At 48.9% G+C, this 63,344-nt stretch overlaps 5 protein-coding genes, 1 non-coding gene and 1 pseudogene across 7 annotated transcripts; 4 read left to right on the plus strand and 3 right to left on the minus strand.

Moving 5' to 3' along the window:
* Positions 1-16,978: 16,978 nt before the first annotated feature.
* On the plus strand, positions 16,979-21,441 carry LOC120655904 (ent-copalyl diphosphate synthase 2-like). Its single transcript, XM_039933885.1, has 11 exons — positions 16,979-17,874; positions 18,026-18,209; positions 18,716-18,930; positions 19,065-19,185; positions 19,275-19,387; positions 19,495-19,846; positions 19,930-20,028; positions 20,113-20,358; positions 20,505-20,613; positions 20,728-20,934; positions 21,027-21,441. Exons 1-11 carry the CDS (start codon positions 17,598-17,600, stop codon positions 21,252-21,254), a joined length of 2,151 nt encoding a protein of 716 aa, XP_039789819.1. The 5' UTR covers positions 16,979-17,597; the 3' UTR covers positions 21,255-21,441.
* Positions 21,442-27,595: 6,154 nt separating this feature from the next.
* On the minus strand, positions 27,596-31,097 carry LOC120653537 (annotated as a pseudogene).
* A 2,744-nt stretch (positions 31,098-33,841) lies between these two features.
* On the plus strand, positions 33,842-34,270 carry LOC120653538. The gene has a single exon (XM_039931261.1). The coding sequence runs from the start codon at positions 33,842-33,844 to the stop codon at positions 34,268-34,270; it is 429 nt and encodes a 142-aa protein (XP_039787195.1).
* Positions 34,271-45,138: 10,868 nt separating this feature from the next.
* On the plus strand, positions 45,139-45,245 carry LOC120657908. Its single transcript, XR_005668438.1, has one exon. It is a non-coding gene; the product is annotated as a small nucleolar RNA R71 (small nucleolar RNA).
* Positions 45,246-47,458: 2,213 nt separating this feature from the next.
* LOC120655907 (inner centromere protein-like) lies at positions 47,459-48,340 on the minus strand. The gene is made up of 2 exons (XM_039933889.1): positions 47,996-48,340; positions 47,459-47,910 (listed from the first exon to the last, which is right to left on the minus strand). Exons 1-2 carry the CDS (start codon positions 48,122-48,124, stop codon positions 47,614-47,616), a joined length of 426 nt encoding a protein of 141 aa, XP_039789823.1. The 5' UTR covers positions 48,125-48,340; the 3' UTR covers positions 47,459-47,613.
* Positions 48,341-49,018: 678 nt separating this feature from the next.
* On the plus strand, positions 49,019-49,959 carry LOC120655906 (peptidyl-prolyl cis-trans isomerase). Its single transcript, XM_039933888.1, has one exon. The coding sequence runs from the start codon at positions 49,120-49,122 to the stop codon at positions 49,636-49,638; it is 519 nt and encodes a 172-aa protein (XP_039789822.1). The 5' UTR covers positions 49,019-49,119; the 3' UTR covers positions 49,639-49,959.
* Positions 49,960-51,312: 1,353 nt separating this feature from the next.
* LOC120655905 (heparan-alpha-glucosaminide N-acetyltransferase-like) lies at positions 51,313-59,827 on the minus strand. 2 transcript variants are annotated; one of them, XM_039933887.1, is made up of 14 exons: positions 59,524-59,827; positions 59,138-59,400; positions 53,935-54,072; positions 53,765-53,846; positions 53,575-53,651; positions 53,350-53,456; positions 53,042-53,153; positions 52,830-52,946; positions 52,655-52,746; positions 52,486-52,552; positions 52,313-52,391; positions 52,126-52,217; positions 51,890-52,033; positions 51,313-51,719 (listed from the first exon to the last, which is right to left on the minus strand). In XM_039933887.1, the coding sequence occupies exons 2-14, from the start codon at positions 59,309-59,311 to the stop codon at positions 51,693-51,695; spliced, it is 1,308 nt and encodes a 435-aa protein (XP_039789821.1). In that variant the 5' UTR covers positions 59,312-59,400; positions 59,524-59,827; the 3' UTR covers positions 51,313-51,692. The 2 variants fall into 2 exon arrangements, with proteins under 2 accessions (XP_039789821.1, XP_039789820.1); XM_039933886.1 differs by lacking the exon at positions 59,524-59,827 and having other exon boundaries at positions 59,138-59,500.
* Positions 59,828-63,344: the final 3,517 nt, after the last annotated feature.

Genomic DNA, 63,344 nt, shown 5'->3' on the forward strand with positions numbered 1-63,344 from the left:
GAGGCTGGGCTTTAGCTCAAAGTTCACGTCCACAACATCAACGTTGGGTCCAGTTGCCACATTGGCAGCTGAGGGGACGGAGAAGTCGTGGAGAGTCTTCTCAGCCATGAGTTCAGTGATTGTTGATGGTGCTTGGGAAGCTGGCTCTCTTGTCGACTGCGAGATCGGAGGAGGGACGACGCGAGGTCGGACTCTTCTCACGAGTTTCTCAGGATTTTCAACAAAATTTGTCGGCAAGGAGAAACCAGACATACACTATCCTGTTTTCATCCAATCAGGAGAAAACAAAAAGATAAACATATTAGCCTGTATAAGCAGTAGCTACCTCTTACTTATATTGCCATGTTTATGTACTTAAGTCCACCTGGGAGTACAGCTGTGTCAGCCTGACGCTCTTGTCCCGCGACATGTACAGCAGCTGCTGCAGACGAAGAAACATGAGTGGGAATTATGCGCATGAAACCGGAAACGGGCGAATAGGACACTCACATTGTTGACGTTGAAATTCACTTGCGAAAAAAGACCTAGAGCCCGGGAGAGGTTCTCCTCGATCCGGGCCCCAATGGCAATATGCGCCCGCCAAGCGTTGCCTTCTTCCCGCTTGGCACGGGCAAAGTCCGAGGGGACCCCAGACTAAATGATCGCCCGGCCAACCCTGTGGTGGGGCCTCTCAGACGGACCGGCCTCGAGGACACCCTCGGAGGCCGAGACGAACTCGACAATCCGGGCGGCGGCGTTAGCCGCAGCAACCGGGTCGATATCCTTCGAGTCCCCATACTCCACCACCGGTACTACGTTCTCCGGCACCATCCGCGCCACTACCGCTGCGGCGGCCCTCTCGCCCCCAGCCCCCGTGGACTCGGGGGTGAGGGTCTCCTCTAGCACCACCACTGGCACCGTCTGCGCCACCGCCACTGCCGCGGCACCCTCGACCCCAGCCCCCGTGGGCTCGGGGGCGAGGACCTCCCCCTCTGCTTGGCCGGCAGGATGCTCCAGCGCATCCCCGCCCGTCTCTCCCCCAGCTCTTGGCAGGACGGCGTCAACAATGCCACTACGGCCTACATCGTCCCCGGCGCCCGGCTGGACAGCGCCATCGTCGCCGCCTTGGCCGGGCTCAGCTTCAGCATCCGACCGGGTAGCACCCTTCGTGTTGCCTCGGCCGGCCTCCCCCTCGGCCGACTGGGCCCCTCGAGCCATCGCCTCCCGGAGCACCACGGCTACCGCCTCCAGCGTATGGGACCCTCTGGTCAGGGGCTATGGCACCAAATGCGGCGTTGCACTCACCCTGGTCTTGAGGGCCTTGGACGGTGCAAGATGGACTGTCTCCCGGGTAGCGGCCTTGCGGCTGGACTGACAGGGGAGAACGACAAGTCAGTAGGGGCCGGAGAGTCGAACAAACAAACGCGAAAGGTGGAATCAAGATCGTTTACCTTGATAGAGAGCTCAGCCTGCGCTTGCCCATGCCACTCCTCTGGCCTCGCGGCACACTGTCGCTTCCTGACGACGGGCCTAGGGGCGTCGTCCCTCGATCAGCTTGTGCCCTCGGGGCTGTTCGCCCGAGGGACTCCACGCTCGCCACGGACGCCCTGCCGCCCGCCGATGTCGTGGACACAGAAGTCCGCCCGCCCGTCACCGCCGCAGGCGCGAGTGTTATCCCACCCGGTGGCGCAGGTGATTCCCTGCCCGCCGCCGGCGTGGGCGCGCTCCGTCCCGCTGCACGTTTGGGCGACCTTTTGTCCGCCCCCTGGCGCGGGCGCCTTCCCAAGTGTCGCTGGTATGAGCCTTCTCTCGCCCAGCACAGACGCTGAGGCCTCGATGCTGGCATGTTGCGGGACCGGCGGAGGGCTTCCGGCCGTCACCACCTCGAAGTCGTCGGACTTCTAGAAATCCACCCCGCCGGGCGAGGAGTCTTCCTCCTCGGTCGACTCAGGCATGGTCGGCGAGGAGAGGCCTTCCCTCTTCCGTCTGGCGCACTCCTTATCGTGCTTCTCCCTTCTCTCTCTCTTCCTGGCGGCGGTCTCCTTTGCCGTATTCTTCCTCTTCTTCTCCGCCTGTTGGCGCATGCGGTTTGCTTTACGGACCTCAGGGAGCGGGGGTTTCGAGACATAGCTTTTATGGCTTAGCCCCTGCAAGCATGACCCGGATCAAGGACAAGAGGAAGGAGAAGGATCAGCACAAAGTCAACAACAATCGAAAGCCGGACTCACCAGACTGATGTACCCCTTCTCAGGGCGCATCTTGATCATCTAGAGGTCCTCGGGGTCAGAGGGGAAGTGCGCCACCGCACTCTTCGCCCTGTGGGCAGCGGCGTCGAGGGAGAGTAGCACGCTCATCATCCTCGAACCCTCAGGTGCGGCCTCGGAGGTTAGCTCGAAGATCGCCAACCTCCTCTCCATGAGGGGAATCACCCTCTGCCGGTGAAAATTCGCGATGGCGGCGGGCGCCATCAGCCCCTTCTTCGCCAAAATACTGCAGCACATCGATGAACACCTTGAGCTTGGCCTGGCGCTCAGGGGGCGACACCCCACACTTCAACGCGTCCGGCCTCTCCCGCAGGACCTTGTTAGTGAACGTCGGAAGTTGCTCGTCGTCGTTACGCTGGTCCTCGGCTCCACTGTTGACGCTTCTTAAAGCGCCAATTTACGTACCGCAAGCGCACGAATCGTATAGCTTTTCCCTTAGAGTATTCCCCCAAGGTTTATCAATCCATGGAACAAGTGTATTACTATGCTTAACTAAACACTAATGATGTTGGTAAAAGATCTATATTGAGTGATTGAGTGTGAAATAGATCTAATCTAACCAATCTAATCTAATCTAGACTAGTGAGCAATGATAGATGTGTGCACAAGATATGAAGAGCATTTGTCCATAGGGTCTAGGATCACTAGAGATGTAATCGCCAAGCAACGAAGAACGGATCTAATCTACCAAAGGTGTGTTCCAAGATCAAAACATTTCCCTCCCGCATACTGTCACTACACGAGGATAATCGGTAACGAATCAACAAGAACACGATAGTTGATGTAATCTAAGTAAACCATGCAAGAGCAAAGCAAACCCAAAGCCAAGTCGCGAACTATTAGGCATCAAAACATCATCAACAAGAATCGTGATAGATCAATCTCATAAAGGATTCGGCAATTACAACTCAAGATCTCCTTACAACCCCATGAACAAACGAGGACTTTACCCCATGAAGCTAAGCAAAGCGTAGTCGATCACGGTGACGAAATCTCCGGCAAGGGATGGATCCCTTGCTGTCCTCCAAATTGCAGCGGCGCCGAGGGACGATGAGGCCTCCGGTGTCGCCTTTCTCTTGTGTCTAACTCGAATGGATCTCTAAAACTCGTCTCTGGATGCTTCCTCTCTGCGATCTCTGCGATCCCACTTTGACGGCGGCTTCGGGGGTATTTATAGGCAGATATAGTCGGCGGTTTTTGTAAAACACAGATTAGGGTTGACGCATACTTCGCGCTGAAGAAAACTGAGACCGATTGGGCCCCGAAATGGGCTAGGCCGGCCGGCCCAAGGACTCCAGGCCAGCCGGCCTGGGCCCTTTCTGGCCCCTTTCAGTCCCACCTTTTTCGTGTGGCCTCTTGCTCTTATTCCTCATCTTAGCCCAGTTGTTACCATGCATCAAAACATCTCCGAAAATGTCCAATTTCCTGTCAAAATGCAACATGCTCCAAAATCTAGGACAAAATCGAAAACGGTCAAGTTCGGGTGCCAAGTGGCGGGTTAGTACATGAATCATCCCGAAGAATTTACCAAAACAACTCCTAATCATATAGTAAAATGGGTACTTAAGGAGCGCCAACATCCACCCGGCGTTGTTTGTAGTCATCTTGCAGGGGATGTACAGGTTCCCCCTATTCTCGCGCACTTGGAGCGTGAGACCACCGGCGCGGGCGACTCTCCTTAGCTGGTTGGGGACGTGCTCGGTGTAGAGTTCCCTGTGGAACAAGTGCACCCACAAATCCCAATGCGCCTCCACCCCCAAGTATCCCTCGCATACGGCAACGAAGACCGCCGCCTGCGAAATGCAGTTGGGGGCGAAGTTGTGCAGCTCCACCCCGTAGTGGTGGCAGAGCGCACAAACGAACTTGCTGGTGGGGACGCCGAATCCTTGCTCGTGGAGCCGCACGAGGTTCACAATGTAGCCGTTCGGGGGCTTCGGCTCCCTCTCCACCGGCGTTGGGATGATCCACATCGGCGGCGATTGGTCAGGGTTCGGTGGCAAGAGCCCATCGGCGACCAGCGCCTCCAAATCCGCCGCACGGACGGTGGACCTGCCCCATGGAACCGGATCCGCGAACTGCGCCATTGCTTCAACCGAAGGGGAACGTGTGGAGTGGGCTCGAATGAAGGCGAAGGTGCACTCACTTCTCTTCTTCCCCTTCTTCCTCTCGCTTCTTGGCTCTGGGCTCTGGAAGCAGGGGAGGTGAAGAAAGCAGGGGAGGTGAGAGCAAAATGGCCAAGTAAGCCGAGCAAATCCCCCCTCTCTATCCTTTATTCATTGCGCCGGGCGGATTCACCGCTGCGGACCCAAATCTATCGCATTAAATGCGGCAGATTTCGCAGCCGCTGACAGCCGGACCCACGCCTAAGAAAGCACCTACGCACGCATACAATAAATACCGCGGTGCGGTAACCGACGGGGCGCGGCGGGACTGTAGTGCCGTCCCATCGGCCAGCCACCGTCCATGCCTCTCCACCTTCCCAAGACGGCCGCCTGAAAAGGTGCGCCCGCACCGCACGCGCCGGGCCACGTCGCCCACGATCAGCGGAAGACCCGCGCACGACCCGCGGCTCCGCGCTGTTTGCAAACTGTGACGGAATATTCCCTTCGGGGGTTCCTTACCGTCGAAGAAACTTTATTCCAAGACCTTACTGATCAGGGGTTCAAAGCCTGTCCCGCCGAGGGTTCGACAAGCGCCCCAGATCACCAGAGTCAGGGACTGCATGGACGTGCCATACAAGCTACCCTCGAACACGGAGTTCGAGATGTCTTACGCAGTGTTCAAGGCCAGCCGAGGGTGCCTAGCAGGGGGATCCCATCGAGCCCTTGGACCCTATCGAATGGATCCGAGCTCCGCCTAGCGAACCTTCGCAAGTGCTTTATGAGACATGTCTACGGACCACGAGCCGACCCCTATCGAATGGGGCACGGACGTCCACTTGAACTACCCGCTAACAGCTCACCGAAGCAACCATGGCTCGCGGCCCGGGCATGAGTAGCATGGCGCGCTTCACCCCTCCTCCCAACGGAAGGGCGATGAGGGTCGTAACGAAAAGACGAGGGTTCCCTGAATGCCTTCACGCAGGCCAGGGCTCGGGGGCTCCTCGCGCACCGCTGCTCAGGCCGCACCCTCGAATAAATCGGCCGCCGTCGATTGTGAAGTTCCACGTGTCGAACAAATCCCCCTCGCTGGATCATCAAAAGGGCAGCGGGACACCACATCAGCACTGAAAAACGCCGAGGTCGGTAGAAAGGAATGCCGAGGCCGGCAGGAAGAGAAGGTGAATGGTCACCCCACCCGATGCACCATGCAATACGTTATTTATAGCCCTTGGACGAGTGCAAGCACTCCTCCATGGCCTCGGGGGCTACACCCGCGCGTGCGCTGACGCGCCCCCATGGAGGAAACTTCACATGTTCGAGGATCAAAATCTATAGTCTAGCACCCAACCCTTCTCCTCGTTTCGGCTCGTGTTGGGTTCGGAGTTGGACCCGTTTCCACCCGTAGCCTCCGGCTCGAAATAAGGCCGCAAGCACCCGACCCTTCTCCTCGTTTCTATCTTGCCCCGCAAACCAGCCTAAACCCTCCTATCAGCGCAACGGCGACACCACCAGCGGTGACACCATGGTACATGAGGTATGCCGTGCGCCCTGCCGCCGTTCCTCTGTCGGCGAACTCCGATCTTAACTAATCTCCTCTGACACCACACGCGGAGGAAGCTTCTCGCATTCGGAGAATCAAATCCCCGCGGTCAGCATCCGAGTCACAACTTTGAGGGATCAAGCCTCTGCAGGGCTGAAGCTCATCCCTACAAAGGCTTTGGGGTTACTATCGGGTACTATAATTAGGGGCACCCTAATCCAGGGACCAAATCGCCCTCAAAACACAAAACGCAATCAGGCAATCGGGCCCACAACGCTCAAATCCTCTCCAAACCCCAAAGAGGCTCAGTCCTCACTCAGCCTACGGCCCAGCTTCGTGGTACGGCCCATCCGGGGCCCCCTCAAACCCGCAGAAGCAATCTCCGCTTCGCTTGAGGCCTCTCCGCCAAGGCCCTCGACAGCGCACCACATCTCCGCCTCGCTCGAGGGTAGTGGACCTACCCTCGGAAGAGCAGGCCACCTCCGCCTCGACCGAGCCCTCCGCAGGGTCTCGGCTCAGGGGGAAACTCCACCTCACTCGAGGCTACCCCTCGGCAGTTGGAACTAACAACCCATCTGCTCACCGACCCGTCTGACAAGAGCATTAACTGCCAACCACTCCGCCGCGGAGTGCGGAGTCAAACGACGTCAGGGCACCATATCGCATAGCAGCCGTGACCGGAGTCCCGTCCGCCAACTCCGGTCACTGCTCCGCCATCCCCATCACTGTGTCCACACTGTGGGAACCTGCGGCTTCCTATGCAGACGTGCCCGGCACTGCTCCCGCCACTGTGCTGCCTACTCCGCGTACTTCCTCTACCACGGAACCCTCGATCGGCATGGGCGCAACCCTCGAATGCGGTCCGGGCCTTGACCAGAGCAAGACCCCCGCCTGTCAAACCCTTAATGCTCTGCCACGTCAACACGGGGGACGGTACCCTCAACAGGGAACACCACGACACACACAGGAACCACAAGGATGCCGGCGCAATCTCCGTAAGACCAAGGACGTCGCCTAGGACAACCGCCACGCCGGGCACCATGCTCTTCAGTGCCCACAGTGTACTTTTTACAGTAGTCATCCACTGCGCACCCCCGATTCGGGGAGAAGAAGATGACTTTAGATCTCCCCGTATATGTACTCCACCCCTCCTTGTGTCTATAAAAGGGGGAGGCAGGCACCATCTTCTCCATGCTCTCACACGCTTAGACGCCCAACTCATCCCTTAGAACACACACCCGCTCTCCGGAGCACAATTTTTGGCACTTCACCCCAGAAGTATTCAGGGTATCGTAATTTCCACATGGAACGAATATGTAACGACCTTCTAGCTTAGTTTAACCAGGAGAAGAAGAGGTAGGCGAGCTTCGGGTAGTGTGGTTTATCTAAGGTTAAAGATCAAGGGAAGGTAGACTTAGGCTCGTCACTTGTTTACTTCGGGCACCGGTCTGACCCAGGTATGTTAGGGACCTCCGGCTTGTGGCTCTACGCCGTACTCGGACATGGGGGAGTGCACTAACCACGAAGCAGCTTCGTAGCGGACCGACAGGGCTGTCATCACCTGCGATCTACCCCGCAATACTGTGGGGCACGAGGAAAACAAAGGTAATCTAGGACCTAAGCACCACGCTTAAGCCTTTGACTACTTACTCTAGCGTTGTGCAGGGTTACCCGTCTTTACCAGGGGCCCTCTACTAGAGCAACCGTTACGAGAACGGATGATGATCCCGTAAACAAATGAATAACTTAAGAATACTAGACCAAGAACTTAACAGAAATGAACTTCGGATACTTACTCAAATGATTCGTACCCGCCGAGGTACAAGACGAAGAGAGGACGACACGTCCGGCTCTTCTTCGATCCTTCTCCCGCACACTCCCTCTACTCTACTAATACAGGTGGGACCTACTACTACTTCTCCCACAAGTGAATGGAGTGATGGATGATGGAATGAGTGATTCTCCTTGAGAGGGTGTGAGGGGCTCCTTTATAGCTCTAAAGGTCGGTTCCCGCCACCAACAGATATGGGAACATGGATAACCGCCTTCTGGAGGATAAGATCGTGCTTTCCGCCAAATCTCAGCCTGGTCCACTGCCATGTGGGGTCAGCCAAACACCTTTGGCTGCCTCTGGCCATCGCCTTCTGCTGGGTCTCTGATTGGTGGGTCCTGATGTCAGATCGGTCGGTGCCGGGGTTGGATTGGTCGGTTTGGTCTGGTTTGTGGGCCCTCTTTGTTGGTATGACACAGTGTCGGATATTTTGTGCATCTGTGTTGTGTTTTTCATCTATTTTGTCCCTATTCCGGGTGTGGGTGCATGCAATCCAAGAATCACCAAAACTCGTGGAAATGGTTAGCATTAGGCCCTATAACTACTTTTGGTGCTTGAAAGTTATGAAAAGATGCAGGAGTTGACGGCTTTATTTCTGACTTAAGGGCCGTCAACAACGTACGACCCCGCGGCCGGAACCAGGATAGACCCGTGCATTACTGTGTTGCCTCTTGCATCAACCATCTAGGGTTAGGGACCATGCAGCATCATTACTAGTTGGTGCCGGACCGTCGGGTTTGGACACCGACAACTAGATTATTGGTAAAGTCTCCTTTATCAGTGGTGCCCCAAGGGGTTTGCGGAGTGAGCTGCACTCGAAGATCGTATGAAAGCTCTTTGGGTGCACGAAGCACTTGCGTAGGAGCATTTTGTTGATCCTGTCTCCGCCGAGAGATGTTTCTCCTTGCGGTTTTCCCTAGGGAAGGGTACTTGCCAATTTGCGTTTCTTGAAGGACGAAGAAGCATGTGCTGGGATGCGGTAGATGGAAGAAAGGCTGTAACCCTCAATTTCCTCGCGCTCCTTTCTCCTTGAGATGATGACGTTGCACGCGTCGCGACCAATGTTGATCACATTGCGGAGGTCACAATTAGAGTAGTCATAGTTGTCGCCTTGTTGTTCCTGCTGGTGGTTGGAGAGGCGCTGGTGCCTTAACGCCCTCTTCTGGTTAAGCAGGCGACGACGCTCGTAAAAATCTTCTGGTGGGCGTTGCTCTTCCAATTACACAGTAACTGTTACTCCTGGAGGAGGTGCAGACAGATCTTGCTTGGTGGTAGCTTGGGCTTCTGTGATCGTGGGAGGAGTAGTTTCCATGTTGTCGGAAAGATATTCGTCGAAATCATCAGAATTATAGTCGTCGAGGTTGAGACGCTCCGTGGAGTCATCCTCAGGTTCATGGATTTCGGAGATGCGAACCACGAGGATTTCGCGGCAAAGTTCTTAAATTTTTTGGTCTTGTTTGCTTGAGGGCGGGTCTAGTGGAGTGCTCTGCTGGAAGGGAAGATCCGTTGGCTGAGAGCTGGAGGCGTTAGGATCTTGTGTCTCCTTCAGGCGCACTATCCGTCCTTGCGGTGTTGTATATATGGCCAAGTTTGGGAGAGAGTTCTGATCGGACTTGGAATCTTTAGTCGAGTTGAACTCGACTTCCTTGCTGTACTGGATTAGGTCATCCAGGTCGTTTTCCGAGTTGGAAGAGTACCCGAAGTCAGAATCGGTTAGTCCACCGATTTTAGTATATGTGTGCTTTGGGTGAGCGAGAAGCGGAATGCCGATCTCTACGCGGAGGGCGTTCTCGTTCATTAATGTAGCCATGATTGCGTGGGAGTTAGTCCTTCTGGCTCCTTAATCCATGGTTTGTCAAAGATTGACTTGGTGGGCTTTTCTGGAGCTTTGGATTTTCCCTTTTTGAGCTTAGCCAGTTCCCATAGGGCGTCAGCGTTCTGGGGTGGATGGACCATAGCTTCCATGAACAAGTCGATGTTGTCGGACCAGTCTTCGAGGTCATCGAATGGTTCAAAGTTGTCGAGGCTGTTCATGAATTGGTCAAAATTCTGATCGAACAAGGATTCGGTTGGTTCAGGAATCTGACTGTGAGCAGGTTTCGGTGAAAGGTTCTGAGGTTTCCTGGAGAAAGATGGTCCCATCCGAACAACCTGGGGGTTTGTCTTTCCAGATCCCCCGCAGATTCCTCCTCCCGATTTTTGCTTCTTGTTTTGCAGAGTACCTTCGGTTATCTTCACACTGTTGGCGAGTTTAGAATCTACTCGATCGATCCCAGAGAATAAATCACCCGACCGTTCCTGCGGTGAGTTCAATACTTCTGGGTTCTGCTGTGGTTTAGATGAGCCAAGAGCGGGTTCTGCTAGTTTGATGCATCCCTCTATTGATCGTGAAACTTGATCTACTCCATCGAGTAGTTCCGAGTTGTTGATCTTAGGGCGTTTGATAAGTCACGTATTTTCCGAGGATTTCGGAAAAGTGAGGTTTTTCAGAGTCAGAGCTTGTGTCGAACTTGACTGACTCGAGAATTCGACTTGGAGTTGGCACGTTTTCTGTAAGATCCGAGCTGAGCTCGAGTAGAGCTCTTTTCCCGTCGAGATCAGCGATCTTGAAGACGTCGGCGGGTTGGATGATGGTTTTCGGTTTAGGCGAGTTAGGCGTGACAAGGTGGCTGGAGAAGCCACCTGATCCGTCGGCCGTGCAGGCCCAAGAACCGAAAACATGGGTTGTGCCCTCAGGCACGTTGTTGGCGTTGCTTGATCCGGCCATCGAATTCGCCGATGAACTCGCCGAATCTTCTACCTAGTGCGCCAGCTGTCGGTGTTTACCGCCAAGCCTGCTCAGGGATACCCTTAGCAGTAAGGTTTGTAGGTAGAGATCGACTGCTCTGGAACTCGATGGTGCAAGAAACACAAAGATTTAGACAGGTTCGGGCCGCGAATTGCCTAATACCCTACGTCCTGTATGGTTGTTTGTATTGCCTTAGGTGTTGATGTGTTTCGAGGGGGTCCCTGCCTACCCTTGTATATCTGGGGGGACAAGGTTACATGGAAAGTCCTAGCCGAGTATAGTTGGAGTCCTACTATAACACAATCGGGTAGTTTCCATTGTATTACAGCTAGTTCTACGCCTATTCAGATAGTTACAAAAGAGGTAAGGTACATCCATAAACTATCCCTTACTCTAGAACATTCTATGCCTATAAGCAGTCCCGCTGCCCCAGGTCTGACAGCGACCAGCGTCTCCAAGTATGCCTGGCCGGCGACGAACTTGCCCCACGGCACGGGGTCGACCAACTAAACCATGGCGATGGCGAAAAAGGGATGGAGGCTCGAACAGAAGCAAGGTGCGCTCACTTCCTCTTCTTCCTCTCGCCTCTCTGCTCTGGAGCGCCTGACGCAGGATGGAGGCAAAGGAGGCGGGCGGCGATGGGCAAAGGAGGCAACCGCAAAAGCAAGGGTAAGCCGGACGGACTCCCCCATGCATCTCTTTATAGACGCGGCAACGGGCGGAATCGCCGCGGCTATCCCAAATCAACATCATTAAATGCGGGAGATTTGGCGGTGACCACCAATTGGACCCCACGGCCATGGAAGCCCGCGTGCACGCGCAGTAACTACAGCGGTGCAGTTACCGAAGCGGTGCAGGTGCACTGTAGAAGCCGTCCCGTCATTCGGCGGCCGCCTGCGCCGTTCCGTCTACCCAAGGACGCCACCTTAAAAGGCGCGCCTGCACCACACGCACCAGGCCACGTCACGCACGACCCCCGTGCACGACCCCACGACTCCGCACCCCACGCGGACAGTGACGGAATATTCCCCCGAGGGGTTCCTTACTAATGAAGGAACAATATTCCAAGACCTACTGATCAGGGGTTCGAGGGCTGGCCCGCCGAGGGTTCGACAAACACCCCAGATCAACAGAGTCAGGGACAACATGGACGTGCTCATACAAAGCCTAGCCTTGAATGCGAGTTCGAGACGTCCTACGTTGTGTTCAAGGCCAGACAAAGGAGGCTAGCATGAGGGATCCCACCGAGGGAGAGCATCGAGACCTCGGACCCTATCTAATGGGTTCGAGCCCTGCCTAGCGAACATTTGTGAGCGCTTTATGGGACGTGTCTCCGGATCACAAGCTGACCCTTATCGAACGGGGCACGGACGTCCACTCGAACCACCCGATAACAGCTCACCGAAGCATCCATGGCTCGCCACCCAAGCGAGAGTAGCATGGCTCGCTTCACCCCTCCTTGCGAAAAGGCAGACCGAGGGTCGTATTAGTATGATAGGGGTACCCATGATCTCTCTCATACGGGCTGGGGCTCGGAGGCTCCTCGCACTTCACGGCTAAGGCCATACCCTTGAATAAAATCGGCTACAGCCCAATTGTGAAATCCCACGTGTCAAACAAGCCTCCTTGCACGCTCGATGAGCTGTTTGAATTGGTCCAAAGAGGGCAAGGGCCGCCTTACCAGCTGAAAGGAATGCCAAAACCGGCTGAAACGAACGCTGAATGGCTGCGTCACCCGATCGACCACACAAACGCGATACTCATAGCCCTTGGACGAGTGCTTGCACTCCTCCAAGGCCTCAGGGGCTACACCCGCGGGTGCGCTCACGCACCCCCATGGAGGATATTTCACAAATTCGAAGGACAAAATCCCAAAAGTTAGCACCCCGGCCACTACTTCGGGGGCTCAAGCCTCTGCAGGACTGATACACACTCCGACAAAGGCTCGGGGGCTACTGTCGGGTACTATAATATGGAGGCACCCTAACCTAGGGATTAAAATGCCTTTAAAAACGCGAAACACAATCAAGCAACTAGGCCAAATGCCCCACCCCGGTGCAGTGCCATCATCTATGCTCGGACGACAAATCCTCTCCAGTCCAAAGGCCCCACTCCGGTGCCTTGCCATCATCTATGCTTGGACGCCCAAATCCTCTCCAGGTGTCAAAAGCCCAAATATGCACTTGGCCCACGACTCAACACCGAGGTACGACTCGTTCGAGGCCTCACAAGCCGCAGAGCAATCTCCGCCTCGCCCGAGGCCTCCCTGCCGAGGCCCCTGGCAGCACACCACATCTTCGCCTCGCCCAAGGGTAAGAGGCTTACCCTCGGAGAGCATGAGAACTCCGCCTCGCTCGAGGTCCCCTCGGCCGAGCCTTCCGCGGGGCCTCGGTACAGGGGGGAAACTCCGCCTCGCTCGAGAACCCCCTCGGCAGACTGGGACTATGATCCTCCCACTCGACAAGACTAGCGCATTTATTGCTAAACCACCCCGCGGCATGGTGATAGTGTCAGGCGATGTCAGCAGCCACGCCGCGCAGCGGACACGATCGGAGTCCCGTCCACCAACTCCGGTCACTGTGCCACCATTCCCGGCGGTGTGCGGACTTGCCAGGCGCTATGCGGACATGTCCAACACTGCACCCGCTACTGTGCTACCAAATCTTTGTACTCCTCCCTCTGCAGGACTCTCGGCGGGCATGGGCAACGACCCTCGGACACGGTACGACCATTGACCAAAACAAAGATCGCCGTCAGCAGCACCCTCGGTGCCACGCGCAGTCAAATGAAGAGGATGGCGTGCCCTGCAGCTGTCGCCACATCGTCCACCGGCGCCACAGGACAAGGACACACCCCAAGCGTGGCTAAAGGCTTCCAAGGACGACGACCATGCCCGTCGCCATGTCCCACAGTGCTCCGCTACAGGAACTACCAACTGTCCCCCCCGATTCGGGGAGAGGCTGACAAAACCAAGGGCATTCCATGCATGTAATCCGCCCCTCCTTGAACCTATAAAAGGAGGAGGCGGGCCTCTCCTTAGGGGGGCGAACGGTCGAACTCTCTGCGACATACACTCTCAAGCTCGTTACTCCCCATATTGGCACTTTCCTCAATCAACCCTTGCAAACACAGAGACCTGGGAGCTTCTCTCCCTCTCTCGCCCAAGCTTGTACCCCCTACTACAGGCACCCCGGGTGCGAGACAATACAGTGCTCACTCCCTTTGCTGGACACACGGCCCCATCGGCCAGAACCAGGATAAACCCCGTGTCATTGTGTTTCATCTTGCATCAACCATCTAGAGAAAGGGACACGCAGAATTATTACTAGTTGGTGCTAGACCGCGAGGTTGAGACACTGACATATACCGTCATAACACTGACATATACCGTCATAGATGTATATACCATCATAGATGTACATACTCTTCGTTGGGTCAGATACATCATATATCATGAGATACACATGTGGGAGCAGCTACAAGCAAGTGTAGAAATGAATTTTTTCATATATATATATATATATGGAAAAATTCATTTCTACACATGTGGGAGACGGTGAGGCTAAAATGCGACAAGGTGCATTCTCTGTTGCGGATGCACAGACCCTATCGTAGCACCAATCCGTGCCCACGAGGAAAAAACAATAAATCCAACCAACTATCTGAAGCCACGTCATCCCACAAAGCACCCACCAGAAGTTTGCACGCAGAGGAATCTTTCCTTGATCTGAATATAAAAATGCGATATCTCTTGAATCTAGATGTGATTTCAGATCCGTTTGAAGCATGTTGTTGGAAAAAATGTACCGAACAAAATGAGATCCATGAACGATATATTTCAATAATATTTTTAAAATAATATATAATTACAACTATATGCACTCTGAATTGCAATCACAGAAATAACATAATTGCACCATAGTCTTAGACTGCTAGTTGCAACCCCAGTTAGTACTAGTTGCAACCCGTTACCACATAATTACTACTGGTACAATCGGTTAGTACCCAGTTGCAACTCAATTACTACTTGTTGCAACTAGTTAAGACTGAGTTGCAATCCAATTGCTATGCTAGTTGCAACCCAATTGCTATATTGGTTGCAACCAAATATGTGCCAACTGTAATTGATTATTGTGACATGATACAAATAGGACACATCGTTATACCTAGTTGCAATTTAATACTAGACAGAGTTGCAATCGGTAATAAATGAAGATGCAATTCGTAAAATAAATATAAAAATATATCCATATTGGATCTAGTTTTGTTAAGCACATTTTTTGAGTAAGATGCAACAAACGGTTTGTTAATCAGACTTACGGTTTAGAAGAAAATTTGTTTGAATGAATCAAACCAAGAAAAGATTCCATGCATGCAGGCTAGTGGGATTTTTGTGCGACGTGACTTTGCCTGGTTAGCGGGTGATAAAGATTAATTAGAAAAAACACATGCATGTGCGGTCGGATGCACCAGGTGGTTCAGCCTGACGCGCTCGGCGGCCTGGGTGCATTCTATGTACAGAATGCACCCAGATACATTATATCATAACAATATATATATATATATATATATATATATATATATATATATATATTCCGAGAATCACAAAAATTTTAAGGAAAAATTTTAGGGACAATTTGGGACACGAGAAGTTCAAATAAAAATATTCGAATCTCGTGAAAATATTCTAGAACTTTCCATCAATTGGATTCAGCTCTAGGGAAAAATGAAAATAAATGCTAGAAAATTCTAAAAAAAATCTCAAAATATTCAAAAGATGGATAATTATATTTGAAAAGATGTTTACATCTTAAAATTGAAATTGTGAGATGTGACAGAACTAACCCTTAAACAGAATCTCGTTCCGAGATTCGCAAAGTCTAAAGGTAAGCCGAAAGAAAAAGGGCAAAAGGATTCTGGTAAGAAGGAAACAAGATAGGCAGCGAGAAAGAGAGAATTAGCCTTAGATCAACAGAGCGAGAAAGAAAACGTTTCACGCATGGATCGATATGATTTTTTGTTTTGGACTCGGCCCGTCCATCCTTTTCTTGAGCTTGATTGTGCAAGCACCAACGGGCCGCCGGCCGGGTCGCATAGTCAACTAACGCCGTGGAAGATTGATTGTCCAGAACGGCACGGCGTTGGTGCACGCCAGCAGCCCGTCCATCCTCTGCTTGATGAGCTTGATGTACACGCCGTACCGGCTGGTGGTGTCGCACAGTCAACACCTCGTGGATGGACTATAGTATTGCAGTAATTGGTTAGAGGTGCCAACATGATGCGCGCGCGCAGGCAGAGTGTATATATACCGGCGCAAAATAATAGTTTGTGATCTCAGAGCAGTCCTAGTTTTCTCTTTAACACGGTTGCTCGTTCTATTGTTTAGTGAGTCGCAGAGAGAGACAGTGAGAATGCAGTGCTCAGCACGCGCTGCTGCGTCCCTGGCCAGAGCGGCATTGCTCCAATGATGGACTGCCAGGACACAGCAGGTTCAGCATGCCCTGCCCAGCCGCGCTCCGCGCTGGCGACGTCAGCGATCTCATCAGGGTAATAGCTTTTTTCCTCTGAAAGACATATCTCGTGCATGTATTGCGTTTTTTCCACTTTGTAAATATTTGATGGCGATATTGATGTGTCCAAATAACAAGTAACAGCTTTTTATGTATGCAAATGTTCAAAGTGTGCATACTCCATGCTCACCGTCTGGTTGAGGACTCAAATCTGTTCTTTTTTAAAGAAATTCTAACCACGCGGAATAAAGATATGTGAAATCAAATGACCCCTCCAAGGCTCCAAAACAAAATAACAGCACTAGAACTAACAAGGGACATTTTTTGCATGTCTGCTTTGTAGGGTTTATCGTGGAGGCACTGCAGAACAACGCACATGCGGAAGCACACAAACCAGTTGTTGGGAAGACACAGCAGCATAAGGTGCTGTAAGGATCGTGGTTCAAGAAGAGGGGTTGAATTGAAACTTTTTCAAAATCTAAACCTAGAATTCGAAACCTAGCAGCTAGAGCACACTAACAAAGCAAATTTAGGTAGAAAAGCACACTAGCATGTCCATTTCCCAAGAGATCACACTAACAAGTATAGAACTAGGCAAGGAAACACACTAGCAAAATTGAGTCCTAGACATCAAACAAGAAAGTTAAAAGCAATAAGGGGAACAACTTGAAGTAAATGTTTGAATTAAATGAGAGAGGACACGAGACAACCCGATTTTTTCCCGTGGTATCGAGGAGTTGACGCTCTCCCTTAGTCCACGTTGGAGCACCAACAAAGCGTTGAGCTCCCTTGCATCACGAAGAGCAAGTATCCACTAAGAATGCTTCTTCTTCATCCTCTCTGGAATGGCGAGCTTCGTTCACACCATGTAAAAGATCTCCTTCTTGGAGCTCCCACAAACTCAAAGAGCTCACCAAGAGCCTCCGATCACCAAGACCGTCTAGGTTCTATCAAATACCAAGAGTAACAAGATTCTAAGCCTTCACTTGACCCTCGCTAAACTAGCCCTAAGCTCAAGCACACTTGCTACTCCCCATTGGATTGAATTCTTCTTGAATTTGGTGAATTGCAAGCTCTAGATCACTTCTCTCAGCACAAAGGTGGCCTCAGGTGTTCAATGTGTCCAAAGACAACTCAAATGACCCGGGGATCACTTTATATAGAGTGGAGAGACTCCCCTAGCCGTTACCAACTTGCTACAAAAAATTAGTAGGCATCGAGACTTCCGATAGGGGGCATCAGAACTTCCTGTCATAACAACATAAGCAAGGGCGGAGCTAGCAGACAAAAGCATTGAGGTCAGCTCCATATCACAACGTTGTCAACTCCATACATAACAGTGCAAAACTGTGATTCTTCACTAATTTTGCCCAAAAGCATCGATGTCAGTTTGACATCAGTGAATAGGCCTAGCTCCGTCCTGCATAAGGTGCATACATACTACAAACTCATCATGCTTGACAAGGGAATCAAATATTTAATTTACACACAAATAGCAGAAAGGTGCATATATACCACTGAACGAAACAGCACTAATCTTCGCTGCATATATAAAGGGTGGTGAGCCAATACACATCGACGAAATGATCGACACCGTTAGAGCTGCGCTGAGGTCGGCGGCAGGCGGCGATCTTGATTTCTCATCATACGACACGGCGTGGGTCGCGCTTGTGAGAAAGCTGGACGGTGGAGAAGACCCGGAGTTCCCCTCGTGCATCGACTGCATCGCTAGGAACCAGCTCCCCGATGGCTCCTGGGGCGATGACGCCATCTTCGTAGTCCAAGACTGGCTCATCAACACCTTGGCTTGCGCCATTGCTCTGACAACTTGGAATATTCATAGCGACAAGTGCAACAAAGGTACGGTTTTTAATAGTTTGTCTAATAATAAGTAATATATATATATCAATTAACTATTATATTGATGTCTTTCCTCATCGAGCTAATATTGTTTTGCTATTGTATAGTAGTCACCCACAAGTAATGGCATGAACTTGATCTGTTGTTGTAGGCTTGTCATTTCTCCATGAGAATATAAAGAGACTCCGTGAGGACGATGATAATTGGATGATAGTCGGTTTTGAGATGACCTTCCCAACGCTGCTAGAGATGGCCAAGGATGTAGGCCTTGACATACCTTATGATGAGCCCGTGTTGCAAGACATATATGCGAAAAGAGAACTAAAACTCGCTAAGTACGATAACTACACCTGCTTGTTTATTTGTTAATATATTGCGGATTCTTTTTGGTAGTTTTCAAGAAAAAAGAGGGTGCGCCCAGTAACCAGAAAAACAGTATTTAACCGGTGCTTTTCATATTTTTGTAATTTCTACATGATAGGACCCATCGTGTTTAAGGGGTTGGTAGGAATTTTGAAGAAACATTCACCAACGAGGTTTTTTTATTTTCTTTTCCATAATATCCTTATACTAACTATAACTCACGTATACTACCTATACTACTACTAAATTTTTCAGTAGTATACAATTAATTTGAACTGTTCGATGTTACTATACTAGTTCTTTTCAAATATTGGTATAGATCAGTACTATAAAAGATCTCCCACCTACTGAACTAGGTACCCTCTCTAGAAAATTTGTTGTGGGAATCCTACATCTATATTTTGGTTTTCAAGCAGCATGAATAATATAATTATGGTTTTCTAGCGCTAACCAAAATGTTCGGCTATCTGACTTGTAGGATTCCTATAGATGTACTGCACTCCGTACCAACATCTTTGCTTTTTAGCTTAGAGGGAATGCCAGGTTTATTAGACTGGGACAAGTTATTCAAACTCCAGGCTCCAGATGGCTCCTTGTCTTCACCAGCTGCGACAGCTTATGCTCTTATGCAAACAGGCAACAAGAAATGCCTCGAGTACCTTACCGATGTCGTCGACAAGTTCGACGGGGGAGGTGTGTAGAGTGAACGAATAAAGACATCTCTTATTGCTTATTAGCTACAGCCTGCAAGTACTATCCGTTGACTGCATAAAAGCAGTTGTAATATAATTGATTTTCTCTTTTGATATCCATAACTTCATTTTCAGCACCCTTTATCTACCCCGTGGAGCTGTTCGAGCGCTTATGGGTTGTCGATCGGTTGGACCGGTTGGGCTTATCCTCCTACTTCAGGAGCGAAATTGACAGTTATTTAGACTACGTTTACAGGTAACATAAACTCAAATGGCCACTGCTGTGATCATTATTTCGATTCTACCCAACTGGGTAACTAAGAATTCACCCCCTATCTTGAACAGGCACTGGAGTGATGAAGGCATAGGTTTTACCTGGGGCTGCTCAGTGGCGGACATCGATGACACGGCCATGGGTTTCCGTCTCCTCAGGCAGCACGGCTACCACGTCTCTACTGGTATGCAGGCTGTGCATTACAGATTTAATTATACTATTATTCGGCAGCTAGCATTTCTAATCCTTATTATTCTGATTTGGATTATTGATGTACGTACATATACAAAGAGGCCTTAAAGTGTTTCGAGACGAAGGATGGCGAGTTCGTTGTGTACCCGGGGCAGTCCAGCCAGTCAGTGACCGCGATGTACAATCTGTACCGCGCTGCCGACCAGGCCGCCATCCCCGGTGATGACAGTGTTGTCCAGCGGGCCAAGGCCTACAACTACGCGTTCCTCCAGGAGAGGCGAGCCGCCGGTGACCTCAACGACAAGTGGTTCATCTCCCCAGGCCTGCCCAGTGAGCTCGCCTACGGCCTCGAGTTCCCCTGGAAGGCAAATCTGCCGCGCATCCAGATGAGGATGTATCTGGAGCAGTACGGTGGCAGTGAAAATGTGTGGATCGGGAAGAACCTTTACAGGTGTACTACTTATATTTCCCAACTCTGCACTTCTGCAAACCATTCCACATGCACACTTGATTAACTCTGTATGTTTGTTTTAGGATGCATCTGTTCAACAACAATCTGTTACTCAAATTGGCAAAGGCCGATTTCAGCAACTTCCAGAGACAGTGCCGGCTTGAGTGGCAGGGCCTCAAAAGGTAATGAAACTCCTCCGATCCAATCCAGCTCTGTCCCCAATCTATCTACTTATGTGGCAATCAATCCTTCCTGTACGTACGCAGGTGGTGTGAGAAAAACAATCTTGAAATGTATGGTGTGACTCCACAGAGCGCTATGAGAGCCTACTTCCTAGCAGCAGCCAACATCTTTGAACCACACCGAGCAGCGGAGCGGCTGGGATGGGCACGCACTGCGGTGATTGCCCAGGCCATCTCTTCGTGCTTCCAGAGCAGCAACGCTTATGTTACTGAAAGCATGCTGGAAGGGCTCAATAGTGAACTCACTAGTGACGGCGACAATCTTGCAAGGTTTGAGCATAGCACTATACTTTGTTTTTTATTTTGGGAATTCTGAGGCAACCCAGGCGACGTGTAGGTGTAGCTAGTAAATTTGTTGTAGATTCTGCTGATCCCAAATCTGAATCCAGTGGACAATGTACATGTGTTGGATGCAGGCGTGGAGAGAAGTATTCGACGGTGGAGAATGGCCTCCTCAATGCACTTCATGAGCTGATTAATCTCTTTGCACCTGGAGAAGAAGCTTCCAACGATCTCCGTGAAGCTGTAAATTCCGACACATCATCTCTAATTATTACTTCATGATAAGGATTTTTTTAATAATTGTCTTGAAACAAATGATGGAAAAGTGATGAATTCATCTATTTTTTGCTATTGCAGTGGAAGACATGGCTAACAGAATTGACCACGAACGATGTCCATGAATCATGTGAAGGAGGCACAACACTGTTGTTAGTTCGCACAGTGGAGATCTGCTCAGGGAGACACTGTTCAGCTAACCAGAATCTGAAGCTTTCCGAGTATTCCCAGCTTGAGAAGCTTACCTCTTCCATCTGCAACAAAGTTGGCTCTAGGACTCTTTCTCAGGTATGCGCGTGCATCATCACAAAATTATTACACACGTCCTTTCTTAAACTCTGCTAATCCACTTTTCTTTTTTTGAAAATAAAACATTTAAGGTCAATCAGAATGGAACAACAACGGAGAGCACTGAGAATTTAGAACAGCAAGTAGATCAGGAGATGAAAGAGCTGGTTCAATGTGTTTATCAGAGCTGCGACGCTATAAGCAGGGCGACCAAGCAGACATTTTTCAATGTGACTAGGAGTTTCTGCTACGTTACTCATTCTTCACCTGAAACAATCGATAGTCACATCTCCAAGGTCATATTTGAGGATGTCATTTAGGGCATTTCCAACCAAGAAACAATACCATGTAGTAGTGTCTATGACATGCCATGTTGCATAGACACAGCCTAAGAAACTATAGCTCCCAATGCATAATTTGTAATTGTGGTTACTCCCTGCATTCATGGATGATAGTCTTGTTTGGAATGGGCACAATAACCAGAGTAAAATAAACATTGCTTATCAATCCTACTTATCTCATCATTATTTACCTAGTGAAAAGAAGCGCTCTTGAATGCTTAAACCTCCAGAAAACAAACAATATTTAATACCCCTCCTGCATGCAGTCTATTTTTATCCACTGGCACGCGAAGTCGAAATATTAAGGCTACGTTTGAAAGTCGATATTGGAAGTCTGGATATTGAACTGTGTCCAATGCCAATTCCGCCATGATATTGAATTGAGTCCAATATAAATTATGTTGTTTGGATGAGTATTGCATTGCGTTTTAGAATCTTGGGAAGCAGCCCAATTCAATACCCGTTTGGATGTGCAATACGCCTGAGCCCCTCCTTGAGCTCCTTCGACCATTGCCGCTGAGATCCTACGGCGAGCTCCTCTGGCCGCCATGACACAGTGGGGGAGCCATGCGCCACGGCACCAGCCACCACTCAGCCTGGCGCACGCGCCGACCGCCGCTCCTCTGCCGCCAGGCCCGTCGGGGAGGCGCACGTGCCGGACACCGCTCCTCCGCCCGCTGCCGTCGTGGAGGCGCGCACCAGTCGCCACTCGTCTGCTTGGCCCCATCGAGGAGGGGCGCACCGGCCGCCGCTCCACTGCCCGGCCCCGTTGAGGAGGCGCGCGCCAGCGCCGCTCCTCCGTTTGCCCCGTCGAGGAGGCGCGCGCTGGCTGCCGCTCCTCCGCCCGACCCCGTTGAGGAGGCGCGTGCCTCCTCGACAGTACGTGCTCCACCGTAGATACCAAGGAGTTACTTTGATAGCAAAATGCATAGGTAAATTATATAAATCCAGCACGATAAGGTAGACATGTTGACACGAAACTAGTTCAGAATACATAGTACTAATATCGAATTAATATTTAGGTAACAATGCCATGAAGATCCAAGTCAATGCCACATCAACTGCAGACTCCTGCTTCCACAATGCAATCAGGTTGACAACTCCACATCAATTCCAGACTTCTGCTTCCATCAACCAGCCTCCAGACTGCAGGAGAAAAAGACAGCGACAGATGTCAAAAAGTAGTAATAGAATCAGATTAGCTAACAGCAGAAAAAAGAGAGCATTTTTGTTTGAATCTGGGAACACATAATGAGAAATTTCAGAACAGAATATTCATCAGATGACACAAGAAAGACCCATTTTTCAACAGTAATATTAAATGTGCAGGCAAGCTAATTAATTGAAATGATCACATCACCTAGTTCATTGAATTCCCAAACGTTTGCCAGATATGCTCAATTAATTCCGACTGTAGTTGTCTCTGAGTAGTTCTATAACGGATAATGGCATTTCTTTGTATCACTTGTTCCATGTCTGGGTTAGCATCAGCTTGAGAAATTGTAGCTTCTCGAACTGTTGATGTACTTGGTGGCTCATGCGCGCGTGCGGGATGCAGGCGCGCACGGGAGAAGGGGGTCGTGTGGAGGTCGCGGCGGCAGAGCTATGTGCACCGGATCTAAGGAGGGAGGAAAACGAGGATGGAAATGAGGACATCGGTCCAGCACGACTTTGGCGGTGTCTATAGCCTTTGGTGCACGAGTCGACTTGGTTTCTCTCTCTTTCTTCATTCACTTCTTTGCCACATCATCAAATGCTGATATGACACTGCATTTAATTATATGGAAACTGGGTGACCAGGAGGGTTGGGACTGCTCTTAGGAGGACAAGATCCTTGGGCTCCTATTGCATTTAAAATCATACAGTGAATCAACATGCCATAAATATGATTATACTATTAAAGCTAGTCTCAATGATAGTTTCATGGAGAGTTTCATAGCATTAAACATCATCAATTTTGCTGAAATGGCAAGGAGAGATAATGATGGTTTTGCCTCCCGACCCCTCCTCTCCCTCACAGTTGCACCTCCCCCTCGCCCTCTTGCCCATCCCTCACGCCTCTCCCTTGCTCTCGCCCGGCCCTTGCTCCTCTCCCTCGCCCTCGTGCCCTGGCTGCCGACGCCCAGCCGCCGGCTCATCTCCTCTCCCTCGCCCTCACCCTGCTCCCTTCCCATCTCCCTCGCGCCTGGCCACGGGTCAGCCCTCAATGTCGATGGATGCGGTCGCAAGCGCCCTCAACGACGCCTGCATCGGATCCGCCCTCAACGCCGATATTTGTGGGCCTGCCCTTAACGACACCGGCATCGGTTCCGCCGTCAACGTCGACGACCGCGGGCCTACCCTCAACACTGACGGCTGCGTGCCCACCCCAATCGCGTGCGCTACCGTCTCCCTCCCCCACCCACCCCCGCTCGCCACCATCGCCATCCGGGGGTTCGCCTCCACCTCTGAGTCCCTCGCGGTGCTCGAGGCCCGTGAGGCCGAAGTCCCTGCGCGGCTCGCCGAGGCCTCCGGCGCGCTCTTCGCCACCGTGGCTGAGGGATAAGTCCGTAGTGCGACCACCCGCCGACATTTAGGGCATCCTCCGGTGGATATGCCGCCGCATGGATAACGATGGCGAGGCAGAATCCGATGGCACTCCAGCTGCCCCCCTCCTCGTCGCGCTGTTCCTGCCGACCGCCCATGGAGCGGAGACACTGTAGTACATGACAGTGCACGCGGAGTCAGACTTTTGAGGTACCGGCCGCCCCTCTTGCCCTTCCTCTCTCCGCATCCTCCACATATGACAATCAAAGCTGATTGTGTGTCCATTACTGGCGCCGGAGCCCGTGCTGTTGTCGCCTCCTATGGCCGCGGACACCGTGGTGGTGCTGCTGGCATTGGGTGTGCCACCTGCGGGCCTCTGGCACACGGCAACGGGGTTGCCATTCGACTGATTTACCACACGCAGCGCAGACCTTGGTACGATTCATCCCTGCCTCCCTCTGACGCAATACTATTTTTTTGAAGGGAAAAGTCTGGTTTACACCCTTGAGCCATCGAAGAAGTTTGATTTTCAACCTTAAACTACAAAACCGGATAAGATAGGCCATTCAACTATCGAAACTGGGCAAATTTAACCCTTAGGATGGTTTCGAAGGTGGTTTTGTATTTTTAAGAAAAAATAAAAAATTCTAGTAAGATCTGTAAAATAAAAACTTATTCATTTTAAAATAAAAAATATGCAACTAGTATCAAAATTTTTCTAAAAATGTAATCTATCTATTTTTTACTCTATTTGAATCTTATTTATTCCAAAATAATAGCCATAACTACAAGCAACTAAATACTATGAACATAAAAAATGGATTCAAATAAATGACAAGTACAGTGCCAATAGATAGGTTACATTTTTAGGAAAAGTTTGATATCCATTTCGTATTTTTTTGATTTAAAATGAATTGCTAATGAATTTTTTAGTTTAATTTTAAATATTTTTAATTTTTATAAAATGGAAAACCACCTTCAAAACACCTAAAGGGTCAAATTTACCCGGTTTCGATAGTTGGGTGGTATGTTTTATTTGATTTTATAGTTTAAGATTGAAAATCAGACTTTTGTGATAGTTCAAGGGTGTAAACTGGATTTTTCCATTTTTTTGAAATGCCTGACACAATACTAGGATGAACAGTGAAACAGAAAGGCGTCCATGTTTGATCCGAACTGTATTTCTCTCCAGTTGATGTGGATGATTGAAGCCCAAAAGCACTGCCCGCATCTTCAGCATCAGCATCACCTTCTCTGTTGTGTGGCAGCCCATCAGCGCCCTCCAATCCGTTGGAAAAGGTATTGCTTTGTCTTTTATCTAAGCAAATTCTCTCCATTCTACTTATGGTTTGTTTTAACTAAGCATCCCTGGTACATGATCATTACCCTGTTAATTGGAATTATCACTTCAGAATAGCTGTTTAGGGACACTAAGAGGTAGGCTGTCCTTGAGTGCCCTTTTCTTGGATTCTGTAACTTTTTTTCCAGTTTCTCTCGCTGCATCTGCTGAATTCCATATTGTGATCTGTTCAAAATAAATCTTTTATAAATATATTGATCGCCTGATGTGTGCCCACATAGAATTATTCTGGGTGTGCAAGTGACCTTAGGTTGATCTTAGTCTGAAAAAATAAGATAATGTCTTACTATTATAATTCTTCTTCAATGGATAAATCAGATGTGTTCGCACTTACTCCCTCCATACCCAAAAAACCTGACATTTAAGACAGCGACACGGTCTCCAAAACACAACTTTGACTTCTTATTTCTCTAAAAATATTTATCAAAAAGTGATATATGTATACTTTTATAAAAGTATTTTTCAAGACAAATCTATTCAAATATTTTTTACATTTTCAAACTCAATAACTTGAGAGTTATTCATGATTTATATTCTCAAGGTTTGACTCAAACCTTGTCCTAAATGTCAAGTTTTTTTGGGTATGGAGAGAGTACTATTCAGAGGTGCAGCTTCCCGAATTGGTCCCCACATGTTTTATGCATTATGCAGTATGAATATCAAATTATCTGCCAGCAATTTAAACAACAATTTGTGTTATAGCTCTGAGTCACAATCGCCATCTGCAGGGAGGAGTCACACCGGAGATGGGTGAGGCGCACGGGAGCAATTGGAGAGGGCGTGCTGAGGAAGCTCCTGAGCAGAAGGCACGTCAAAGGAGGAATCTGGTCAGAGGATCCGGCGACGGCGGCAGGTACTCCCCTCGTTGCGGAGCGTTGAAGTAGCACCGGCGACTAGGGGTGGTAATGGGCCATGGCCTTAGTGGCCTCTTCACAGCCCAACAAAGCCCTTAAATTTTTTAACTCAAAATTATATAAGATTAGAGCCCGGCTCTTTTAGAGCCCGGTCTTTAGATTTTCTAGTTCAAAATATTGGGCCCTTTACCACCCCTACCGGCGACGTGCGGAGCAGCATCGGCAGCGGAGCCGATCTAATCCCGAGCTGGGCGACGCCTGCCAAAACAGAAACCATCTGGTGGGTGGGGAAGTTGGATTCTATTATGGATAAAGATTCTATTATTTTTGTTTTGGAAGTTGGATTTAGTGAACAATTTGTTTCACACCTGGAAATGGAAGTAAAAGTATGCATTACTCAAGCTGGTTGTGCTGATGAAGAGAAATAAAGATGTACCGTTCAATAAGGTAGTAGACAAGTAGATGTTGCTTGCTGCCTATATTAGGAATGCTGCTGCCTACTTCTAGAATTGTTTTGTTCAATCTTAGTTCACTTGGATTTGAATAAATATCATATACCTTGTTCTAGGATTTCATCAACGATCACAACATTGTTGTTTGGCTTTATTTTACTTCGAGGTTTCTCAATTAAGGTAAAAAAAGTATGACTAATATTTTTATTATTGTGCAAATCAACAAAAGGTTCTAGATTTTTGCATCTAACAAATATGGTAGGAGTACTACAGTATTGCTTTGTGATGATTTGAGATTGGCCTTATTATGGCGTCTCTACCACCGCCACACAGTTCTCATAACTAAAACATAGTGCTAACAAGTAGGACGATGACTCGGTATTCAAATTTAAGACATTATTGATTTTTCCATTGATGCCAAATGGTTCTATGACGATCCAGCTTTGTCACTATTCAATAACAAAGTCTCACAAATGGGTAATGTCAATGGCATGTAGACCTGTGATGGAAATATGTGTTGTTCTATGGTGTTTTTAGAGTTTTGTCATAAATTCATGGTGATTGAGCTCTATCACCAACGATCCATGAAAAACCACAAAATTGTTATAGATAGGCGTTGGTCAGTGATAAACGAACATCATAAGGAAAACATCATATATAGATGGACGGATTTCTATTAGTGTGCCTACAAGCACCGAAGTGATGGAGGTATGCAATTTTCATCTAACATTGAGGCCATCTAATTTACGGCTAGCCATACGTAATGCATAGGCATTGTTTCCAATTTTTGTTATCTTATCTACCCTCAACCATTCCTTTTAGGACTACATAACCCCCCAACTATTGTGGTTGGAACACTTCACCCCCAAACTAAAATCCGGATATTTAATCCAGAAAACTTCGCAAAATAATGCATCTAACCCCCTTCCCTAGTTTGCATAATGGTTTTGTACAAGTGGGATGCTGAGTTGGAGGCAAACGATGAGATGGAACATCAAACATGTGAGACCTATTTGTAAGTTGGTATCTCTTCTCCCCACCTCTGTTCTTCTCTCCCACCGGGGGCCCTTTTGACGCCATGATCGTGACCTCCACAGCGAGGCTTCACTCGAAGTCAAAGGAGGTTTTCTAGCGGAGCTCGGTAGCTCCTGGGTCTGCCTCCTCCTCGTCCACGTTCAAGGCCCCAGCACTGACGCCATTACAGCTCCTTGGATTCACAGACTCAGGAATAGGGTAGCCGGAGACGTCGTGGCAGAGGTCGTCCGTCTCGCCAAATCCATTAGGGTCGGGGGCCAAGTTGAGGGCTCTTCTCGCGCTACTTCCCATGCTCGTCCTTGCTGATGTAGCCAGTGCGGACGAGATCCAAGCCTGGAGAGCTCGTCCACCTTGTTGAGGAGCTGCAGGAGTGGTCCCCACTCGAGGTCGAGAATGTGCACCTGTGCCGAGCTTGACGTTGCCATGGTGGCTGCGCGAGAGGAGCAAGAAGCATAGGGTTCTGCAGATGGAGGGGTTGGTGGAGGTAAGGAAGCAGCGGCGGCTGTAGTGGCTCGTGCGCGAGGAGGGTGGGAGAGACCGAGTAAGGTTGGTAGAAGAAGAGAGCGAGAAGAGATGTCCACTTACAAGTGAGACCCACATGTCACATGGTCCATCTCATCGTTTGCATCCAACTCATCATGCCACATGTACAAAACCACTTTGCAAAACCAAAGGGAGCTAAATGAATGGTTTTGCAAAGTTAAGGGGGTTAAATATCCGGGTTTTTTAGTTTGAGGGGTGAAGTACTGTTTCAGCCCTGATAGTTGGGGGGGGTGTCTAGACTTCTTTCCCACCTGTCATCGTGTCTACTAGTTACAGTGTCACAAGTGTCTGGCACCACAAGCCCATTTTGGATTTTTCCAGCACCCATGTCTTACACCCAAACTATTATACACAAACATTATACAAATTTATTACCCCTTTTGACAAGACATTATACACACAAAAATTATATACAAAAAAATTTTCTGTATGTTACCAAAAAAAATATATCAAAAGTAAAAAAATAAATTCGGAAACAATAATTTGTATGTTACCAAAAAAATATCAAAAGTAAAAAAATAAATGTTGCAAAAGTTTGGAAACAAAACTTAAAGATCAAATTCGGAGAACAAATTTTGTAAACCAAAACTCGAATAAATATTGGGCTAAGAATTGGAGAATAAGATTAAAGCCCACTCTTTTTCTTCTTTTGTTTAAAGAAAAAGAATGATTTAAAAAATTGTTCTTATTCTTCAATCCAATCATGCATTCTAGCTCTCTTTCTCTCATAGAGAGAGCCTCACTGACGCGTTCATCAGGGCTCTGCAGTTGAAGCGTTCCATATATAGGGAACCCACACCATCAGGTTGTCGATCCGGGATCGCCCATTAGTTTTCATTAGGGTATGGGGATTTGCTTCTTGAAAATCTTAGAACAGGAGTAAAAGAAAGGGACACACTTTTCAAAAAAAAAACAATTGTCTGATAGATAGATCGTGCGCCTTCTGTCTCGTGCTACCATGTGGATCCGACGGTCCTCCTTGTCGGTCATATTTATTGTAATATATCGTTTAAATTGCAATGAATTTCCCATTGCAATAGGATGGCATTGATAGCATGTATTGCAATATAAAAATATATCGTTATCATAAGGTGATTGTTTTGACATGCGTTGCAGTTTTCCAAGAAATGGTTGCAACAAAAAAACATGTATTAGTGAAGCATTGTTGCAATATATGTATACTATTAACACATTCTCTATGCCTCCTCACGGTGAAGAGATAGGATAAAATAATAGAAAAATGAGAAATAACAATACTCTAGTGTATTGGTTATGGGTTATGTGCCTACCAAGTCCTTGGCTTGATTCCAACAAGCACAAATTTTATAGTTTTGGTATCTTACTATATTGATAAAAAAATACATCATGCAAAACCGGCTTATTACTGTTGACGACCAAAATTGGCATTAGACAATACAGACCGGTCTGACCGGTACGCCCTAGCGGTCTGACCGGTCAGACGCTGTAGTCGGTCCGGCAGCAGCCGACCGGTCTGACCGGTCCAAGTGGAATCCGAGTACAACTAGTGATTTTAATAGATTTAGATCTTGTAATAGGATTTCTTGTGGGATAAGTCCACCCCACCTTATAAATATAAAGGGTCACGGCCGATTAGGGAATCCAAATCGATCAAATCAATACAACTTTTATTTTTTTACTTTCTTTTTGCCCTAGCTTTTTCCCATCTACTATCTGTTGTTCCTCCTTCGTCTCTACGTCGATTGAGGGCGTTCTAGGTGGCCTGCCGACCCTAGAACAACCCTGCGTGTGCCTGCCCCGATGGGTCCTTCCCGGGCGACGTTCGTTGGTCTCGCCGCCGGCCTGCCCGGCGACAACCGGTCTGACCGGTATACCCGACCGGTCTGAGCATCGGCGCTGCATCGTGCCGTCGCTCGCTGCGCATTCAAGCATTTCGTGTGTTGGCCCTAGTTGTACGCCAACAATTACCACTATTAACTAAAACCATATATAGCCAGCTAGACCTCCGTCATATTTGTTGTAGTTGTTATCGATTCCCGTGATGATACTAACATCTATTGCAACAAAAGAAAAAATGTGGGGGGAAATTTTAGAGCCTACTAGTTGCAACGGCTGTCAACGATTTTAAAATTGTTGGGGCGTGTATGTAGAGCCACGATTTTGACCATATTGCCATGCTTTTTGACCGTGGCGAAAGCTAGAGTAGTATATATAGTTCCATCCATTGTAAAAAAATCAGAAAAAGATGATACTGTGGGCGAATAATGAACTTCCAAAAGGCAACATATATATAGCTAGTTTGCATACCACAAATATAACATAGAGTAGTTATACAGGTCTAACAATATAACCAACTTTTACACCCGGGCTGTATAAATCTTATATAGCCTAGACTGTGTGCATGCATGATTCTTGCCATGCTTGTCCATATGGACCATTTTGTGCATGAGTACCTTAATTTACGCCACAGCTAGCTGGAGGAATGAAAGTAATGGGGTGCAATATAAGGTTAGTTTCCTTACATGCAACTAGTCCTACAGCTTCCCACATCTCAATATCCTTAGGCTCTATTTCCTTAGGAAGTTTCCAATCAAAGTGGTAAAGAAGGCTTGCCAGTGCAAGCTCTATGTTGGCCAGCCCTAGGTTAATGCCTGGGCACATACGACGGCCAGCACCAAATGGGATGAACTCAAAGTTTGTCCCTCGGAAATCTAGGTTCCTAATCTCAAACCGTTCTGGCTTAAACTCCTCAGGATCGTCCCAGTACAAAGAATCCCTACCAATCGCCCATACGTTCACGAACACGGCCGTGCCCTTGGGGATATCGTAGCCCATGACCTGACAGGTCTCGCGACACTGACGTGGGATCAGGAGTGGAGAAGTAGGATGCAGCCTTAGGGTTTCTTTGAACACTAGTTTGAGGTAGCTGATTCCGGTTGGCGAGGTCATCCTCGGTGATGATGCTCTTCCCTTTGAAGGCTTCTCGCACCTCAGCCTGTGCCTTGGCCATCGCAGCCGGCGACCGGATCAGTTCCATCATGGCCCAGTTCAGCGTGGTCGAGGCGGTGTCGCTGCCCGCACCTAACATGTCCTAGAAGAAACATTCACGCGCAGGTATATTCATCAGCATCCTAGCTTGATTAGTTCCGGCTGGATGAGGGCCATAGAGTGATGAGAAAACTTACAAACATGAGAGCAGTGATGGTTTCATCTGTGAGCGGGATGGGCATGCTTCCCTCCAGCTAGCGCGCCAGGTAGGGGACTCGGCGAGTTCATCGGCGAGTTCGATGGCCACTTTCGCTTTCAGCACCACGGCACCTCCTCAAGGCGCCACCTTCATCTTCGGCTCGTGGGTCTGCGTCGCCAACGGTTCGGGCAGCTTTAACAGCCACCTAACCATCCCACCCACGCTGAAGGCCATCACGTCGGAAAGCTCCAACAACCTCGCCGGATCAGACGATCACGGCGTCATGCTGCTTCTCGATTTCGCCAAGGAGATCAAGAGGAAACTCGAAGACAACTCGGGTTCCACTCGGACTTAGATTAATCTTGATCTGAGTTCTACTCGAATTGAGACTCCTCTTGCTCAACCCATCTTCGGGTTGTGCAATGCATTATCTACTTACAAACGGATGATCAGATCCATCTATGAAAATAGCTTGGATCATCTTTTCTACGTCGAAAACCACTCAGTCACTGCTGGCTAGGAGGCACCCGTTTTCGATGTATACCCCGATCCAGTCGAGTCGTATCACGACAGCCTGGACTTCATCATCAATGTGCTGGCAAAAATTCAACTCAAGTCCTGCCAAAATCATACTCTCGCAGAACTACTCGATAACCTTCGAGAAGTTGCCAGCATTAATGATCTCCCGTTTCAACACGGTACTCCCCTTGCAACCGAGAGGGAGACGAGTTCCGGGGAAACTGTCCTAGCTGGTTGCGAATCAGATTTACAAAGCTTCTCCCCCGAACGTCTGGTTCCGGTGATCATCCAACAAGCCGGAGGTGCTCCAAGTCAGCATGATCCCAACGAAGCTTTGGATTAGATTTCAGAAGACAATCTGACCCAAGACGCTCCACAAGATGAGGACGAAGCTACTCGCACAGCTCGCAGGGCAAGAAATCAATGTAAAGGAGAACACAGGGTTCGAGCTGCCGAGCGAGCTCGCCTCCCCCCGCACAACCTCAACAACGAATTCAACAACGTCGCGGACCCAGTCTTCAGAACCCCAATCGCCGCGATGACAGAAGCAACCCTGTGGCTCATGCAGATGCCTCAAAATCCGGAGATGGAACGTGTCATACACCTTGCCAAAAATGTTATTGAACAACTCGAGAGACAAAACCCGTTGTCCTCACTTCATGGCACTCGGTCGAGGGCCACCGCAACAGTCATACCTCAAGCAAGCCGTACTCCTGGAGGCCATCATCGTCAACAACAACTGGAGTAGCAAAATCAAAGAAATCAAGCGAATCAAGAAGTCGCAAGCATCCATCGCCCCAGGGGTGGCCAACCACCGGCAAACCAAGCTCCTGGGCCCCAACCAAGTCGCAACAACAACCGCGCACACAACAAGGAGGAAGTAGCCGATTCCGTACTGGACGCACGAGACATCATCAATGCAAGACATAGATCGCAGCTTACAGACAACTCCGATCGCTTCCAAGCCCTCAGCAGAGTTTTTGATAACATCGAGTACCCGAAGGACTTCAAGCCAACGAACATCCAAAAGTACGACGGTAAGCAAGACCCTGCTCAATGGTTACGTTTATACTCGACCGCTGTTAGTGTTGCAGGAGGAGACACCAACACCAAGGTCCTCTACTTCCCGATGGCCCTGGAGCCCGCACCCCTCACGTGGCTCGAGAGCTTGGCACGCGAGTCCATACACTCATGGGATGATCTCAAGAAGGCCTTCATCGACAACTTCCAAGGGTCGCTCATCGAGTAGCTACCCGACACGCCTTGGCGATGTGCAAGCAGGAGCAAGGCGAATCTATCAGATCCTACGTCAAGCGCTTCTTCGACACAAGAGCCACGATCCCCAACGTCGCAGACGACGACGTCATCGACTACTTCCAGAGCGGCATTACTGTCCAGTCTCTATACCGTGATTTCGGGCGCAAACGCCCCAAAACAGTAGTGGAGTTACGCGACATGATGCAGTGTTGGACAGATGAAGAGGAGCAAGAATTCCCACGCTATAACAACGACAACAATGGGAAGCGCCACAACGACCGTGGAGGCTCCAGCAACCAGCGGGATCCCGCGCGTAAGCACAAACCTGACGATACTGTCGGTACTATGGATCGCACCCCGCATGGTAAGAAGAATGATAAGCCGCAGGATCAGTTCCACATGATCCTTCACAACAAAAGGTGCCCAATCCACCCCAAGAGCAACCACTCGATGTGGGAGTACACGATCCTGCGCAAATCCTTCCAGTCGGCACCTCCAGATGCTCTTAAGAAAAAGCAGAACAAGGATGACGAAGACGACAAGAAAGACCCCGACGGGTTCCAACAGCCTCAAAACGTCGTCAATGTCATATTCGACGGAGATCCCAGCTTCTCCAAGTGAGCCCAGAAGCTTTTACTCAGAGAAATCCTCTCAGTTGAGCTAGCAATTCAGAGGCCACTAAAATACAGTGAGGTCCCCATCACCTTCTCCAGGGAGGACCAATGGACTAGCTTCTCTGAACCCGAAAAGTTCCCACTAGTACTCGACCCAGTTGTCTAGGATCCAAGCTCACTCGAGTACTCATCGATGGCGGCAGTGGACTCAACTTGATCTTCGCGAGTACATTGGCTAAGATGGGTCACAACTACATGAGCCTACTCACTCCAAGCAAGGGTCCATTCTACGGCATTGTTCCCGGAAATTTTGGTACACCGATTGGCTCGGTCACCCTTCCAGTCATATTCGGTACAGAACAAAACTTCCGGACGGAGTACCTCAAGTTCGAAGTAGCAGACCTCGAATCTTCCTACCATGCCATTCTGGGAAGACCTGCGCTGGCCAAGTTCATGGCAGTGCCACATTATGTATACCTGCTCCTCAAGATGCCGGGCTATACAGGAGTACTTTCCCTCCGTGGAGACCTCCTCAAGTCCTTCGAGTGCGACAAGGAAGCGATAGATCATGCTGCTACAATCCGAGTTCCTAGCTCTGTCAGTGAAATACTTGCTACTACTAAGAAACTCTCACTCAAGGAATCAATGCCCTCCAAGAAGCCAAACTAGTCGTCGGTTAAGCCAACAGGGGACATGGGCACCAAAGCCATTCAGCTACAAGAAGGAGATGACTCCAAAACTGCCATCATCGGAGCTGGTTTGGCCGACATATAGGAACTCGAGCTCGTCAACTTCCTTCGGGCCAACCGAGACATATTCGCATGGAAACCAGCGGATATGCCAGGAGTGCCCCAGGAGTTGATCGAGCATGCCTTGAAAGTCGACTCCAAAGCCACACCGAAGAAGCAATGGTTATGGCATTTCTCCCCGGACAAGCGAGAAGCCATCAAGAAAGAGCTGGCGAAACTACTCGCAGCAGGGTTCATCAAAGAAGTCTACCATCCCGAATGGTTGGCCAACCCTGTACTTGTCCAGAAGAAGAACAACAACGAGTGGAGGATGTGCATCGACTACACCGATTTAAACAAGCATTGCCCAAAGGATCCATTCGGGCTACCTCGCATTGATCAAGTAATCGACTCCATGGCAGGATGTGTCCTGTTATCCTTCCTCGACTGCTATTCAGGCTATCATCAGATCGCCCTGAAAGAAGAAGACCAAATCAAGACGGCATTCATCACCCCTTACGGAGCATACGCCTACAAGACCATGTTCTTTGCGTTGAAAAATACTGGTGCCACTTACTAGCGTGCGATACAGCTGTGCTTCGCTGATCAGTTACATCGCAATATTGAAGCCTATGTTGACAATGTTGTCGTCAAGACCAAGACCCAGGATCAATTTATTACTGACCTGGAAGAAACCTTCAACAGCCTCCGAAAATTCTATTGGAAACTCAACCCAACCAAGTGTATCTTCGGTGTACCTTCTGGAAAACTACTCGGATTCATCGTCATCAATCGAGGAATCGAGGCCAACCCAGAGAAAATCAATGCCATCATGGCCATGGACGCCCCAGCTACTATCAAGGGCGTCCAAAAGCTTACAGGCTGCATGGCAGCTTTAAATCGGTTCTTGTCCAGGCTTGGCGAATGGGGCCTACCCTTCTTCAAGCTCCTCAAATGACAAGACAAATTCGAGTGGACTACAGAAGCTGTGGAAGCACTCGAGAACCTCAAGTATCATCTCCAGTCGCCACGAATTCTTACAGCTCCACTACCAGGCGAGGAATTACTGCTCTATATCGCTGTGACTACTCATGTGGTCAGTACGGCGATAGTAGTCGAACGTCCGGAGGAAGGCCATGCTTACGGCGTTCAGAGACCAGTCTACTTCAACAGCGAAGTACTCTCTGAATCAAAGGTCAGATACCCATCAATCTAGAAAGTTTTATATGGAATTCTAATCACCTCCAGGAAGCTTCGACACTATTTCGATGAGTACAAGATCTCAGTGATAATTGACTTTCCATTGGTGGATATACTTCACAATCGGGATGCCACGGGACGAATCTCAAAGTGGGCAGTTGAACTGGGAGCCTTGGAAATCAACTTCAAGCCAAGGACAGCAATCAAGTCACAAACACTAGTCGACTTCTTAGCTGAATGGCGAGAAAATCAAATCCCAGTACCTCACAACGTCCCTGAGCATTGGGTAATGTACTTTGATGGCTCACTCAAACTCGACGGAGGCAGCGCGTGAATTCTGTTCATCTCCCCCAAGGGAGAACAGTTAAAATATGTGTTCTAAATCTTGTTCAAAGTCTCCAAAAACGAAGCAGAATATGAGGCACTGCTACACGGGCTTTGTCTAGCAGTTTCTCTCGGCATCAAGCGACTACTTGTCTACGGCGATTCTCTACTCGTCGTCCAGCAAGTAAATAAAGAATGGAATATCAACAAGGATATAATGGACGCATATGTTGAAGAAATCAGAAAGCTCAAAAACAAGTTTGTAGGATTGGAAATCCACCACGTAGATCGTGACAACAACGTAGGAGCTGATGTCATTCCCAAACTCGGATCTACTAGAGCAGCCGTCCCACCGGGAGTCTTTGTTCACGAACTTCATCATCCATTAGTCAAAGTACAAAGCCAACAAGGTACTAACACTGAGGCCTCGGCCACAGTCAGAGAAGTATTGATGATCGAAGAAGGGAAAATTTCCTGTGTGGCCCTAGAAGAAATGACGCTCCCTTCTATGGCCCTAAAAAGTTCGGCCTCCCTTCCTCGACCATGTTTTTATTTTGCATCCCTTCTATGGCCCTACCGTGAGATCTTCAGTTAACTCCCAATTAAGTGGCTGTGAAAAGACAAAAATGCCCCTAGCTTCATTCTTCTCCACCATGCGCCCTGCAACCTCCTCATCCTCGGCCTCGGCGTCGAGTCCCCGCTCTGGCGCTCCCTGCCGCCGCCTTGTGCCTTGCCGCCGGCCGCCACTCGCAGCTCGCGTAGGGCCGCAGGTAGGGCGGCAGGCAGCCCTGCAGCCATAGGGGCCAGCTGGGCAGGCTCCGGCCGTCAGCCGCCGGTTGCGCACAGCGCGTCCCCCACCGCGCAGCACGTAGGCCGTAGAAGACTCCCCCTTCCCCTCCGTACACCAAGCGGAAGCCGAGGCGAGCTGATGGCACCGTCGCCGAGCCCTTTCTCAGCCGGAATTGACTGATTTCCGGCCGGCCGGAGAAGCCCCGCCACCGGCCACGACCACCTCGCCGTCGACCCCCTGCTTCCGGCCTTCGTCCGCCCGATTCGAGCTCTCGGTGAGCTCCGCCGAATCCTCCTCTTTCTCACTGGCCCCCTTCCCATCAGCTCTCGGCGCCGTCACCACCGGAACCCTGCCGCAGCTGCCGCACTGTAGACGCACCCATCGCTGGCGGCGTCCCCCGCGGCCTCCCGCTGCGCCGCCGCGCGCCACAGTCCCGCCTGTCCGCCTTGCCCGCGGTGCCGCTGGCCCCGATGCCGACCGGCCATGCCGCCGGCGGGGAACACCATGTCGCCGCGGCCCAGCACGCGCACCGCGCACACGGTGTCTAGCTCGCTGCCTAGGAGCTCCGCCTTCTAGCTGGGCGTGGCCGCCATCGCGTTCCTCCTCGTGGTGCAGGTCGTGGGCACCAGTGCCACCATGACCACCGCCGTCTGCCGCCGCCCGCAGAGTCCAGAGGCCACGCGTCCCGAGATGGAGGAGAGGAACTCGGGCTGGAGGCGCAGGGGTGGAGGCGCTGATAGGGTTGGGGCATGTGGATGAGCCTTCTAGGGGTATTTTGGTCTACAAAATTCAATTTCTCTTGTTCCACTAGGAATCCTAACGGAATAGGCTAACGTGTGTGACGGCAAGGTCATAGAAGGGATGTAAAATGAAAACATAGTCAAGAAAGGGAGGTTGAACTTTTCGGGGCCATAGAAGGGAGCGTCATTTCTTCTAGGACCACACAGGGAATTTTCCCATCGAAGAAGACTGGCAGATTCAGTTCATTGACTTCATCAAGGAGTTCAAGCTTCCACCACATGTCAATGCCAAAAGCGCTGAAGCAGCCCGTATTATCAGGCGTAGCAAAGGTTTCGTTCTTGTTGGCGACAACCTCTACAAGCGCTCTGCATCTGGCATCCTCATGAAATGTGCTACCCTTGAAGAAGGCAAAGACATCCTCAGGAAGATAAATGAAGGAGTTTGCGGCAATCATACTGCATCACGGACACTAGTCGGCAAAGCTTACAGATCACGGATGGCTCTTGTCTAATTTGGCGTACTAAGTGTAGTACATTGATAGTTCACATTATCCCTACACAGTTTATAATTGAAAAGAAAAGAAGTTTATATTAAAATATACTTTGTAAAATAGATTCAAAATATGGAGCATACTGCAAATCATGGTAAAAATGTTTATTTACTAAATTTCGTCTAGTGGGTAGACAATATCTATATTTCGTCCAGTGGGTAGACAATATCTAGATTTCGTCATGAAAAACCATGCAGAATTGATGAAAGTTGCTAAAAAATTGCATTTTTAAATTTATTTCGTCTGCTGGATAGACGAAATCTATTTTTGTCTTCTTGATAGATGAAATATTTGTATTTCGTCGACCTGGTAGATGATTTTTCTTAATCTTGTCTGTTGACTAGACGAAATTTAAATTTCATCTACTGGGTAGACATCTACTGGGTAGACAATTGTGCCTTAGTTTTGTAACTTCTCAAATCTGCAGTATTAATACGTAATTTTGATTAAAAATAAAAAATTCCCATTCGCCAGCCTCCGAAGATGCCTGTGCTTTTCCTTGAGAGCCTTTGGACCCAAGCCTTTGGTGGTCCACAGAACGCCGGCAAATCCCGAGGCTTTGGTACCCTTCGACAGCCTTCTGCCTACATCTGAAGGTGGTAGCCCCAACAGTTGTCCCTCGAGACAAACGACTGTCGGTATTTTTTAGCACCGGCTAGTGATTCTCGTGCTTTGCACGTTAGTCCCGGATGGTGTACGAAAAAGACACAAGGATAATACTGTTTTGGGCAAAATGTCAATACTTCTACTCCATCACTGCTCGTGTATCTCACACTAGTTTGCAGTAGGGGGTTACAAATGGTCGAGAGAGGGACGGGTGTCCCATGTCTCTGGTGTGTGTGTGTGTGTGTGTGTGTGTGTGTGTGTGTGTGTGTGTGTGTGTGTGTGTGTGTGTGTGTGTGTGTGTGTGTGTGTGTGTGTGTGTGTGTGTTCTAAGGAAGCTGGAGAAAGTAGAATCCGGCCGAGTGGTGTTCAACCAGATTCCAGCGTCCAGAGGCCCCAATTCTGCCCCTGTCTTTGGGTCGGTCCTTTCTCTTTTTACAAGACAAGGGAAAGGGTTGGCGTAGAAATAGAAAGATAGAGAGAGAGACGGGGGGTGGGGAAGATCTTCCGGGATCACGCTGCCCTCCCCTGGATAAGGGGGGCCCTGCCTATCCTGCTACGGCTGCGTCCCATGCCTTGTGTGGGCCCTGTTGCCCCTGTAGTTGTCGCCCTCCTCCTCCACGGCCGGGTCGTCCGGACAGTGGAGCCTCGATGTGAAGAGCGCCCGTTTCAATGGAGCACACCCCTACCCTACGGCTTGTTACTCCATAGGCATGTAGAGGCGTGCGCTTTATTGTTCCCGTGTCAGTGCGCGTCCCCGCTGCCCAGGTCGTCCGCCTGCAAGCCTGTCCGTGGCCAGTGCGGGGTGCCATGGGACCCACCCAGGGTCAGGCGCTTGGCCATCCCTTGAGCAAGGGTCGGGCAAGGCAGAAGTTCCTATGCAAGGGTCGGGCAAAGGGACTTCCCTCACAGCAGTCGGGCGAAGCGGAGCTCCCCCTCGAGGGGTCGGGCGAGGTGGAGCGGTTCCCTTAGGGGTCGGTAGGATTAACCCTGGCGCGCTAATCCGTTGAGCCAATCTGTACACGTGAACTCCGGGAATCCCTAATATTGATACCCGACAGTAGCCCCCGAGCCCTTATAGTGATCCTTGTGGATCGCGCTGGGGTCTGCCTAAATTGCTCGAGCATTCCACTTCTGGTTTGTCCAAGTCACATTCCTTCCCCGAGACCCCGATCCTCACATGGGTGCGCATGAGCACATCCAGTGGGTGTAGCCCCCCCAAACCTCTGGGTGAATCAAGGATTTGTGAAGAGGGTTATCTCGTCCTTGCAAGGCCATGCATCCTGAACCAGGAATGACCGAATGTAGCTTCATCTTGACTTGGTTTATGTAGGTCCGCGCGAGCACACCCAATGCATATAGCCCCCGAGCCTCTGGGTGATACAAATATGCGAGTAAGAGGTATAGTTTTCTTTCTTTTATGAGTATAGTTGACAGTCATATTTCGCACTTAACGATCACCAACAACACCCCCAAGCTAGCCTTTTGCTCATCCCTGAGCAAAACAAGGTGCTCGTTGTTGATCAGGAGTTGCTACAATGTTGAATTTCCAACTTATACTTAGGCACAACCAAATACTTCTTACCTTGATTTTGAATAAGTTGGCTCTTGTTCTTACCTCTTACCTTACTCCTGTGGAGCTTTTAGCTTCACCTCATCTTTGGCAGTTGAGAGTCAGAACGGTATCATAGAGTGCTCATATTTCTTTTTTTTAGTTCAACCGTCAATCTGGAGGTTTTGTAAGTTTTTTCAAAAGAAATTTATAAAGTTCCTCGGATGATCTCTCAGATCGCTCAATGTGTATGATTCCTTACCAAGGCTTTATTATGCCTTTCTTCCTCAACCTATCTCTAATAGCTATTTTTGTGGAGCTGTAGGTATGGAGGATTTGAAGGCATACCTGCTTCTCATATTTTTCTAAGTCAAAGACCGGATCCAAAGGAGAAATAAATCATAAACCTTGATCAAGATGTGTAAGTTTGTGGATATTTTTGGTGGATGGTGAATGAACTCCTTGGTATGCATCATCTCTCTCTTTTCTTTCCTTTCTTTTTGGATCAGGGGCTATCTCTCTTTTTTTTAACATGCCTAAGCATGTGGCATACCTTCTTTGGGTATGCATTTTTTATTTTCTTTTCTCTTTTTTGACATGCCGAAGCATGTGGCATATCTTCTTTGGGTATGCATCTTTTATTTTCTCATAGCCCTATATCCTTGACATTTTTTTGAGAGAGAGAGAGGTGTCATACATGGACTTGGAGTTTTATTTTGTGGATGGATGAAATTTTACTCACTTCTAGTGTAGAAGCATATGTGGTGGAAATGTGTACGTAATCTTGATCATGGGAGTATGAAATAAATCTCACTAAGGGTCACAACAATTTGACAAAGCTCAATGAGATAGCAAGTTCCATATGTGGAAGGTTTTGCAATGAAAAACAACATATGGCTTTGGATAGGAATTTCATATCATCGAGGAACTTTATCATATTTTTGTGTTTTCAAAATTAAATATTCCGGATGTCAAGTATCACATAAGAGAAGATCATAGAAATTCTACTTAACCATATCATAGCTCACAACAACTTAGATTTGGATCATGCTTTTTGCTACCCACAAGTTTCAAGTTAAGGTTTAAACATTTTAAGCCACCAAACCCAAAACTAGGTAGAGTATAAAGTTATAACTAAGCATATGAAGGAAATTAACAGAGGGACTATTCATCATCTCAACAAGGAAAACTTACACCAAGCTTACTACACATATTAAAAAGAAATATTTTGGTGTTTTCTAAATTTTGCAAATTTTTATTTGTTTTTAGTTATGCAATTTTTTATAGGTTTTCTGGTTTTGCAATTTTTTATGGTTTTCATGCAAGGTTATGAAAGCAGTAAAGATAAATGATACAAGTTACCTCTCATGGGGATCCTCCCCCAAGCTAGCTTCAGGCTCACTACGGCTGGTCGGGGTTGAAACCCGTCCAGCGGTAGTATGCCCTCCACTCCTCCTGTCGCTGCAACTGCAACTGCTCCATGTCGTGGATTCTTTCGCCAATATAACACTGCCATGCTTGGGTTGTATCGATGTGTTGGTTTAGCGTCTCTTGTATGTTGTCGCTCTGCACCCGCAGCTCACCTAGCTGCTGGGTGATGGCACCGAAATCTCGGGATGAGGACGTCCGTCTGATGAGGTTCGGGGCTCCACCGGAGCTGGAACTGGTGGACTGTTGGCCTGGTGCCTGCCGTGTCCACACCTCAGTGCTGGCACTGTGCCATGACGAACCACCGGCCTCATGCTAATATGAGTGATGTGGCTGCTGAGGCGGTGGTGCCGGCTCTGTCTCCCTTCTGGTCCTGCTTCTTGTCATTCTGCCAGGCAAACCAGAAGATCTATGCCTACGACCCCCTTCTCGTGGAACGAGAGGTATGTTTACCAAATGGCAATTATACAAATAAAACTCTGCATTGGGCAGTGGAATCTCATTTGTATAGCCCAAATAAAAGAAAATCAAAGAGTCATTCGGGCCTTTCTTGAGTGTGTGACCTTGGATCAAAATAAGCCTCGTCGATATACGTACGGTCACCCTCAATGAAAGGAATAGAATTCCCCTCTTAGGCACCGATATGTGTAGCGATACGAGTAATCAAAGAAGTGCACTCAATAGGACCCGTTAAATTCAAAAGCCATTGCTTAACCAAAACTTGCGCGTAGGAGATTTTGATCTTGTTGACCATGGCATAAAAAATGAGCAACTTATCGTTGCGCACAGGTCGGACATCATCTCTTGGAAAGAGAGTGATGGTTAACCACTTGTGCATCAACTGAAGAGTTGGATTATGAATATCGCCGCACCGAGGTGCGAACTTGCCATGGACAACTTGACCCGAAATCAGGCCCCAAAATTCATGACGATTAAAACCTCGGCAAGCGTGGTCGAGAGAAATCGGCCAGCGTTTGTTGAAATCGAGGTGGCCGGCAAAAGTTTTCCAAGAAAGCAAATATTCTTTCCCGAAAAGTCGAAAATAAACCCCGTTTTCCACCTCCCAAAAAGTGCAAAGAAATTGGATGGTGAGGAGTCGAGAACCATACTCCTCAACGGGAACGAAGTTATCCCATCCAATTTCAAGCCAAATGTTAGAGAAGTCTTCGTACATACCTATTTTGATGAGGAGGTCCGGATCAAATGCTCGGGTGTGGACGAAGCTTCTATTCTTGATGATGGCGTAGCCTTGTCGTTCACGATCATCTCGCAAGTTGAGGTACGGTGCATCTTCCGCATCAATCTCTATGACCTCGGCTTGTGGTTCGGCTTGCATCTCTTCGTATTGTTCTTCTTCCTCATAATCCATCGCTTGGTGTAGGCATAGGTTCGGGTGTGTACGAGCTTGAGCCACCCCGAGAACGGGATGAACTTCCACCCGTCATCTTCTTGAATGCGCCGGAAACCTTCCGCCCTAAGCCTTTCATGATGGAACAAAAACACGTGCAACTCGAAATGGGTTACGTTAGTGAAACCGAAATGAATGTTCTTACCCGCAAGTTGCTTCTCCTTTTTTGCAGCAAAGAAATGAGAGAGAGGGGTCTCTTGAATTCAAATCTTGAGCAAAAATCCAATGAAAACCCGAGAGCAAAGTTTGAGAGAGTTTTGAGAGAGAGTGAGTGAATGAGAGTTGAGTGTGAGAGCTCAAAACTCACCCCTCGGCCTCTATTTAAAGAGAGAATGGCCGGGCACCGTTGGGAGAGACCAGGCTCAATGGCTAGTGACCGTTGGAAAAGGCTAGGCCCTCTAGCCGTTGGCAGGGGCCAGCCGACCCTAGGGTTTGGCAGATCACTAGGTGGGCCACCCTGCTGACAGCCAGGGCCCACTGCCCTTCTAACGGTCAAAAACTTTTTAAACTTTGGTGCCGGCCAAACTTTGCTTCGAAAAGATGTTTAAATTTATTTTCCAAAGAATTTTCATGCTCGAAAATATTTTTAGATTTTTGTGGAAAATAGAAAAAGTTTTCTAGCATGCAACAGTGTTTTGAAAATTCAAATATGCAGTGGGAAAAATCGAAAAAGTCGAGAGAAATAAAATGGTGGAAAGTAAATATGAGATACGTACCAATTTTCCTTCGGCAAGGGCTCGTCGTTTTGAGTCTGACGAGCGGGACCTTTCTCCTGTTGTGATTACCACTACTCGACTTGTCCTAGAGAATTGGACGAGGACGAGCTTGCGACCTTATGCCACACCTTCTTTGTACGTCTTTTCTTTGATCTTGTGGCCGTAGGTCTTGGTAGTGGGGATTCTGGTGCATCCCAAATTGCCTGCCCTTCATCATCCTGTCGGTTCAGGATGCGCTGCTCTTCCCTCTGTTTGAATCTGAAGAACATGTTCTCTTTTCCGATGCGGAAGCGGATTTCTCATCTTCCTACATCGATCCTTGCTCTGGCGGCCCTTAGGAATGGTCGCCCAAGAATGAGCTCGATTCCGAGGTCACCTTCTATATCCATGACTAGAAAGTCAACAAGGACAAAGGAGTCTCGCACGCGGACCAGGACATTCTTGGCTATCCCTTCGGGATACCAGATTGTAGAGTCTATGAGCTGCACACACATGTATGTTGGGGAGAGAGCAGGGTATAGGAGTTTCTCGTATATTACCATAGGCATAATGTTGACACTAGCCCCCAGGTCGCAGAGTGCATGCTCATAGTATTAATCGAAGATTGAGCAGCTAATCATGGGGACCCTTGGATCTTCTTGAATTGCTGCTACCAGGCCATCCCAGGTATCATTCTTTGGGGGATTGTACCTGCCTGCATGGTTAGTTCAGGGAATCTGCCAGAGAAGGTTGCCCTACCCGGTAGACACCATATCTGTAGTTTCAATGGGAGATTCGGGTTGCCCCGGGATCTTCCCGTTCTCAGAGACATGAACAGCAGCAGCGATTTGAGCCAGTTGTGTTTCTATCATTTTGTTGAAACTTAGTTGATTTTAGAGAGCAGAAGAAAGAGTTTCAACTTTAGCATTTATACCTTCTAAAATTTTATCGTTGGCAGCAAGCTTTTTGTTTAAAGATTCATTTATTTTAGCTTGACCAAAGACTAAATCTCTCAAGGAGGGTTGATTCGAATTGAAATTTGAGTTAAAATTGTTACCTCCTCCTTGGAATGGTGGGCATGATTGACCCCACCCCTGGCCTCCTTGTGGACGGAACCCGGTGTTGTTGTTGTTGTTGATGTAGGCTGCGTCTTCTCGAGTTTCAGGGCAGTCATTCCCCGAGTGTCCACTGTCACCACAAACCTCGCACGTGAAGTACGAGTTCATGGTATGGACAGGGAGAAGCATTTGTTGCCGGTTCCCTTCATCAAATTTCTTCATTAGGAGGTCTAGCTTGGCGGCGAGCATGTCCGTCTCCTTGACGGTATGCATTCCGCCCTTGGTTCTGGGCTGGGAACGCTCCTCGTTCCAGCCCTGTTTGGAGACCATCTTTTCAATCAAGGCCGTAGCCATGGCGATTGTAAGGTCGAGATAGGCTCCTCCAGCAGCAGCATCAAGGTGGGCTCTGGATGTTGTCGTTAGCCCATTGTAGAAGCTTTGAAGCATGAGCCACTCATCCATCCCATGATGAGGACAGGCGAGTATGTATTCTTGCAGTCTCTCCCAAGCTTCTGGGATGGATTCCATCACTGTCTGCTGGAAACTTGAAATTCTTCCACGCAGGGTATTTGTTTTGCCCAACGGGAAGAATGCGAGGAACACCGTGGAACATTTGTCCCACATGCTGACGGCTTTCTTATTCTGATAAAACCACTATTTCGCTTTCCTCAGGAGGGAGAAAGGAAACAGGCGAAACCTGATGGCGTCAGCCGTAACGCCCCGTATTGTTACGGTCTTGCATAACTCCAGATAGTTCTGGAGATGAACGGAGAAGTCGCGGAGAGTCTTCTCAGCCATGAGTTCAGTGATCGTTGATGGTGCTTGGGAAGCTGGCTCTCTTGTCGACTGCGAGATCGGAGGAGGGATGACGCGAGGTCGGACCCTTCTCACAAGTTTCTCGGGATTTTCAACAAAATTTGTCGGCAAGGAGAAACCAGACATATACTACCCTGTTTTCATCCAATCAGGAGAAAACAAAAAGATAAACACATTAGCCTGTATAAGCAGTAGCTACCTCTTACTTATATTGCCATGTTTATGTACTTAGTAAATATACTTTACACCTAGTGCCATCCCCGGCAACAGCGTTAGAAATACTTGTTGGCATGTCTTAGCGTCGCCACTAGGAGTGGTTAGTTCCTAGCAATGCCACAAAAATGTCGTGTGGTATGTCTTAATGTTTACAGAAGGATCCGCAAGCGCACGGATATACCGTTGTAGCATTTCACCTGGAAGTATTCAGGGTATCGTTATTTATATTTTCCCAAGGGATGGCTAGGTTGTGTAAAGTGTATTTACATGTTCCATAACTATGACACGTATGAAGTAAGATGAAGACCACTGACTATACAGGGGTAAGTGATAAATAAAGGATAATCAGGGGTAATGTGACACACACAGAACAGCCAACTCTCATGAATAAAGAATAAACAAGTAATCCTAAGGTTAGTGGGAGCATAGGCACAGATTCCTAGTATACTATTCATGTTAGCAGATAAGTTACGTTAGCCACATGCTTAGAACTGCAGGTGCCAGGAAATTAGGGACATCGGGGAGAATGACCCGCACTGGAGAACATCCAGTCCCGTTTCATCTTTGCATGAACTCCTACACAGTACCCGAACATCGGGGAGTATGCTAACCGAGAAGCAGCTTCCCGGCAGACCGATAGGGATGTCACCACCTGCGGTCTACCCCAGTCACACCGTGGAGCACCTTCATATCCGAAGGATCCCGCATACCCAGACACCATGCCCGCATATGAGGTCACTATCCTAGCACCCCCCCCCCCGGTCCCCCACCCTTCGGATGGACAGGTAAGATGCTACGACAAGCTCGAAAGCACAACGAACCGATATCCTTACCCAGATCATCTGGTCTAAGCAAGCAACTACTATAACTTGAATAAGCACTAATCAAGGCTAAGCAAGCTACGAACATAGCAAGATAACCAAGAACGAACTCAATATGAATAATATAATAAAAGTCGGAATACAAAGCCATACCAAAGGCCGAGGATTGCTCACCGACCCCGAGGACGACTGGATTCGCTAAGAAGATGAAGTACTAGTCTAGCTCCACTATCCTAAGGAGTACAAATCACAAGAGAGTGTAGAGAGAGAGGCCTTCAAGTGGTGTGTGTGGTGAGAGTGGTGGGAGGCCCCTTATATAGCTCTTGAGGTCGGTTCCCGCCATCTCTAAACACGAAAACGTGCCAAACCGCCATTAGGAGGACAAGATCAATCTTCCCGCCAAAAATCAGCGGGAAAGGCTGACAGGTGGGGTCGGCCGACCCCCCTTTGCCGCCATTGGCCAATGTCCTTCTCTGGTACACTGCCTGGTGGGTCCTGATGTCAAATGGTCGGTGTCGAGGCTTAGTTGGTCGGTTTGGTCTGGTTTGTGGACCTCCTTTGCAAATGTTACGCAGGACACGATCGTCTGTGACTTCTGTCTGCGTATTCGTCGTGTTTTCATCTTATTCCGGACTTGTGCTCCTGAAATTATAAATCTTCGAAAACAACTGTGGAGCTAGGTTAGTGATACAAATGTGAGAGTAAGAGGTATAGTTTTCCTTCTTTTATGAGTATAGTTGACGGTCATATTTCGCACTTAACGACCGTCAACAATGTCCGCTGTTGAATGTGTTTAATTCCATAAGAATATGTCAACTATGTAACTCGCATACTAATGATCATTTTAAGTGCCATAAGAACACAAAAGTATAACCAAACATTGAATGATGACAACATATTAAAACTAGAGTACATGATAGCTCACCCAATAGTTCAGTACGTGACAACACAAGAACATGCGATCAGATAATTCAAACTAAAATGAAAGACAACACACCTAATAGATCATTACATGATAGCACGACATCTGTCGACCAGAATAGTTCATTAGTCGCTAGACTTGCCCAAGTTAAACACACATTCTACTGCGTGCAACGAGGCCACTTCCTCTTCCTCAAGGCATCTGGATTCTCTTCCATTGCCGCTTTGGCACGACAAACACGCTCAAGCTTCCGCTCCCTCTCTTCCCTACGCTCAGCTGCCAACCTCCTTTGTTGTTCTTCCTGCCGCTCTTTTTCTGCTGCCTCCTCATGGCGTCTCTTCTCCACCCTCTCCAGCCGCTCTGCTTCCCACTTCTTGCACATCTCCATATACCTCTTGTCCTCCTCCTTGATCTCAGTGTCAATCCACTGCTCAAAGTCACAGAGCGGGGGAGGGGTCTACAAAACAATCCATTATTACACAATATTCACACACGATTTCAAATAATATCAAAGTTAATGTAGACAAAACATAAATACTAACCAGCAACCCAATGCGGATCTGACGAGGTGTTGAATCGAAGGCATAGTTGGCACACTTCCAATATCTCTGTCTATATGTGTTCTCTTCAACGGACACATCTACCTTGCAAGGATCACCGCAGAAGCACATCGGTACAGGAACACCACTAGGCAGCGGCAACGGGACATAAGCATCACCAGTCCACACCAGGGGTTTTTCTTTGATTTCCCCCGTCTAGGCATCCTAGTTGCATAATACATTACAACAATTAAACCATAAACCCTAAGTTCCTAAATTTCGAAAATGCACGTACAATAGACCAAATGAAAACGCACAAATTCACGAGGTGAGAGAGAATACCTTGCTCTTGACGATCTAGGATAAAATCGAAGTTTTTACGGTCAAATAGGACGAATCAGATGGTTGGGCGAGTTGAAGGGGAGAGAAAAACCGAGAAGGGAGGATGAACAATGGGAGGATGAACAATGGAGCCACGCTCGGAAAAGGGAAGATGGTGCGGTTTAATGGTAGGGAGGTCGGCGCCAAGATCTATGGCGCCGAGCTCAGCGCCATGACATGTGGCGCCGAGCTCCCTGCCACGTCACGCTAGTGTGGATGCTTAGTTGGATCGGTGCCGACACCTCGACGCCACGGGCTATGGCGTCGAGATGTGTTAACTCGGCGCCACGATCCGTGGCGCCGAAGTCCAGGGTCTAGAAACGCAAATATTTTCAAAAAAAGACCTAAATCTAAAAAAATTTCCAAAAAAAGGACTAAAAAGCAAAAAAGACGGGCCAAAGGGTACAGGTTGGTGGTTACTCCGTGATGCTGCTGGCCCACTGGGCAGCCTCACGCCCTCGACGTGGGCGGGATCCGGCCCCACCGGACGGCGTGGTGAGACTTTTCTTCCGGCTCTACTTGGCGTTATGCCTTTATCGTGTAGTGCCGCCTTTGAACCAACTGCCAGGGCCTGGGCCGGCCCACCCCCACCTCGCGGTTCGCACCACGCCGAGCCGGCCGGCTATTTAACCGCACCGGGTCAGGTCTCCCCCTCCCAGATCCACCCATCCATCCCGAGACGAGCAGAAAATCTCCCCACCCAAAAAAAATCCCAAAACCCTAGGCTTCGGATCTCCCGATCTGCGATGGCGAACCCCCGCGTGTTCTTCGACATGACCGTCGGCGGCGCCCCGGCCGGCCGCATCGTCATGGAGCTGTACGCCAACGAGGTCCCCCGCACCGCCGAGAACTTCCGCGCCCTCTGCACTGGCGAGAAGGGCGTGGGCAAGAGGGGCAAGCCGCTCCACTACAAGGGATCCACCTTCCACCGCGTCATCCCCGACTTCATGTGCCAGGGCGGCGACTTCACCAACGGCAACGGCACCGGCGGCGAGTCCATCTACGGCGAGAAGTTCGCCGACGAGAAGTTCGTCCGCAAGCACACGGCCCCCGGGGTGCTCTCCATGGCAAACGCCGGGCCCAACACCAACGGCTCCCAGTTCTTCATCTGCACCGTGCCCACCCCGTGGCTCGACGGCAAGCACGTCGTCTTCGGCCAGGTCGTCGAGGGCATGGACGTCGTCAAGGCCATCGAGAAGGTGGGCTCCCGCAGCGGCTCCACCTCCAAGGTGGTCAAGATCGCAGACTGCGGGCAGCTCGCCTAGATCCCCAGTCGGATCTGTCTGCCCGGCCGCCGCCCTCCGTCGTCGTCGTCGTCGGTTCCTCCTTCGTTCGTCCCTTCCATTCGCTCTTTTCCCTCTGAATAAGACGATGGTGATCTGAGAGGTGGTCTGAGTTGAGTCGTGTCGTGTCGAATCGTTTATCGTGGTTTAATTAGGGGTTTAGGTGCTGGATCTGCGAATCAGCATGTGGTGGATGGTGTCTCTCCCTAATCCATGTTTCTGCTGTTATGGTATTGTCTCGAGGATGATAACTGGAACTTCCCTTTAGTGTTTCGGAATTGTTCTACACTTCTACTTGTGTGATGCGCCTTTGTGAAATTTTAATTTTCTGCAGATGCATTTCTGTTACCTGCCAAGTTTTATTTTGATCACCCCTTTGCCTGGGAGAAAATGGCCTCCGAAACCAGGTTCTGCAACCTTTGCTGTCTTTGGGTGTTCAGGTTAATCGAACTTACATGTGAAATGTGAAGATATATGATGTTCAGGTTAATCGAACTTGTTTTGAGGGATATATATGAATCAGAAAAAGGAGCCAGATATATGATCTGCTGTTCCTGTGAAATGGTCCCCAATCTGACACCCTTCAGTTTTGAGGGATTAGGCAAAATGGTGTGAACTCAGTGTTGACCAAAGCTGAAAGACAGCGAAGAAAACACGGGGCTGACAAAAATTGTAGGAATCAATTGTTCTTGAAACCATTTCTCATATGAGCAAAGGAGGAAAAGAATGAGCTAGCAATTCGGTGAAAGTGAGTTGGATGGAGTGGGTTAGGTTGACCCAAATTAAAATGAAACTTGCTGCTATATGGTTGTACTACTAGTTCCATGTGCTTTTCCATCATTTAAATTTAAACAAAAACAGTAATCAGAAAGTTTCATCTCTATTTGATTTATTACGCCCTTTTTTAGTCAGATTGTGCTATTTGCAGCTCCAGACAAATCAACTGGGCACCTGGACTTCCTAAAATCTTCAGTGTCAAACGGTAAAGATCATGCAAAGAATTTTGTGCATAATTGCAGCACAGCAGCTGGATGAACTTGGGGGCATAAGCACCCTTGCTGATCCTGGTGTTATTGGCCAGATAGTCGCGCTCAGTTATTGCTATGTTTAATAGAATTGGATGATTGTCACCTTTCTATGCATGTTCCGTTTATCTTTCTATACGATAGTAGAATGTACATTTCAGTGTCGAGAACCATAAGTGAGATGTTATGATAAGTTGTTTTGGCCTTTATGATTCTTCTTTTGTGAACTTTTGTATCACACATCAGGATAGGTTAGGAGAACTTATTGATTGACAGTTGACACAACAGCGTTAACAATAATTCGTTTAATCTTTCATTTGGCTTCGTTTGGATGAACTGTGTCTGAGTTTTGGGGATTAGATTTGGTATTTGCTCCTTGGACCTTTTGCATCGTTAGTGATATTCAGGTGTTGCAGCTTTTGGAAAACAAATGGAAATTTTTTGATGTGAATTTTTGGCCATTTTCTAAGTTACATGTATAGTCATTTATTCCAGAATCAAGCTTATGTTAGAATTTTTAAGTTCGTTAAACCTGCTATTCCTACTGTGGAGTTAAGGGAATATCTTTCTTCTGGCAGTTTTTTAAACTTTAGTTGGTTTCAGACAAAAGCAAGCACATGCTTCCAAGATGAAGCACAACAAACAACATCGAGACTGAATCTTAGACTACAGCTTCCAACAACAAAGGTCGAAGTTTTCCTTGAGGATTTGTTGGCATCTAAAGTATATTTCATCAGAATCCCAGTGTAGGTTACCAGTTATCATATACAAGAACAGCTCCGCCATGTACAAAGAGCTCAGGGAGATGGTGGCAACAGCCAGCCTGGCAGTGCTGATGGAATAGGCAGCTCATGACTGATGAGCTTATGACCATCGTGTTATAGCTGCTCAGCAAAACTTGTGCCCGACCGCCTACTTCTGCATTCTCTCACTGTCATTTAGGTCTAATATCTATATACCAACGTATGTGGCCCTAGCCCATTTTAGACCAACGTGTAGAAGATCATGGCTTCATGCCCCAACACCAATGAACTTCAGCTGTTTTTCCAAGGGAAAAGAAGGTTCAGTACTAGATGCAGCAAAGCACATAAACTTCACAAGGCAAAGTTCAGCTATTTATCCATGGAAAAATAAGTTCAGTACTAAATGCAACAAAGCACACAAATCTGTAGCTAAGTGAAAATGCAATGCTATAATGTGAGACTTACAAGGCTGTTGTTGGGGTCCCTCCAGTAGAATCCACGGATGAACATAGGCAGGATGTTGCATGCCACCAACACATATATCATCAGGGCATGCTTCCCCATCCACTCCATCGTAATGGTTGGTCTTCTAAACCCGTACACGTCCACCTGAAAGATTCAAGATAGTTACCATGAGATTCAGAGATGATGAATGATGCTTTCATATATGTTGTTCGTGTTCTTGGGTTCAAGGGACTGACCAGAGTGTAAATTCCAGCAAAAAGGAGCCCCGCAGCACCAGCAGTAGCCAAAGTATAGCTTATTGTGTTTAGCGGTTTATTCATTCGCATTCCTGGAAGAAATGATGAAAATTGTTTGGGTTCATCTCAACCATGAAGTTCTCACTTCTCAGGATTAGGAATTGATCAGTGTTTAGTGAACACTTACCAACAAAGCCCATTAAGAAGGCTACTGCTAACATGCTGAAGGAAGGGATCAGCCAATTGGTGATTCTTCCCCGGTGCTTCTGCAGGTCAATTTATCCCAGTGGAAAAGAATGAGAATACTTCTCACAACACCAGAATAAACTCTTAATATGATATCATAACAAAAAATTATACCTCAAAATGGATAATTATATGCCCAAATTGTAGACCAATCAAGCAAGTGACAAATGCCATGACAGAGCTGAATGGCAGAGAAAGAACAGTTAGGACTAATAGGCAATTGGAGGATCACTCATTACAAAACAAGCTTATAGGCAATGATGAGACTTGGTGAGACACTGACCTGAGAAGGCCTTCAGGATCGAATGGCGCCTGGCACCATGATGGAGCATCAGGTGGAAGCGGTCCATTCTCTGGATAATTTATACTGCATTCCTGCAAGAAAGCCAAAAACGCTGACTGAATTTTGTGACAAGGGAGCAGAAAGAATTACTCAGGTATTGCAGTGCATATCAAACCTTTGTACGTGCATAAACAGGCCTTCCGTAGAGATGATCGATCCCTAAAATTGTACGGTCAACCATTCCAACTGCATTGCAAGCTGGTCCAGTATCTCCTCTGACTCCACATTTCACCTGACGAATTCAAATGTAGCCTGAATATCAGCACTTAAAGAGTTGTATGCTGAACCTATAACAAGATACAGAAGATATAGCAACACTGCACTCACAGAGAATGACTTCTCTCTGGAACCAGGACCTGAAATCTGATACTCCCAGTCTGGAACATATATTCCGTATAAAAGAACAGTATACGTGAAAGAGAGGACCAATACTACGAATCTAGCAGGACGCAAACAAATCATATGTTAGAAATATTGGAAATTTAAACCTGCCATTTATCTTGAACAGAATATGCAGAAGAAAGGAAGGAATTTGGAACTGGTTTCCAAATGTTACTCAGACTTCAGCGTGGCTACTCATCATTTGTGAAGGCAAACGAATCCTATGAATGAGGATACTTTTGGTCTGAACTCACAATTGGTAGCGGTATCTACTGAGCAAATCAAGTCCAGAATCTACATCATCATCCCTCTTGAGCCAGATCTCACATATTGCAGCCAGAAGGTAGGCTATCGCAATCCTCTGCAACAACAAAATCCAGTCGTATAACGTTCAAAATGACTAGTCACCTTTTGCAGTAGGCCAGTAGCCAACAGGTCAATATATTCTGAATGAAATGTTTTGACAAAATGGTTGGTACCTGAAGTATGCCCATCAACCGTATTTTTGTGAGATCAACACCGAAAGTGAGACTGTGAACACCATGAAAAAATCCACCTGCAGAAAAGAAACAGCATTTGGAACGTAATTGATTGTTAAACTAATTAATTTTGTTGGGAAAATTTTGGTTTAGTCCAGTTTTTTAACACTAGTTGTGGTAACCAAAATACCTTGGAGAACAAGACCAAGGCAGAATAACTTGAGGGCTCTAAGTACCGCCTTCTTAGTTGCCTCCAATTTGTCTGGCACACGCTGCATGCACATAGGGGCACAGCATTCTGATGAGTTAGCATTTTACTCTGAAAGGAAAGCTAGTGCTTGTGATCTTAGTGTCCAGTACCTTGTACGCTAGTGTTAGTGACACTCCAACTATGAAAAGAAAGAAAGGCATGACGAAATCAGCTATTGTTACACCATCCCAAGGAGAGTGATTCAGTGCTGGAATGAAGCCTCCCGCATCATCAACAATGATCATAAGCTGCAAAAAAAGGAAAGCATTTACAAAATGTGTTTTGGTAGCTAGAAAATACACTACGGCTTAAATATATGACATTTAGAACAAGCTAATTAATTCATTCGAACATCATTATTTTAAAACAGGAGTAGCTTTTCTCAACATTTCATCGCGTTTTCCTGCCCTTATTTCCCTTACACAGCAACAAGATTCTAGTCTTTTCCCAAAAAAAAAGAATAGTACATATTGTTGCTGCATCTGTTCTTCCTTAAGAGAAATGATGAGAGCATGAGCACCGTAACTCAACAAGTCAATGGTTTCATGTTTCTAGTGCTTAATGGAATCCGAATGCTCATAATGGATTGGGAATATATGATGATAATTCCGCACTTCTCATAGCTAGGCCGTAGGTCGATGCAGGCTAACAACAGATGGAGGACGTGCAAGTTACTTAACACCAACCGCAGCAGATCCGATGCCAAGCCTTGATTAGTGATCTATCTATCTGTATTATATTATTAGTGCATTATTAGATCTGGTAATCCTGTAACCTGAGCAGCACTGCTAACCATCATACTGACCCAACGCCATTCCAGTGGCAGCAGCCAACACACCCAGTTGAGCTAGGAAGGCATTGGATTCTGAAGCCAACTAAGCCCCAGTTTCACTGCCTTTACCCAACCAAACGTACATATTCTGTCTGCCAAACGGATGGACTAGTCCGTGCCAGCATTAGCCGTTCCTGTATTCCCGTTCCAGAGCAAGCCAATGGAAAGAAAAGCCAAGAATTCAGAGATCAGGATGCAACCGGCAGAAAAATTCAGTATGGTGCCACGGCCAATTCTTTGGCCGCCTCTGATATTGACCTCTGCTCAGCTCAGCAAAGTTAGCGCGTGAATCTCGGTCCAGCGACGCCAGACAATGCAGCGTGCTAGTGAGAACAGTGACAGTTTGACCGCTAATTACAGTGTCAAACAAAACCAGTTTACAAAACTAACTTCAGAACTCCCGCGCTATTGGCCCTGAAGAATCTAATGAGACATTTGACTGCGCGATTAGAGAATGGTACTGTAGCATTACTATAGCAAATCATCGATTAATTACCGTCATTAAATTCGTCGCGAAAAATTACATCCATCTCTAAAAAAATTTTGCAAATAGACTTCATTTAGTCAAGGACGACGCGTCGGAGCAGCCGAGCCCAGCTGCCACATGGATGGGAAGCACATGTGTAAATGGAGCACAGGCCTGCGCTCTGTCCTTGGAGCGGCCATCAATTCCCCGCCCTCCCCACACGGGCATGATCCGCCGCTCGCGATATGTCCACGTCTTCTCTGTCCCTCCGTTTGCAGGTGCCTGTCCCGTCCCATGCGCTTCAGATCGCATCACGCTGCGCTTCAGATTCTTCAGACAATCAGACCCTGGCTGCTGCAGTGAGTGGGTCTCCAAATGGATACCGTATAATAGTCATCTCCTTTTTTTTAAGAGGTGTACCTTGCCACAAATTTAACTATGATTCGGTGGATCTTGACTCTACTCGGGTGGGTGGGTACTGTCAATGCGGTGAGTCGTCAGCAGAGCAGATCACCTCGAGGTGGGTACTGTCATACTGTGAGGTGGCTCTAGCTTTCGACCGTGTCAAACTGCAGTTAGTCAGGTACGAGGCCTTAGGCTCCTGGTGCTTGACACGGCGATAATAAAGGATTAAAGGACACTACTGCTTGAAAAGAAGCAGCGATCAGTGGCGGCCACCAGCTAGCCAAAGGCAAAGGGGTGGTGATCTGATCTCGACGGCGTCATCTCTCTCAATAAGGTGGGCAGTCTTTCTGTTAAAGCCTGGCCGTGCTAGTGTCTTTGGCTACGCGTCGCTCGTGCGCACGTACGTACGCATGCACTTTGGCTTGGAGCCACAGGCTCGCAAAGCTAGAAGCCATCGCTTTACCCACAGAAAGTCCAAAACCAAATGAAAGTATAGTAGATCTACACAAGAAAGAAGGGATATGTCTATCTTGCAACAATGAAAGGATTCCGATTCACTAAAGCTAGGGAATTTTATCAAAGCTATGCAGGTAGTCACGGAAAACACCCGAGAAATTAAAAAAATAACCGGAAGTAATAAAAACATGGTCATCCATGTACGAGATGTTTACTTAGTATTTTTAATGTACGTATTTTAGGAATAGACGGCGTTCCTCTTTACGTCACGTATATGGTGACTCCGGCGAGCCAAGATTTGTATACTCCGTCTCTCTTAGATACTCATACTATATAGTATAAGTTTAAAGGAATGTTTAGTTCATGTGATTCCAAACTCCCTCTGGAATATATCGCGTGCATATCTTCTTGTAGCACCACGCAAGGACGTGTGTGTGTGTCAGCCAATGCAAGTTCCCTGAATTCTAGCTAGAGCATTTCCGAATCACGGAGCCCCCTACCATAGATAACCACAGGTGAGGTGTACAGGCAGTACAGCCATACACCAATCTCATGAAACTCTGTGCCTCCTTTCTTTCCAATCCACTTGTAAGTGCACGCAACACTGTGCGTCATCCGGGCATCCGGCCAACCGAGGTCTACTAGTTTCTTATATTATGGGCGTCCACAGTGGTCGACGATTTCACTAGCTATTTGGTGATGTGGAGGTAAGAGAATGTAAAAATCAATCTCGCTAGCGACTCCCTCGTCGCCTATCTCGCTCAAAGACCGAGGTGAAGGAAGGCCGGGCAGTGGTGGAGAGGGAATCTCGTAGGTTCAGTTGGGCAGATGGAGAAAATAAAAACCACCACATGTGGGGCCTAGGACTGACGTGGCTACTCAAATCGCTAGGTGCCAGCGATTTCTGTTGGGGACGTGCATCTAGGAGTAGCTAGCACTGCACCCTGCATGACACGACGAGGTGGTGGATCGGGTGCATATGCATAATTAACTATTTAGGATACAACTATATATAATTAACGTCATAATGGTTATTATGGGTGGGCTAATAATAGCAGCGCTTTCCATGCTGGTACAAGGAAACGAAACACGTACGTACTATGTGCTACTAGTGTTTGGCGCGCGCCTATGCGCGCGGTGGATAACAGTGTTTTCGATGGTGATAGAAGTGAAAATGAGGACACAGTAGCAGTAGTATTACATCGTAGATTTGAGCTACAACCACTAAATAGTGATTAGCCTGCATATATTATATAGGATTCCAGCATTAAGTGGTGGTTTCTGCAAGAATGAAAAAAAACGATAAAAGAACATCTACACAGCTACCACCAATAAGAAAACCCGGGAGTATTAAAATTTCGGAGAAAGAACGGAGAAACCAACACTACCAGCAGCTGCAATAAAAAATTACGAACTATTATCTGACCATAGCAAAGAATAGCTCTGTTCTTCGCCGCAAAGAACACAGCTGCAAGGAGCAGCACGGAGCAGAGACGTGCAAAATAGAGAAGCAAAGCATGGAGCAAACCGGAAGGACACTGCAGAAGACAATTTCCCGGGGGGGGTAAACAAATCCAACCATTGGTCGCAACGAAGAAGGGCGGAAGAAATAAAAGCAGCAGCTGATTTGTCCCAGAACAAAAAAAACAGGGGAAGTAAAAAATTATCCTCAGTCGCAAGCAACCGCGGCGAAGCACCATGCAGCAGTGCCACTGCAGCAGCAAGAAATTATGCAGCGTTCCAAAGGGAGCAGACGCATCGGCGACCGGGTGAGACACAAAGTCAAGCAGGCAGGCTTGACGCTGCACCACAACGTGTCACAAGCCGCACCGAAGTCCGCAACCGACTAACGCCGTGCCGCTATAAAAAAAAATCACCAGGCGTCTCGAGCTGACCAGGAGCGGTAAAAGGTTGATGCCGCGGCCTGCAGAGGCGGACGCACGCGTCCGCTGTATCTGACCAGCGGATAGACACGGACAGAACCGGCATCATAAGAAGGTCGAGAATCCAGTGAGAGGAAGCATGCGACAGCAACCAAAGCGATGGAGATCGGAGAGCCCAGCGATTTCCCGCCTACGTGGCCCGGCTGCGCGGCCGCCGAGCCCGCCCGGATTGTTACTTTAAGATGTGCTGTGCAGGGCAAAGCCTTGGCCGCTCGACTAAAGTGGCAACACCTACAGGAGCAGAGCATTTTTCCTCTGTTCCTTTCTTCTTTTCTCATTTTTTTTCTGAATTCGCGTGTCCGGATGAAGGGAACCCACTCATGGCCCGACCGCCGGGTGGCTGGTTGCTCCGTGTCCGTGACCACCAGCGTCCAACCATGATCTCTCGGTGGATACTACTTACTAGTACTACATACATGTGCCGGGACTCTTCTGATGCATTTACCTTGATGAATGCACTTTTTTTTAAGTAAACCTTGATGATTGTAGTATTGTACCGGAATCTGAATATCCGATCGCCATGTGACACGTAGTACTGTGTTACTCAAAGTGGCGGCATGTTAACCAACTGTTCGTCGCCACAGCCAGAAAACAGGCGTCCGTACGGGTGCATGGAGCTGGTGAATAGCCCAGCCATACGGTTCCTGTGACCATATGATGGTTCAGTTCAAGCAGCAGCTCTGTGTTCTGTCTGTTTGGCCCAACTGACCCTGACTCGGATTCCTCCCTCTCCGCTGGTTTCTTTATGGCGTGTATCTACAGACACATGACTAGGTGATGATCACTGATCAAGGCGCCCATGACTAATGAGTGAAACAAAAGGATATTTTTCTTTCTTTCTTTTGCAAAAGTTCATGCACACGTGTACGCAAAACCAAGCGAAAGCTCTGGGGGCTCGGCCGGGCTCCCTCCTGATTGAGAAGAGGGGAAGGGAATCAGACGAGGGAGAAAGCCAAGCACAGCGCGGGGCAGGATCATGGGGGTTGGGGACGACAGTTGGGGCACTATTTGGTGTGCCTCTCCATCGCAACGAGACACGATGGATGGATGGGCTCGGTTCGGTTGTCGGTTGGCCGATGCCGCCCCTCTCCATGGATGAGCGAGCGAAAAGGAGAGCGCAGCGGCCGAGGCTACGTTGGAACCTAGAAGCGAGAATCCAATCCGCTCGAGGAATTCAGCACGCAGCGGGTGCAGTGAGGATGCGTGCGTACCAGGACGGTGATCCCGCGGAAGACATCGAGGGAGACGAGCCGCGGCTGCCGCGCGGCGGGCGACGGGGGCGCGGCCTTGCTGGTGGCGGCGCCGGCGCCGGCGCCGGACTCGAGATCGGGGCCCGGGGCAGCGCCCGCCGCGTCGTCGCTCCTGACGAGCTCGTACCCGCCCATGCCCACCGCCGCCACCGCAGCCCTCCTCTGCCGGCTGCACAGCGCCGACGGTACGCCGCCGCCGCCGCGCAATGCCCCTCCTCCTGCTGCTGCATTCCCATCCGCCGCCATCGCCGCCACCAGCACACAAACTCAGATGCGCAGAGAGAGATAGAGACAGAGAAGAGAACCGCCAAACCGATCGATAAAAGCGGCCCCCGCCTCCGCCTTACCTGGGCAGTTGCGTCGCCCGCCCGCTTGCCGCCGCCGCCCTCTTCTTTTCGAGCGCAACAAACTTGCGTGATCTCTCGTCTCCCCCTCCGCCGCGCGGCGCTTGAAAAACTCCTCGCCAAGTCCGATCGGAATATAGTAGATGGCTTGGGCTCCGGCTCCCCGACGCCTTTCGCCTCCTCCCCAACCTGCCACCCCGGATCGAGCTGGTGGCGGTGCGAGTGGTGGACACAGGCCTGGTGGTGGATCGGCCACTGGCGTCGCGTGGGTTTATATGCACTGGCCCTGCCGGTGCCGGGTGCCAGCGCCTCTCTCTCTCTCTCTCTGTTTTTTTTTTGGGTTGCCGGCTCGCTCCTCTCGGGGCCTGGCACTTGGGTGACGGGTGACCGGTGGATGGTCTCCGGGAATATTTATAGCGGGGCTGCTCGCGCGCGCGCGACGTGCCCCACCCCCGGCCGCGCCATCACTTGCCGTTCGCCAATCGGCGCGCCCACTTACGTTCGCCGCCCGGCCGGCCTTTCCGCGATCGCCGTGCTGGTCCCGGCCGGTGGCCGTTCACCTGTGCTCGCCGTGCGCCGCGCTGTGGCGCCGACGGTTTGACGGGTGTTGGTGTGACACCGAGAGCTCGGACGGCACGGGGAGGTGTGTGCGGGTGCGGCCGGGAGCCGGACACTTGTGCGCCGCGGGAGACACTCGGTGGCGATAAGCGATGGGGGTGAATCCGATGCGCCTTCCTTTTTCCTCTGCGCGAAAGGGAGCGCGCACCTTATCGTCGTCGCCGTCGGCGGCGGCGTGGCCGCGGGAGGGAGGAGAGCCAGAGGAGCCCAGAGAGAGAGGCGTGGCTCGCGTGCGTGACAGTTGCTGGGGGTGTTGGTGGCTCGGTCCCTCACGGAAAGAGCGTCGGCGTCCAAGATCGATTTGCAACTTGCAAGGAGCCAGGATCTCTCCCGCTCCGGAATTCGTTGATGCTCGTAGGGATGGTATCATTCGAAGTGTTCCCGGAGCTGAACGCCGTTACGCAGCAGGCCGCGCCCACGTCGCCGCCTGGGGTGGTTACGTTGTTGCGCTCTCTCTAAACTGCGCACTCGCTGCGAACGCGCGAGTGGCGCGATGGTGGCGGCTCCGGTTGTGGAGCGCACCCACCCGGGTTCGACTCCCCTAGGGAGCACCGGGTGTCGCACTGGGGTTTATTCCCCGTATTTGTTTCCTGCAGGTCCTGGACATCTCGCGTGGCGCCACAATGGGACTACGACGTGCCCGTCGTCTACAAAGCTCTGTGCGGCTTTGGTGATCTCCAGAAGGACGCTGGTTGTGTGTATAGGTTGTAGGCTCTAGAGGTGTGCGTGTGTGTGGTGTGAGTGTGTTGTGTTGAGTTGAGTTCAGATGCTACAATTTGTATACTTAGGGTCCAGGCTTAAAAAAAACTGCGCACTCGCTCGAACAGGAACAGGCGGCCGCAGCTCTCTAAATTAGTTACCGTCAACGTCAATTCCTTATGTCAGTCAGTTTTCCACCAAACCCCATGATGCCACGTGTGCAAAGCAGAGCAGCACTGTAAGAAAAAAAAGACTGGTAAAGCTACAAGAAATGAATCGTAAAAAAAAAAGATAAAAGAAGAATCAGAGTAGCTGAAGACTCGGACTCGGGTCATTCATCGGCGGCGACGGCGCCATGGCTGCCAGCTCCCGCCACATGGCTCGCGGCCAGCGCCACGGCACCACCAAGGGCGCCGTGGACGAGACCCGGATCTTCGGGTCCATTGGCGCACAAGGCCATCGCGCGCCCGGCCTGCCTCCGCCCGGCAGGCCTGCACACCGGCGAGGTAGAGAGGATAAAGAGATTGGTAACTTCACCGATCAGCAAAGATACGGTTATTGTATCAAATGTATAAGTAACCAAGTACAATTTTAAATTAACCAAATTTGGATTGACCAGGAAATCAAATATGGGCTGATGGCTAATATTGGACAGACTTGGGCTGGCCAGACTCTAGCCACAGATTTTCCCCGATGCCTGGGCTTGCAGCGGCGACGTGATCGGCGAGGACACTACGGGATGGTTTCGGAGACTAGCGAGTAGAGTTTATTATATATTATTTTTTCAATTTATCAAAAATAAATGTCGTTATATTTTTTTTGTAAATATGTCACCCTGCCGCCGGTTCGTTTGGCGGTAAGGAGATACCGCCGGATGAACCAGCGGCAGGGCCCGCCTGACAGCATTTCGCCGGATCAACCGGCGGTAGGAGGCACTTACCGCCAGATGAGACGGCGGTAAGTACCTACCGCCGGACCAACCGGCGGTAAGACCCCCACTTAAATCCCCGCGCGGCTCCCTCCGCGCCGCCGCCTGCCCGCCCGCTCCCCCCGCGCCGCCGCCGCCCGCCCGCTCGCTGCCCGCCCGCCGCCGCTCGCCCGCTCGCTGTCCCGCGCCGCTGCCCGCCCGCCGCGGCCCGTCCGCGCCGCCCCTCCCCCCCCGGCCGCAGCGCGGCGGACTGCGCCTGGCCCCCGCGCGCCGGGGTTTGGCCGGCCGGCCTGCTCCGGGCGCGCGCTCGCCACCTTGCGTCGCGCGACTACTCGTGTCAGGTATATTTTAAAATTTAGTTTTATTAATAATAATTGGTATATTAGTATTGGAAATATTAGTGATTTAGATATAGTTTTAGGTGTAGAAATAGTTTTAATAAATATTAGTGATTTACATATAATTGTTTTTAATATAAAATCGTAGAACATGAAATTGAAAATATTAGTTTACATACGAATATAATTGAAAATATTAATGAGTTCAAACAGACATATTAGTCTCGTAAAATTATTATTAATTGATATTATATTACATAGAAAACCTACGAATATATGTCAGTAATAGAAATTGTAGAGAAACAATTAAGATAGATGTAAAAATAGCAGAAATATTTTTTAGCGTTGATTAAATTCTAAGGACGAGTAATTATTGTCGTAAATATTGGCAGACATGTCAGATGATTTGTATTTTCAAGTGTTTTATGGGTCAGGAGAAGTTAGATATGGTCCTGAAGGGGTAGATTTGTCAGAGTTTAGCTCGATCACAAAAAAAAGTACCCCGAGCTAGAGAGAGGACTTGGATTTCAATATCCAATTGGCTATTTAAAGCTTTCGGCCTTAGTCGAGATGAACATGAGATCTCTGTCATGACAGTGGTCAGTCGAAGGGAACCAATATTTTGGGAGTTATTGCCGCTTGAAGGGACGCAAAACTGGAGGAACTATGTCAATATAAATAGTAGCCGAGGCTTACCGCTTGTGTTGTTTGTTCAAGCATTCGAGAAGATTAGTTTTAGAACTGAAGCGGGTGGAGATCATGAAGGGCAGTGAGATATAGTATCGGAAGAAACCGAAACGATGCATGAAGCTCATGAAGAAGGTGGTGAACTCGAGATTTTAGAAGATGATAGACATGCTGCACACGAACCTCGTCAAGCAACTGGTCAGGCTGATGAAGGGGAAAACATTCCAGAGATAGTTGAAGAGTTTCAGAGGGAGTGTGAACAACAGCACAATGCAATGAATGATGACTCCTCGGATGATGATGATGATGATGACGATGATTATCATATCCCACACAACAGGTCCGGGTATGATTTTTCAAAATTAAGTGTAAATGAAGGTGAAGCGGTCCCTTGGGAGTACAGGCAAAATGAGGTATGCATCGGTTCGGTGTATGCCAACAGTGACAATATGAAGGAAGCTATAAAATGTTGGTCGACTCTCTCTTTGCAAAGACAGTTCAAAGTTATCAAGAGCAGTCCGAGAACATATGACGTGCGTTGTGTGAGAAACGAA

Source organism: Panicum virgatum, chromosome 1N (genome assembly GCF_016808335.1).
Source record: "Panicum virgatum strain AP13 chromosome 1N, P.virgatum_v5, whole genome shotgun sequence".
Lineage (NCBI taxonomy): Eukaryota > Viridiplantae > Streptophyta > Magnoliopsida > Poales > Poaceae > Panicum > Panicum virgatum.

What these genes read in the sequence shown, in the direction of transcription:
- LOC120655904 (XM_039933885.1), top strand. Translation starts at nt 17,598, where the DNA reads ATGATCGACACCGTTAGAGCTGCGCTGAGGTCGGCGGCAGGCGGCGAT. An exon ending in AGAGAACTAAAACTCGCTAA is followed by an intron (nt 18,210 to 18,715) that starts GTACGATAACTA and finishes TCTGACTTGTAG; the next exon opens with GATTCCTATAGATGTACTGC. An exon ending in TATTTAGACTACGTTTACAG is followed by an intron (nt 19,186 to 19,274) that starts GTAACATAAACT and finishes TATCTTGAACAG; the next exon opens with GCACTGGAGTGATGAAGGCA.
- LOC120653538 (XM_039931261.1), top strand. Translation starts at nt 33,842, where the DNA reads ATGGGTCACAACTACATGAGCCTACTCACTCCAAGCAAGGGTCCATTC.
- LOC120655907 (XM_039933889.1), bottom strand. Translation starts at nt 48,124, where the DNA reads ATGTGCTTCTGCGGTGATCCTTGCAAGGTAGATGTGTCCGTTGAAGAG. An exon ending in AGATCCGCATTGGGTTGCTG is followed by an intron (nt 47,911 to 47,995) that starts GTTAGTATTTAT and finishes ATTGTTTTGTAG; the next exon opens with ACCCCTCCCCCGCTCTGTGA.
- LOC120655906 (XM_039933888.1), top strand. Translation starts at nt 49,120, where the DNA reads ATGGCGAACCCCCGCGTGTTCTTCGACATGACCGTCGGCGGCGCCCCG.
- LOC120655905 (XM_039933886.1), bottom strand. Translation starts at nt 59,422, where the DNA reads ATGGCGGCGGATGGGAATGCAGCAGCAGGAGGAGGGGCATTGCGCGGC. An exon ending in CCTTGGTCTTGTTCTCCAAG is followed by an intron (nt 53,652 to 53,764) that starts GTATTTTGGTTA and finishes TCTTTTCTGCAG; the next exon opens with GTGGATTTTTTCATGGTGTT. An exon ending in CTGTTTATGCACGTACAAAG is followed by an intron (nt 52,747 to 52,829) that starts GTTTGATATGCA and finishes GCTTTCTTGCAG; the next exon opens with GAATGCAGTATAAATTATCC.